The sequence below is a fragment of the Sander vitreus genome, chromosome 21 (assembly GCF_031162955.1).
Source record: "Sander vitreus isolate 19-12246 chromosome 21, sanVit1, whole genome shotgun sequence".
Classification (NCBI taxonomy): domain Eukaryota; kingdom Metazoa; phylum Chordata; class Actinopteri; order Perciformes; family Percidae; genus Sander; species Sander vitreus.
The window spans coordinates 22835689-22907777 of record NC_135875.1 but is presented as its reverse complement, the minus strand read 5'-3'; the positions used below and the strand labels follow the sequence as shown (position 1 = coordinate 22907777).

At 40.7% G+C, this 72089-nt stretch overlaps 1 protein-coding gene across 1 annotated transcript; it reads left to right on the top strand.

The window, feature by feature from the left end:
* Positions 1–12418: 12418 nt before the first annotated feature.
* gsg1l2b (gsg1-like 2b) lies at positions 12419–57477 on the top strand. Its single transcript, XM_078279444.1, has 5 exons — positions 12419–12719; positions 13846–13893; positions 16931–17083; positions 55678–55789; positions 57177–57477. The coding sequence occupies exons 1-5, from the start codon at positions 12419–12421 to the stop codon at positions 57475–57477; spliced, it is 915 nt and encodes a 304-aa protein (XP_078135570.1).
* The last annotated feature ends 14612 nt before the right edge of the window (positions 57478–72089 follow it).

The window sequence follows — 72089 nt, the reverse complement described above, 5'->3', positions numbered from 1 at the left end:
TCTAATATTAAATTAAAGCTGCAAGCAGAGTTGAACGGGCCCTCGCCCCTCCCAGCACGTCGGAGGTACTGGCGGGATGCCCAGGTGATTTACTTCAAATGTTGCCCACAGCCTCAGCGGAGCACGGGGAACAGTTGTGCCGAGTTTCCTCTGATTCAGAACAACTGTTGCCAAGAATCATAACTCTTCCTGTTTGACTGCCACCTTCACGAAGTTGCTACTTTATAAATTGGACATTTTTTTAACTATCAAAATTCTTTTGATAATTTTTTGTCATGAGGGTCGCCCGAGGATACAACATTTCTTGCAGATCAGATTAATGCTCTAGGAGGAGTTAGAAAAAGTAGGTTTCACCTGTATTGCGATTTGGCTAATTAATAAAAAAACTCCAAACAGCGCCATCTAATTGCCGATTGACTCAAATATTTGCATATATGCTCAATGGCCCTTGAGGAATAACTGTGTCATGTTTCGTGGCAATCGGAATACATGTTGGCAATATACGCAACTTCCTGTTTCGACAGCCACCTACAGGAAGTTGGTCCTCTATAACTTCCTCTATGCACTATCAAAATTATTTTGATAACTTTTTGTCATGAGTGTCCACCGAGTCTACGTGCAAATGTTTGTGCAGATGGGACTGATGCTCTAGGAGGAAAAGTAGGTGTCGCATATAGCGAAAATTTGCCAAATTTGGCACACAGCCTCATTGGCCCATGAGGAACAACTGTGTTAAGTTTTGTGTCCATCGGAATAGCTGTTGCCAAGATACGTTCCTGTTTCGACACCCACCTACATGAAGTTGGTCCTTGCACACTGTTTTAGCTATCAACATTTTTTTGATAACTTTTTGTCACAAGGATTCACCGAGTCTATACGGACATTTCCGTGCCGATCGGACTCACGCCCCAGGAGGAGTTAGAAAAAGTTGGTTTCTGATATAGATCAATATTTTGCTTATTATTTCAAAAAATTAAAACAGCGCCATCAAATGGCCGATTGCCACCAAATTTGGCACAGATGCTAAATCGGGGCAATAGGCTTAAGTGTTGCCAAGATAGGAAACTTCCTGTTTAGACAGGAAGTTGCTATAACTTTTTCAACTATTAAAATTCTTTTGATAACTCGTCGTCATGAGGGTCCACAGATAATACCTGTAAAGTTTCAAGAAGATTGAAATCACAGCCTAGGAGGAGTTCCAAAGAATGTAAAACACATGAAAAATGCATAAATTAAAAATGGCCGCCTTCGGGTTGGGCAGAGCTAATGAAGGTAAATGGGAAATATGTCCGCATGATTAGAGCAATATGTAAATCTGCTGAATATCGGAGCAACTATGTCCAAGTTAAGGCCTTCCATGCATTAGGGTGCGCTATGGAGCCCGTTTACAGGTATGGGCCAAATTGCTGTACAGTCTCGCAAAGCTCCCAGGTGTTTATGTGGGCGCCAATTTTTGTCAGTTTTTGTATATATTGAGGCCGTCAAAAATGTGCCCAAGAGCTAAAACCAATTAGGGAGCGCTATAGAGCAACCATACCACTCCCAAGCCTAAACGTGAACTCAGATCAAAGAATTTACTATTCTGCACATGGTTGCAAAATTTTGAGAGTTTTTGTGCATCCTAAAGTCCTCAAACAAGATTTGGGAAATTTTGTAATTTTTTCTAAACATTGCTCCATGGACTTCAAGATGAGACCTATGTTCCCTCAAAATTCGGTATATTAACTTATTACTTTTTTCCGAATTATGGCGCTCGTTAGGGGGCGCTATGGAGCCACCTGGCAACACCCAAGCCAAATCACTACAGAACTTTGCAATTTTCACCAGGTTTGACATGTGTGCAACTTTTTGTGAGTTTTCGTGCATTCTAACACACTCAAAAATGTGACGAAGGACTCGGAAAAATAATAATCCCTACAAAAACAAAAGGTTCCTTCGCACTTTCAGTGCAAGGCACCGTTGGGGCCTTGCACTTTCGTGCTCGGGCCCTAAATATTGGGCAGATGAAATTTGTTGTGGGCATTAAGGGTCTCCTCTGGATGAATAATATTCCATCCAATACTTTTGCCTTATGTATAATCATATGATGTGATAAATGCATTACAGTGTTTTGTATAAAAAAATACAAAACTAAGTAAGAAAAAAAACAACCTGAAACAAGAGTAGTTCCAACATTTGTATTTAATGTTACTACAAACATTTTCTTTGGTATATGGACTTCTATTCTGTAGTGTACTGTTGCAATAGTAACAGTATTTAAAAAACAAAATTATTATTTGACCAGTTTGTATATTCAAAGACAGAACTATTTCAGAACAGAACAAATACTCACCATAACTGATTGGGCATTTGAACATTATAAATTATTTTGTCGAATTGCACGGCGTCACTGGAAGGCCCGTCCAGCTGGATCAAGATGTTGCAGGCAGCGTCTCACGCGGCAGTGTTGTATTCTGATGTTGCGTGATCGCAGGCTTCCTAACACATTCCCCTGCATTTGGGGTGGTTTGAAGGATCTCTCTAGTAATGTCAGTCAAGACCTTGTGAGACATTTCTGTATAGGCCAGTGGTCCAATTTCAAGTTGCTCTCTATGTCTGTACAGTGTCCTCCTGCTGATTCCAAAGCATACAGCTATTCTTTGCCAACTCATTCCAAGAGATAAACAGTGGGTAATTTGATCATGTAGGATGCTGTACTGAGGGCGACCAGGAAGACCATTTCTGATAGTTGGAGGTGCTCTTGAATCAAACATAGCTCATTGTCTCACTTCTAATGATCTTGAATTTTCATTTGAATTGATAATAGAACAAAGACAGGCATACGTAGCCTCTAGTACAGCCAAACTTTCCAGAGTGTCATGCCCTCCTAACTGCTGGCTAACCAAAATAAAGGAAAACATTGTCCGTTTGTAAGAATCAAGCTCACCAAATAATCTTTGCAAAACCATGCTGTCAGGTCTCATGCTCTCAGTTTCCCTTATAATGTCATGAACACACCGTATTGTATTTGTAAAAAACAAAGTAATGTCCTCCTCATTACCATTAACTTCCACAAAAACAAACGGGCCTTGCAAAAGAAGGTAAATAAAATTAAAGCTGCAAGCAGCGTTGGACGGGCCCTCGTGCCTCTGCGCACGTTGGGGTTACTGGCGGACCCCTTGTGACCGTGCATTTGCGCAGCACTCAGACACTGCAAATCATCACCAATGAAAAGGGAACTCCCTGCTGAGTTCAATTATACCTCATACAAGACTTCAAAAATCCTATGAAAAATCGAGGAAGGGATGAAGTGACCCTGCCCGGAGGAAGCCCGGGGCCCCCGTCTGGAGCCAGGCCCAGATGGAGGGCTCGTCAGCGAGCGTCTGGTGGCCGGGTTTGCCACGGAGCCCGGTCGGGCACAGCCCGAAAAAGCTACGTGGCGGACATCCCTCCATCCCATGGGCCCACCACCTGTGGGAGGAACCGCTGGGGTCGGGTGCGCTGCCACATGGGTGGCAGTGAAGGTCAGGGGCCTCGACGGACCAGACCCGGGCAGCAGAGGCTGGCTCTGGGGACGTGGAATGTCACCTCTCTGTGGGGGAAGGAGCCGGAACTTGTGCGGGAGGTGGAGCGCTACCGGTTAGATCTGGTGGGGCTTACCTCTACGCACAGTCTTGGTTCTGGAACCATACTCCTGGATAGGGGTTGGACTCTTTTCTTCTCCGGAGTTGCCCAGGGTGTGAGGCGCCGGGCGGGTGTGGGGATACTCACAAGCCCCCGGCTGGCGCCGCTACGTTGGAGTTTAACCCGGTGGGACGAGAGGGTCGCCTCCCTACGCCTGCGGGTTGTGGGGGGAAAAACTCTGACTGTTGTTTGTGCATATGCACCAAACAAGAGTTCAGAGTATTCGGCCTTCTTGGAGACCTTGAGTGGAGTCCTGCATGGGGCTCCAGTCGGGGACTCCATAGTTCTGCTGGGGGGACTTCAACGCGCACGTGGGTAATGATGGAGACACATGGAGGCGTGATTGGGAGGAACGGCCTCCCTGATCTAAACCAGAGTGGTTGTTTGTTGTTGGACTTCTGTGCTAGTCATGGATTGTCTATAACTGAACACCATGTTCGAACATAGGGATGCTCATAAGTGTACTTGGTACCAGAGCACCCTAGGCCAAAGGTCAATGATCGATTTTATAATCGTTTCATCTGATCTGAGGCCATATGTTTTGGACACTCGGGTGAAGAGAGGGGCGGAGCTGTCAACCGATCACCATCTGGTGGTGAGTTGGGTCAGGGGTGGGGGGAAGACTCTGGACAGACCTGGTAAGCCCAAGCGGGTAGTGCGGGTAAATTGGGAACGTCTGGAGGAGGCCCCTGTCCGACAGACTTTCAACTCACACCTCCGGCGGAGCTTTTCGTGCATCCCTGTGGAGGCTGGGGGCATTGAACCCGAGTGGACAATGTTCAAAGTTTCCATTGCTGAAGCTGCGGTGAGGAGCTGTGGTCTTAGGGTCTTAGGTGCCTCAAGGGGCGGTAACCCACGAACACCGTGGTGGACACCGGTGGTCAGGGAAGCCGTCCGACTGAAGAAGAGTCTTTCCGGGATATGTTATCCCAGGCGACTCCGGAGGCAGTTGCAAGGTACCGAAGGGCCCGAAGGGCTGCAGCCTCTGCCGTGAAAGAGGCAAAGCAGCGTGTGTGGGAGAAGTTCGGAGAAGACATGGAGAAGGACTTTCGGTCGGCACCAAGGTACCTCTGGAAAACCGTTCGACACCTCAGGAGGGGGAAGCGGGGAACCATCCAAGCTGTGTACAGTAAGGATGGGACGCTGTTGACCTCAACTGAGGAGGTAATAGGGGCGGTGGAAGGAGCACTTTGAGGAACTCCTAAATCCGACTATCGCCCTCTATGGTAGAGGCAGAGCTGGAGGATGAGGGGATTGGCATCAATTTCCCTGGTGGAGGTTGCTGAGGTAGTTAAACAACTCCACAGTGGCAAAGCCCCAGGAATTGATGAGATCCGTCCAGAAATGCTTAAAGCTCTGGGTGTGGAGGGGTTGTCTTGGTTGACATGCCTCTTCAACATTGCGTGGAAGTCTGGGACGGTGCCTAAGGAGTGGCAGACCGGGGTGGTGGTTCCCCTTTTTTAAAAGGGGGACCAGAGGGTGTGTGCCAATTACAGGGTATCACACTTCTCAGCCTCCCGGTAAAGTCTACTCCAAGGTGCTGGAAAGGAGGGTTCGGTCGATAGTCGAATCTCAGGTTGAAGAGGAACAATGCGGATTCCGTCCTGGTCGTGGAACAACGGACCAGATCTTTACTCTCGCAAGGATCCTGGAGGGAGCCTGGGAGTATGCCCAACCAGTCTACATGTGTTTTGTGGATCTGGAGAAGGCGTATGACCGGGTGCCCGGGAGATACTGTGGGAGGTGCTGCGGGAGTACGGGGTGAGGGAGTCCCTTCTCAGGGCCATCCAATCTCTGTACGACCAAAGCGAGAGCTGTGTCCGGGTTCTCGGCAGTAAGTCGGACTCGTTTCAGGTGAGAGTTGGCCTCCGCCAGGGCTAAAGCTTTGTCACCAATCCTGTTTGTAGTATTTATGGACAGGATATCGGCGTAGTCGGGGTGGAGAGGGTTGCAGTTCGGTGGGCTGGGGATCTCATCGCTGCTTTTTGCAGATGATGTGGTCCTGATGGCATCATCGGCCTGTGACCTTCAGCACTCACTGGATCGGTTCGCAGCCGAGTGTGAAGCGGCTGGGATGAGGATCAGCACCTCTAAATCGGAGGCCATGGTTCTCAGCAGGAAACCGATGGAGTGCCTTCTCCAGGTAGGGAATGAGTCCTTACCCCAAGTGAAGGAGTTCAAGTACCTTGGGGTCTTGTTCGCGAGTGAGGGGACAATGGAGCGGGAGGTGGTCGGAGAATCGGCACAGCAGGTGCGGTATTACATTCAATTTATCGCACCGTTGTGGCGAAAAGAGCTGAGCCAGAAGGCAAAGCTCTCAATCTACCGGTCAGTTTTTGTTCCTACCCTCACCTATGGTCATGGGCTGGGTCATGACCGAAAGAACAAGATCCAGGGTACAAGCGGCCGAAATGGGTTTCCTCAGGAGGGTAGCTGGCGTCTCCCTTAGAGATAGGGTGAGAAGCTCAGTTATCCGTGAGGAGCTCGGAGTAGAGCCGCTGCTCCTTTGCGTCGAAAGGAGCCAGTTGAGGTGGTTCGGGCATCTGGTAAGGATGCCCCCTGGGCGCCTCCATAGGGAGGTGTTCCAGGCACGTCCAGCTGGGAGGAGGCCTCGGGGGAGACCCAGGACTAGGTGGAGGGATTATATCTCTAACCTGGCCTGGGAACGCCTCGGGATCCCCCAGTCGGAGCTGGTTAATGTGGCCCGGGAAAGGGAAGTTTGGGGTCCCCTGCTGGAGCTGCTACCCCCGCGACCCGACCCCGGATAAGCGGATGAAGATGGATGGATGGATGGACAAGACTCTACGTCATACAGTTCATTAGCTGTGAAAGGGGGCGTGGCTACAGCATAAGGGGCGGGTCAAACCATCACCAATCAAAAAGAAACTTTCTGCTGAGTTCAATGATACCTCACACAAGACGCTACCTTAAATGGGTCACCAGTTATGAAAGGGGCGTGGCTTAAGCATAGGGGGCGGGCCAAACCATTACCAATCAAAAATAAACTCTCTGCTGAGTTCAATGATACCTCACACAAGGGTCTACATTAAACGGTTTAAATATTATGGGGCGTGGTTTAAGCATAGGGGGCGGGCCAAACCATCACCAATGATGAAGGATCTCTCTGCTGAGTTCAATGACACCTCACACAATACTCTAATGGTTCAAATGTTATGAAAGGGGGCGTGGCCTGAGTACGTGGGAGTGGTTAAAGTATAGGGGGCGGCTCAGTATCACATGTAGACCACACATAAGTTTCATGTAAATCGGATGATGTTTGTCATATAAGGTTGATTTCCTGTTGCCAGCGGGGGGTGATATGACCATAAGTCAATTTTGGCCTATAAATGTCCTCAGGCCTGGATCTGTCAATCTTGAGAAATGTCGGCCAAATTGGACAATGTACACTAAAGTTACAACAACTTCTTCGTTCATCGATAAATTCTCAAAATGGCCGCCACACCACGGCCACACCGTTGGACGAAAAGTTTTATCGGTAAGGTCTTTAGATGATACAGACCGAATTTGAAGTGGATCTGATGAAATCTCTAGGAGGAGTTCGTTAAAAAAAAGTTTGCACCTTGACTTTTAAGCCTACTTCCTGTTGCCACTAGGAGGCGCTATGACTTTGCGTAAATATCGGTCTTTATATGTCCTCAGGGTGGGACTCTTATGAATCCTGAAACATTTGAAGCGGCGAAGGCCCTATTGAAACTGAAGGAATTATTATTATTACGGCAAATGAACTGCCTTTTTGAGGGTCTTAACATACTCAAAAACTCACCAAAATTGGCGGTCGCATCAAGTCTGGTGAAGATTTAAGTATTTTAAGGGTTTCAGGAATAGGCGCACAAAAATTGCTCGCTAGTGCCCCCTACAAAGTTAATAAAATTCAGCCCCTGCAGTACGTTTAACGTAGACTAACGAAACTTGGTAGACATATGTAGCATGTCAAGCCGTACAAAAAAGCTCATTGGAGCCATACCCTAAACCCAAGAGGAAGTCTACCATTTTGAATTGAATGTTTGAAATTAGTGCGATTTTGGTCATTTCCACATGTCGTACTTTAATAAACTCCTCCTACAGATTTCATCCAATCAACTTCAAATTTGGTCTGTCCCATTTTAAGACCTTAGAGATGAAATTTATTAAAAGAAAAACTTTTCGTCATAGGGCATGGCCGTGGCGGGGCAGCCATTTCGTGTGTTTCGCCATCCAAACAGGAACATTGTCCAATTGGCTCGAAACTTTTCAGGATTCATAAGAGTCCAACCCTGAGGACATATAAAGGCCGATATTTACTCAAAGTCATAGTGCCCCCTAGTTGCAACAGGAAGTAGGCCTAAAAGTCAAGGTGCTATACTTTAACAAACTCCTCCTAGAGGTTTCATCAGTTTGACTTCAAATGCGGTCTGTGTCATCTTAAGACCTTAACAATGAAAAGTTATTAAAAGCAAAACTTTTCGTCCAATGGTGTGGGCATGGTGGCCATTTTGAGCATTTATCGATGAACGAAGAAGTTGGTGTAACTTTAGTGTACATTGTCCAATTTGGCCGAAATTTCTCAAGATTGACAAGGGTCGGTTTGCCCCGACCCCTATGCTTTGGCCACGCCCCCTTTCACAGCTAATGAACTGTATGACACACACACTGCTTGCAGCTTTAATTTTAATTGTGCCTTGTAGCTCCAGTTTAGCTTGCAGTGCTCTGGGCAGATACAGGCTTATTTTTTAAGGCTATAAGCGAATCAGGGAATGAGGATTTAAACTGTCTTCCTGTTCGATCAAACCAACTTCCTTTTTAATTATACTCTCTCACACACAGTACTATTTCCTCACATATAAACCATCATAAGTTCTCAAACACACAATTATTGTTCCCTACTTAGATTATCCTGTGTGTCAAGCACAAAACTTTTTTTCTTTTCACATACATTATCATTCTTGCTCAGACAGTCATTTTGTCTTACATACATCTTCAGACTGCATCATGCACACATCACTATACTAACTTACACATCCAATCGTCTCTCTCACACACACACACACACACACACACACACACACACACACACACACACACACACACACACACACACACACACACACATTCTATCTTGCATACACATCATTTACATAGAAAGTATGATGGTGTATGTGTGAGGGTGTGATAGTGTCTGTAAGTGATAATGATAGTGTGTATAAGAGTAGCTGTGTGTGTGTAAGTGATTATGATTTATGGCCCAGACAATAATGTGTGTTAGATAATGACTGTGCATGTAAAAGAGTATGCCAGTTTATGTGCAAGGGTATAATGGTATATATGTGAGAGTATAATGGTATATATGTGAGGTTATGGTGTTGTATGTGAGCCCAAGTATGAATTATCGCCTATACGGCTTCTCATAGTTTCTGCTTTTCTGTTTGTTTTCAGCTTAGTTGATGAGCCAGCAAATAGAGATAGTGTAAATTCCTTACAGGCACTGTATGTGCATTTCCGCACCATGCTGAGGGAATATAAGGCCTTGCAACAAAGTAGGGATTATAATGCCCTGGTTCCATCTACAGGGACTGGGATCGAAACACGACCTTCCAATTGGTAGACGACTGCTCTACCAATCGGAAGGTCAGAGGTTAGATCCATGGCCAAGCATTACCATGTCGAAGGGTCCTTGGACAAGACACTAAACCCAAGTTGCACCTTGTATGGCAACCTCAGCCACCATGGTATAAGTTGTATGTGTGAATTGTGCCTGTACACTGTAAAATCGGTTTGAGTAGTCGTTATAATAAAGTCGTTATATAAATGTAGTCCATTTACATTTATAAGCCTTACAAGAACATATACTTCTCCAGCCTTGGGAATATGCTGGAGGTATGACCAACATTACCTTGTACAGGTTCTCATTTGACATAGCTGTATATTCAAGGAGTTGAAGGTGTATTGTCGCTATCTGTATTAAGTATGACGTCTGATTCCAAGGAGTGATACCATTCTTTGACAGTTCATGCCAGTAGCCAGACAATGACCTCTGCCCTGTCATAACTGTAGTCATACCAGGAAAAAAGGACTGTAGAAAATGAAAATAATGTATTAGCCTATATAACATTTAGCTGATGCTTTATCTAAAGCAATTTCCATTCACACACACAGATAGGGCAGCATCAGCAGCAATTTGGGGTTTAGTGTCTACTCTTAGGACAATTGGAAAGATTGCAAGACTTGGGATCAATTTGGAAGACAGGTGCTATACCTACTCAGCTAAAGCTGCACCTCATTTGCATATTAGCGTGCACACACTTTTTTTTAGCTGACACGCAGACAACTTTTTATCTTGCACACAGACAAGTTTTTGTGAGAGGAAGTAGTGAGAAAAAGTATTGTATGTTTATGCTTTTTTGTGTGTGCGTGAGAAAGTGTTGTATGTGCATGCTTTTAATGTGTGTGTGCGAGGTGAAATTGGTATATGTGCATGTTTTTTATGTGTGTGCGTGAAAAAAACTGGTGTATGTGCATGCTTTTTATGTGTGTGCGAGGTAAAAGTTGAGTATGTGCATGCATTCTTGATATATGGCCTAAACGGCCCCTCATATTACTGTCCCTGATGGCCCACCTTTGCACTTGTATATGTGAAAGGAAATTAAACCTATATATCAATGTTCACTGGAACAAATCATTCTAAGTAATTAATAGCCTTGATACAAGTGATCTGCATCATTCTGCTTTGTTTCAAAGTACTGATGACGCAAAAATCGTAATTTTGCGTCATCAGAGGCTTTCTCGGCCAGATGCCATAGACTACAGCCAGCTAGTTCCCGCCCATAGGGGGTGGGACTGTCACTACCAAGGGGGTAAGCTTTGCTTCAGAGCTCGAACCTCCTATGGTGCCATTTTGATGCTACAAAACGATCACCCGACGTTAGCATTCCATTGACTGCCATTCATTTTGATGTCACTTTGACAGCGAATAACTTTACATCTGAAGTGTTTAAAGACTTTATTTGTCCATTGTTTATTTCTAAAGAAACACGACAATGTATAAAAGGCTCCATTACCTTGTACCTCAAGTTATGGCTCCGTAGCAGACGTTTTTGTAAAAATAGGCTAACGATTGTGTCATAACCACGCGACTTACTGTCACATAGTAGAGGAATTACTGTATAGTACAGGAGAAGCTTGCAGGCAGTTTCGACTTACATTAGCTGTTTAAGTTTAATTACTAATGTTAACTAGCATTTTAGTTAGCAATAGTCCAGAGCAACGGGATCTGTTGGTCCATTCTTATATACTGTCTATGGTCACTACCTGATGCGAGTCGAGTGTCAGCCATCTTGAAGCTAACAGGCTCTCTCTTTTCAGCAGCAACCTTGCATTCAAACTACCGCACATGTGTACCACCGGGATACATTGGTACAGATCGGAGAATATGCAGGAAACTTTATTACAGATGGAATACTCAACACACTACGAAAGTTTTGCCTGCTACGCAGACCAGCACCTCAGCCTGCGGTGACGCTTGATGCCACTAGCCGGGGAAGGGGACATCGAAAGCGATGTGCGAGAAAGCGGAAATGCGGAACGAGGGCAGGAGTTCGAGCTAGGTGGAAAACTAACGCTAGCCGGCCACCTGTCCCATCCATCCTGCTAACAATGCGTTAGCTGAACTTTACGGAGCTATCAGTGAGCTCCAAAGCGCGCATAAGGATGGACTATTTATTGTTGCTCATGATTTTAACCATGCAAATCTCAATAAAGTTCTTATATTCTACCTTCACCTCACGGTGAACCTAACTTATAACAATCAGTGCTCTGTTACAAGTCTACTTATGCCCTGTCTTTTGTTGTCTGTCCTGTCCCTTGTCTGTCTTAAATGCTCTACTTTAAGTAGTAATTGCACTTTATGTATAGTCTATAATGTGTGTGCACTAAATGTAGCTTGTCTCGTATTTCATTTTTATCTAATGTCGTGCTTATATAATGTTGTTTATATAATGTCGTTTTTATAAAATGTTGTTTTTTATATATTTTAAATGTGTAACACCACTTGAGCGGTTGTTTCGTTTCACTATATGCAGTGTATATGGTTGAAATGACAATAAAACCCACTTGACTTGAGTTGACTCGACTTGGCTGCACTCTGTAACCGGTAGGCGTGGCTTGGGAGTGGCCTTGTAGGGAAGCGAAGCAAGTGAATTCTGGGAGTGGTTGTCTTTCATCCATATGAGCCAAAAATACATTTTCTGGCTTTTCTTGGTCTAGAAGGCACCAACTTCTCAAATTATTTCACATTTCTACTACATAAATGACCCAATTTAAATACATATTCATCTTTCCAGCTGTGAAATATCTCTTTAAATAAAAGCAGCTGCATTAAAACAAAATGGCTTACAAAAGTTGGAAAAGAAAAGCAACATTTGATAATATGTTGTAAATGCAGTCCATTTGTGTGTGTGTGTGTGTGTGTGTGTGTGTGTGTGTGTGTGTGTGTGTGTGTGTGTGTGTGTGTGTGTGTGTGTGTGTGTGCGTGTGTGTGTGTGTGTGTGTGTCAGATGGGGGCAGCCTACAAAATGAGTCAGCTGCACTGGAGGAGCAAATGTGAGAGGCACACTGTAGGGGCCAGACGCGCTGCGATAATTAGCTGTTATAATAACGGGAATAACCGGATTATGAAGATTTGAGGAGGAGAAATCGTCAGAATACGACGTCATTCAAGCGAGGGATTAAGTTAGGGGTCTTCACTCAACTGGTCGCCGTTATGGGAATAGACCGGCGCCGGAGAGCATCGTTGGCTCTCACGTTTAACTTCCTCGCTTTGCTACTGGCAGTGTTGGCTCTCACCACCAGCTACTGGTGCGACGGGACGCGGAAAGTGGTCAAGCCGTTCTGCACGGGCCCGGTGACTACCAAGCAGTCGTTCTGCATCAGGTTCAACAGCTCCAACATCAACGATACGCGGCTGGTGCAGTACATCTGGGAGACCGGGGAGGATAAGTATGTGATGAGGAAGTTTCACACCGGCATCTGGTTCTCCTGCGAGCAGAACATCAACATGATCGGTACGTTTTTAAAGAAAGGCACCGGGCCGATGTTGGGACCGGAGCGGAGCGGGGCGCGCGGGCTGTGGTCAGCACTCGATCCAGTAACCCATAAAAATAAAGCTAATAGCTAAGTCCTGCTTCTATTAAAATATTCCATCATACAAAACAATCCTGCTTTAATACAGACTAGATTTCGTGATATATCTGATAAATTAATTTCACAGTTAGACTACATTAAAAATATCAGAAACGCAGATCAGAAATCTTAAATCACACCTAGTCATCAGCTTTGAAAACAAAAATAGATTATTGTGGTCCCCCTAAGGATATTAGATGCAGGGCGGTTTTATTCAACTGAGAATGAGGATGTGAGGTCCATGAAATGTCAGAAAATAGTAACAAAAAAGTACAATATCCAAGTTGACATATAGGCCTATATCATGTTTTGTCTGATCAACATCTCATCCACATTTGAGAAGCTGACACCGGAGATTGTTTGGCAAATGTGATTAAAAAAACTAATTTATCAAACGAGGTTAACTAACTTCCTGTCAGTTGATTAATGGAATCAGCTCTTTTTTGATGTCACTGGAAAACACGGAAAAAGCGGGGTTTAAAGGCTGATTATGTCCACTTCAAAGTTGATGTTTTATTCTTTTAGCTACAGCAGTGTTGGGTGTGAAAACTGTTGAACTGATTTATGGGCCAGTTCCAGATAAACCCACTGAGAGCTGCATGGTTCCCCAATTCTGGATCTACGAATGTTTTCCCAGTATCAGTGTCTGTCTCCACACGCATTTGTCCTGTTGACAGTAAAACCCCACAGAATTTTTGACCAGCACACTGCTACTAGCTGAATTTGCTGCAGGAGATTAGGACATGCTGGGGATAGTGGCAGAGCTTGTTTTTACACAAACACACAAAGGAAATCCCTTCTCAGATTGGATCAAATGGTGATTTTTAATTTTACATCACAGTTTTATCTGTGTCACACAAAGTAGAATAGGCTTTCTGTGACTCTCTATCTCAATCTGGAAAATTGATGGAATACAGATGAAGTTCCTGTGTCACTTATCAGCATGTTCCAGTAGTGGTTATACTGTCACTGAGTGTCAATTAAATCAATCTAATCAATCTTTTCCAGGTGAAAAATGCAGAAGTTTCCTTTATGTTGCACCTTCAAATGAAAGAGGTAAGCATATATGTTTTAAAATAGTATCACTGACACACATACAATTCATACATCCTAGTCCATCAATAATTCAGTAGTATGAGCTGGAACCTTTTTTCAAGATTTTAAAGATGTTTGTAAAATCAAGCTTCAAAAGCAGCAAGAATCATCCAATCTAATGAAAAAAGTTTACTGTGCTGCTCACATACACAACGTAAGGGCTGTGTTCTGATCACTCGAAGTAAGCTGCTTAGGGCTGTGGTGACCATTTTGACTGAAGTTTTTAAAAAAAAGGTAGGCCTATTTAATATCTTTTGTCACTGTAATGAAATACTGGCAATGCTCGTACCAATCAGACAGTAGACCATCTGTCGGCCGCCAAGAGCCACACTTCTTTTCATCTGTAAGCCTACATTAAATTTTAAGCCTTATTAGTAGGCTTACTGCTGGTTACTTGTAATGAAAATATCACTATAAGTTCGTAAGGGGCATTAGCTTATAGTATCCCTGCCTTAAACAAATAATTGATAATAAACATGATCAGGCAGGGGAGGAGCCAGACATAGTAAACATTCAGGGCTCAGCCCAAACCTAGCGGGTGGACTGGGGGCATGCTCCATTTAATGGCTATGTGCACTATTTTTCAAGCCATTTGATAATAGAAACCCTAAAAATCTGTACATCCATTGGAAAAAACATGATAGTCGCCAAGGAAAAGAATCTTCCTGTATACATCTAGTGTTGTATCTATCTAATTATCTAATTGTTCTCCAACTGTCCAACTTCCAGAATACAACACATGTTGAGGATGGATAATTTTCACTCCTGCCATTTAAAGTGAGGCACAAATAGCCGGATGTTACTAATTTTAGGTTACATTACCTAGGCAGGGTAGGAATTTAGCATTAACAGCATTACAAATCATTAAACCTATTTTTAGTAGAGTTCAGTAGAGTTTAGTAGAATGAATGGCAATATTTCCCCAGTAATAGAACTTTTGCTCCATTGATTCAGGTCCAGTCACAGAGACTGAAGGGAAAGTTAAAGTTACTTTAAACCGTCAAAGATTCGGGGATTTTGAGAAAACATTACAGGCTGGAGCCCCAGAAATTTGCTTTTCCCCAACTTTTAGCCAGATAATCAGACTGAGTTGTCATTTTCTTTCAATACATTAGTCAGTCTAAAACTGTGTTCATGTTAGCTGTTTTCTGTTAGGGAGGCATTTTGCCCAAATCAATGAGTAGCGAGTGACGTATGCATCCCACTAATGGCATTTTTAGTCTACATGGAAGCTGCAGTTGAGGTTGCCAGAGGTTTGTTGATCAAAGTAGTATAATAATTTATAAGTTGTTATTTCTGTAAGTCAACTTACAACAAATGTAGCTGCCTTAAAGGTTAAGGCTGGGTAATATTCTATCTCTTTCTTATTTTCAAGAATAAAAACCATTAAAAGACAAGAAACAACAATGACTGTATCCTTCTGAAAAGTGTATAGCCAAAGCCTGATATATTTTGTACCTGTGTCATATTGCTCTATTCTTGTCCAAAAACCTTTTTTTGTTTGAGAAATAAATAGGTTTTTATGCATTATGTATAGGGCTGGGTTACAATAATAAGTTCTTGAAATAAAATCAATCTTTGCTTAAGTGAACCGAGATACCGTGATATCGATTTAAAAAAATCCAGAAATCAATCTTTTAATATATGCCTTTTCACCATGGATGTATAAGTAAAAAGTACTGTAAACAAAATCTGTGGGAATACATTTTTAACCTGGTACATTATTAAAACATATTTGAAGGTTGCTTCTTGCTAATACAATTTACAGCATAAGATCTCTGAGAATCTCTTTTATATCCTTTTGTAAAACTGGTATTGCAACTGAAATTTCCCTAACCTAATTGATATTGAATCTAATCAGAATAAATTGAATCCTTGTGAATCGGAATCAAATTGATACTGGAAATCATTGGCGATACCCAGCTCTAATTATTTTTCAATAAATTACACAAGGAACAGCAGAGGCTGACAGGAATCCAATTCATTATGAGGGCATTGGGTTAAAAAACAAGGTATTGGACTAACTAAAATCTTGACCTGATGATGATGCCAGACAAAAAGTTAAATAATTACAATAGGCAACACTAATAAGCCACACCATTGTGCTGGGTGATATGTTCTTTCATAAATGAATCCCACAAACAGCGTCCTGCTGCCGTGAATACTCCGGAATTAATCCAGCACTGAAAATAGCCCCCCAACAAATGCATTATTACTACTGCTTACTTACAACTACTGTACATTCACTTGAAAGCATCTGTCTCTTTTGCTGCAATTTCACCTCCATGTTGCTCTGCCACATGCTAGTATCATATTAAAATATTAGATTTATCAAAGCAAAATGAGAAGAAATAGTTTTAAGGAATGGACTTAATTTCTGCCTGTTTTAACACTTTTAATGTCTTCTAATAACATTCTCTTTAATCCTCTACACCCTCCTATAAATTTATTCAAAGAAATATTTGTGTTGAATTCAATATAGAGCAGGTAAAAAGACCTTTTAAGCTGAAGAATGTAACTCTATTCATAATTCATACTGAGCTATTTTCGGTAACAGGGATATTACTTTCGTCCACCTTGTGATTATTTAACCACACAATAACTACCTGCCCTTGGGTGATATATACAATTACATCACAGCTTCCTTTTTTAAGTCTGTTGATATTTTGTCCTACCTCAGACACAGAACTGAACTCAGGATGTTGAACGTCCCTTGATAGATGATACTGTATATCTTTTCTCTGACTGTGAAGGTTAATGATATGGGTGACAGGTTCACTGGTTCACCTTTCCTGTCTCATTCTCCTCCCTATCCTTCTTTTTCAGTCCCTATCCTCTCCCTTCGCCCTGACTTACCCATATTCTTTTTCAATTCCCCATCCCCCATCTCTCCTCTCTCTCATATCACTACAACCCCTCCATAATTCACTCAACTGTGTCAAGCCCACCCCCTTTTTCCTCTTTGCTATTCCTTTGCTATAATTAATTCTCTCCGTAGGAGTGCTGTGGCTGTCCATTGTTGCAGAGTGCCTGTACATCCTCCTGCTGGCCACCGGAGGAATTCTCATGTCCATAGAGGTGTGTCAATTTGGCAATGTCATTGACGGTCTCAAGCTTAACGCCTTCGCTGCCATATTCACTGTGCTTTCAGGTGAGTAGAATCATGATCTTTGCCATCAAATTGAGTACAGTACAAAATGTTGAATTTAGATGGTCGCAGATAATCAGCAGCAGATAAGCTTCTTATTTTTTGTGTGAGAAATATCATTCAATATTCATTTAATTTATTAAAGGAGGATTCAAATTGTTTTGTATGTTTGTGGGAAAAGTGTGTCCAGGCTTCAGGTCTCTGGGTGGCTGACATTTGAGAGCCAAATTCCCCTTTGTCTTCAGTGGTGTTTCTTTTCTTTTTTTTCACACAGCACACTGGACTTTGGTTTATTTATGGCCCAGAAAACGCTTTTGAAACAAGTTGAGGGGCATGCATGAACTTGTCACGACAGATATGACTACATTATTTTGACCATTCATTCTTTTTATCAGAATGTTTTTTTATTGAGCCAAAGATTATTGTACCGACAGTAACATAGTTGAATCAGTGCTCAGTTTTGTAGGAAAGTAAAAGTAAGATTACAATTAATTTGTATATAGAACATTTGGTACAAAAATACAGAATTACTTACTCTGTAAACATCTAAAAAGTTGTTTTGAGGTTAAAAAATAAAAATAAATATGTCATGTTTTAGATTAATAGCTAGATAATAGATTAAAGTTTTTAGCATACAAGCATTGCAAAAATTGACAGAATCCTTATATTCTACACTTTCCAAGGTGTTCACTGCAAAATAATGTTATTTTTAAAATTAGGTGAATTAGATAAAACATAAAACATTTCACATAACTTAGTCACAGTAGGTAAAATTCCACAGGCAGAGCACAAACCCAGCCACCTGTATTTGCATATCTATTCACATGCTGACTAGTTTCGGTATTGTGGGAGGATCTAATCACACTGGACAATCCTCTCTGTATTGTTCCCAGTCAGGTACATGTGCTGCGTGTTGAACACACTATACCTCTTGGCTCTGCTGTGTGTGTGAAGCGCAGACATGGGCGTTCAGAATCCCATCCTTCTTCCAAAATACAATGCTCTGGTTTACCTGGGTGTAGTCCAGTGTGATTAGATCCTCTCGCAATATCGAAAGTAATCAGCATGTGAATAAAGATGCAAATATGGGGTTCCCTGTTACTGCTGTGACTGAGTTATGTGAAAAGTTTAATCTAATTTACTTAATTTTAAAAATAACATTATTTGGCATTGGACACCTTAGAATGTGTAAAATATAAGGATTCTGTCAATATTTTTGCTCCGCTTGTATGATAAAAACTTGTGAAGCTACAAATCTAAATACATGATATATTTATTTTTATCCTGCTGGTCTCCAGAGGGTTAAATAGCTACTTACGTTGTAATTTAAATTTTTTTTTTACTTTTCCTAATCTGCTCATTCCTATATTGTCATAGTCTCCCATTGCTAGACCTATCTCTACAGCGCTGTGGAGTAAATTCTGGCTACACCACAGATTTATTCTGGCATAGGAGAAAAAACGCTCTGGGTTGTTTCAATTTCTTTTTTTTTATGATACCTTTTTTTATTGTTTTTTTCTTTTTTTTAATATACAGAACAGAAACACAAATTGAACAAGAACAAAAACCCTCTCCCACCCCCCACCCTCTGTGGTCTCGAGGAAAACAAAACAAACTAGAACTGCAAGCAGTTATGACGGGGCCCAAGCCGCCCATGCCAGTCGTCGCCGACGCCCCGGGGAGCGTGCGAAAGCGGAACCCGAAGCCAGGCGGCTGGGAGGCAAACGTCGGTAAATATCGAGAGGCGCGAGAAAGGAGCATGCAAAAGTGAAAACCAAAACTTAACGGTAGGAGGCAAACATCAGTAAGAAGTGTGAGCTGCAAGGTCTGTGGTACATTCCCATTGCAAATATGGCATTAACATAGAGTAAAAGGGCCAAAACTTGTCTACGTTGATTATAGCGCCCCCTAATGGCCGATCCTCACCAGATTTGGTACAGAGCCTCAGAGCGGCATGCCGAACAAGCACCACAAGTTTTTTGTTGATTGCTTTTACTGTGGCAGAGATATTGCAATTGCAAATTTTCCATTTAAATGCATTGAGTTATTGAGCCAAAACAAATAAACGTTGCTTAAAGCGCCCCCTAAAGGCCGATCTTTGCCAAATTTGGTACAGAGCATCGTAGTAGGATGTTGAATAATGATCTCAAGTGCCTTGCTGATAACATTTAATTTGGTCAAGATATGATATGATACGTGTGTGGTAGCTACCTAGGAAAATTTGTTTGGTCTTCAAATGTGCATACTTTAACGTAGCAAAATTCCTTGAGTAACTTTTGGTCACGTCCATCTGGAGATACTACGTACCAGGTTTCGTGCTGATCCGTCGTATGGCCTAGGACGAGTTCGAAAAAGTTGGTTTTGCGCATTGCGCGATATTGCGGAAAGAAATCTAAGCAGAAATGGGCGTGGCCTATATCATGTGATTGAGCTTGATTCAAGGAACATGTGGATTTAAGGATTTTTAATGTGCGATGTGTATGTGGGGCAAAAAACCATTATAGCGCCACCTAGTGGTCCACATGTGTAATTTTTGGTAGGTGTGGTCCATGACCCATTGTCTATCTACCCTGTAAATTTAAAGTTCACATTAGTGTAAGTAGAAAATTTAGACGTGGGTCCCATAGGCCACACCCACTTTGACCCCTCAGTACCCCACTCTAGGGTTGGCCTCAGGAGTGGCCCTAGATGGTACCCAACAAATTTTGTAAAAATCGTGATTCAGTTTTATCCAGGGAACACGTGGATGTATGGTTTTTGACTGTACGGTGTACGGTGTGGGCGTTATAGGGCCAAACGCGTTTTTTCTGCTATAGCGCCACCTAGTGGTGGAAGTGGGTGAATTGTTGCGCCTGAGGTCCTTGCGGAGTTGTGGACCATTCCTGAAAATGGTAAACCGTACATGGTGGGGGGTAGGCATTTTGGCACTCCGAGTTTAAGGCGGAGAAGAATAATCAGTAGAAAAACAATAGGGTTCTACAGCCCTGCTGTGCGAACGGCATAGCTTTGCTATTGCCCGTTCTTGCAGACTCAGGCTTGGACCCCTAATAAACAAACGGAAATTACACCGTGCCTAGTCACTCTCCTCTAGTTCTTGTGGCGCTGAGGTCATTAGGTCTGATATTTGTGCTGCTGCGCTTTTCCATAGGTCAAATGTCGATGATTTGGCTTTGTTAATCATTGCTTTAGAGAGCTCAAGCATAACTATGTCTAGGAAATACGCTAAGCACTGTTTTATACAAAGCGAGTAGGGGGGAGCCAGCGTTGAGCTATCATTTTCTTGGTTGCAGTCGAGCCGGCCAGTTTGTTCAGGTTGACAGAACGTGCAGTAGGGAGTGGGTATGACTTTATGACATATCTCTTCTGAGGAGTCCAATATGTCCTATGACATATGTTGAAGTGAATCTGCTGCTGATTTGGGTTCTTGGAAGAATGGAAAATGTTGGCCCACTGTCTCCCAATTAATTGCGTTCCCCACAGGGCTCAGCTCTCGCTCCCATTTCCTTGGTATTGGGAGTTCTCCTATGGATACTTGGCATCAGTTTAGCATAGACCTTGGACGCTAATTCTCTCACAGTCTTGGCCCCAGCACCGAACACAAAGTCCCACCGCCGCCCTCCGGTTCCTATGTCGTCAACAGTCCGCGGCACAGGGTGGCCCATTCGTGTGTCGTGCCGTCCTCAACTTCCAATTACAGCCAGAATTTCCCGGCTCCGTGGCTGCAGCAAAGGCGAAGGCTCTCCCTCCGTGGATTGTTCCCAGGGCGGCCAGGCGGACAAACAAGTCCGAGTTGCGTTCAGCTTGTAGATCGTGTTGTGTCCCTTCAAGCACCCTAAGCCGCTGGATCGTGAATGTGACACAGTCAGATTGCTCATATACCATCATTTCATTGCATCTCATGTGTTGCTGCGAGGCATTAAAGTGCCCATATTATGAAAAAAACACATTTTCTGGGATTTGGGGTTCATTCATTCATTCATTATATATATATATATATATATATATATATATATATATATATATATATATATATATAATATATATATATATAGATGTACGGTTTGGGAGTTATAAGGCAAACGTGTTTTTTCTGCAATAGCGGCAACTTTTTTTTGTCCGAGGTCCTTGCAGGGATTTGGACCAGTCCTGAATATGGCACCCACCCACACCATGTATGGTTTAGGCTGTAGCATCAGTTTTAGGGGGAGAAAAATAATAATAAGAAACCTTAGGAAAGCAATAGGGTTCCACAGCTCCGCTGGATCTGTGAACCGCGTTGCCTTGCAAACGCGGTTCCCAGCCCCCTCGGGCTTGGACCCCTAATAACTAGAACTGCAAGCAGTTATGACCGGTGCCAGTCGCCCTCTACGACCCAGGGAGCGTGCGAAAGCGAGACCCAAAGTGTGACGGTCGGGTGGCAAACGTCACTAAATATCGAGAGGTGTGAGCCGCAAGGTCTGCGGTACATTGCCATTGCAAATACCCCCATAACAAGGATTGAGTAAAAGGGCCAAAACTGGTTTAGTTGACTATGGCTAAGTTCACACCGCAAGTCTTAATGCTTAATTCAGATTTTTTTTGCTCAGATGTGATTTTTTTGTTTGGCTATTTACATTACCTTTCAAAATGTGGCCTATATCAGATTTCAGTGTGAACTGTTTGCGGTTTTGAACTGACCCGCATATGCAAAAGAACAAGAACAATTACATCAGATGCAGCATGGTGTTGCACTAAAATTAGGGAGGACGTAAGCATTTTTCATGAGATGTTTTACAAAGCATTTTTGTAATGGCAGCCGTAACATTAATGAGCAGGGGCTGAGGAGGAGAAGAATGAAGAGAAAGAGAGCCAAATTGGCTATTTTGGCCTTTTGCAGGGTTATGGCTGCAAATTCTACATAGGTCTGTGTGGATGCAGAGACGAAGCCAGGAGTGGTGGGACTGTGTTGTGAATAGCTTCACAGTGACGTAGTTTATTCAAAACGTTTGGATGCCTAGTCAAGTTTTTAATTTTACTGTCTGTGTCTAGGGCTAACTCCTGCCGGCGCATAATTGTGAGACATGTCGATTGACGTAAAAGTCGTATCAAATCCGCCTTGGTTGTTCACACTGCAGTCGCATTGAAAAAAAATTCAGACCTGGGTCTGATTCAGGACCACAAGTGGTCTATATCTGATTTGAAAAAAATCAGATCTGGGTAAGATTTGAGTGTTCACACTACTTCTGAAGAAGTCTGACCAGGGGTCTCATTAATAAAACTATGCGTAGGATCCTTACTAAAAGTGTACGTACGCCCAAAAGCCAAAAATGGCATACGCCAAAAACAATTCAGATTTATAAAACCGTGCGTACGTACATCTGTAAGCAATGTTCTCTTTATAAATCACAGATTACCCACAAGTGTGCATACATGAATCAGCCTCTTATCCCACCCTGTACACGCCCATTTTTAACCATAAATAGTCAATGCAAAGCACCCCATGAATGCTGATCAGTATGTTAGTGACCCTGGCAGTTGTTCTTTCGTTGCGCTGAATCATGCCGAATCATGTAGGGAAACCTGATCTATAGAATACCTATATTAATAATACCTTCCAAAACAGCAGGCATTACGGCACTCGGGGACAGCTTCGATATACCAGACCTATATGATAAGATTTAACAGAACTATATATTATATCCAAACAAGCCTTAGTGATAAAGTTGAAGATTATATATAATATTTATATAAAACACTTGTCTGACATTTCCCTCTGGAAACAGCCAGTTGCTGTCCAGAATGGCAAGGACCAGTATTTGGACCGGGATGGCACAGTTCCGGCGCGTTGCCCTCTCTGCTGGACTCAATTCAGTACAGAGATCCACGAGTGCAGCTTTAGGGAATTTAAATCGGCATATTAGCCATTAGTCATCTTCATGGTCCCTGAAGCCTCTTTTTCTCCTGTTTCTTCCATTGCTGTAGTCCTCCTGCAGGGCCAGCAGTGCCATCATGCAGCATTATGCACAGGTTCACTGCAGTATTTATATGTTTACAACATATTGTGATTGTTTGCCTATATTGTTTTACCTTGCCAAAATCACAGCATCAACTTTCGTGGTACCCCCCCCACCCCGAGATACAATCTGAAGATGAAAGTCTAATAGGCAAACACACTTTTCTTCATGCAGGTTTTGTCACGAACAGTATTAAAGTTAGGACCGATAACAAGGACATTAACTGTAACGATTGCGTGAGAGCTTAACGACTGTATTTCCAGACTTTGACATTTGATGATATATGCACAGTATTAAAGACATATTTAGTTATTTACACTGTGTTCTGCCGTCATCTAATGCTAGGGTATTTGATCCTATCCTGTAATCAATGCAGTCGGGCCATCTCTTCCTCCTGCGCTCCGTAGCAGACAATGTGACGGTGAGACAGCGCCGATTAAACATTAATAACAAATTTTTATTAAAGATTTGAGTTGGATTTTACAAGGTGTTTATGGAACAAGTATCCTATCTATCTTAGTACAAGCACAAATAGCACTGCTGGATTTAATCTTCCTTGTAACGTGGATGATATGGAGTGAAAGAAATGTGCGTGAGGCACTTGAACATATTACAAGTAACCGTTATTCCCACATTTACTTTCTGCAGTCTGACTTCAATTCACCACCTCACCATCTGCGTCGCCAATTCCCATTGTCTCCAAAATGTGCGTATGCATGGGTCAGAGTTTGCGTGGAGGACCACACATTCTCCCGTCAAGTTTGTTTTTTTTTATAAATCACAACCTTTACGTGGGAAGTGGCGTACGCATATTTTCAGCCCCGTTTTGTGCGTACGCCACGTTTATAAATGAGACCCCTGGTCAATTGACCCCAAAAAAAATCAGATTTGGGTTACTTTTGCCTGCAGTCTGAACATAGCCTGTAGCGCCCCCTAATGGCCGATCTTCGCCAAATTTGGTACAGAGCATCAGAGCGACATGCTAAACAAGCATCACAAGTTTCATGTTGATAGCAATTACTGCGGCAGAGAAATTGCATGTATTGAGTTATTGGCCAAAACACATAAACGTTGATTATAGCGCCCCCTAATGGCTGATCTTCGCCAAATGTGGACAATAATCCAAGTTTTTGCTGATAGCATTTCATTTGGCTGACATATGATAAAGTTCGTGTTTGGTAGCTAGCTAGGAAATTTTGTTTGGTCGTCAAATGCGCATACTTTAACGTAGATAAATTGTTTCCATAACTTTTGGTCAGGTCCATCTGGAGGTGGTTTCGTGCAGATCGATCGCACGGCCTAGGACAAGTTCGAAAAAGTTGGTTTTGCGAAAAAAAACTTCTTAGCAGAAATGGGCATGGCCTACATCATGTGATTCAGCTTAATTCAAGGAACACGTGGATGTAAGGTTTTCTAATGTGTGATGTTTACTGTGGGAGTTAAAGGCAAAAAAACATAGCACCACCTAGTGGTCCACATGTGTAATTTTTGGTAGGTGAGATCCATGATCCCATTGTACATCTACCCTGTAAATTTAAAGTTGCTCACATCAGTGTAAGTAGTGAATCCAAATGTGGGTCCCACATCAGTACCCCACTGTAGGGGTGGCCTCAAGAGTGGCTAGTTGCTACCCTCCAAATTTCGTAAAAATCGGATGAGTCGTTCATGAGATATAAACTTTTTGTACTTGTAGCACCCCCTAGTGACCAATTTTTGTAAAATGTGTGAGGGACCTCCAGAGGGTCATGGCAAACAAGAATCTAAAGTTGCGTGTTGATAGCATTTATTTTAGCCGAGATATGGTAAAGTTAGTGTTTTCATAGTTAAAATTCTTTTGATAACTTTTTGTCAGGTCAGTCTGGAGATGCTACCTGCCAAGTTTCGTGCAGATCGGTTGCACGGTCTAGGAGGAGATCGAAAAAGTAGGTTTTTGATAAATCACGATTTTTCAGGAATAAAAGTATAGGCTATAGTAAATGGGTGTGGCCTATATCAGGCGATTCAGTTGGATCCAGGGAACGCGTGCATATATGGTTTTTGAATGTCCGGTGTACGGTGTGGGAGTTATAGGGCCAAACACGTTTTTTCTGCTATAACGCCACCTAGTGGTGGAAGTGGGTCAATTGTTGTGCCAACGGCATAGCTCTTGCTACCGCCGGTTCTTGCAGACTCGGGCTTGGACCCCTAATTAAATAAGAGTATTGTAACAAAAACATATTACAGAAACCTGTCTTACAGATTTTGTTCACTTTACAGTACAAAACACCCCACGCAAAATAGGTGGATGATTGCACACACACCTGAATTGCAATATGAACTTAAGTACATGGTTAATGTGACATTGGCCTGCTTCGTTATGTCTTGCTCTTCAAGCCTTGCAGCAAAGTCATCTATGACATCATCATAGCCGTTGTGAGACAACATGATTGAGCCATATGACAGAAAGTCAGCTCAGACGTTCGTGTGCCATAGTTGAGCTCAGGTAGGTTTTGATGAGTTTTAGTTTTGAGAAGCTCCTTTCAGCAGCAGCCACTCTCACAGGAAGTGTGGCAGAAATTCTCAGAGCAACCCAAAAATTAGCGCAAATTTCATTCAGCTGCTTCTCATGCAGGAAGGTAGGGCTGTGACAGTATAGTTTTAACACTGCAGCGTTAACTTTAATGTGTCCATCTCAGATTAGAACGGAGAAATGTCTTTGCCTTCCCAACCGTGTATTATATTAAACGTTGAACGGACAAAATGTCTAATCTCCCGACCTGATATTTATATAGATTTTTTATATTCTAAATAAATATATTTGTTGACAGGGAAGCTGTGCTCAAGCAGGTGCTCAAGCCCCCTTTGATGTCTGTGTGCCAGCTTCACACCACCTGTTTCTCTCTGTCTCAGCTAGTGTCATCTCATTTTTATCAATTGCCCCTTTGCAAAACGGATCTAAAAATCTTTCCATATTGCTATGTGTGTTGTGTTCCAGGCCAGCCTTATGGGTCTTAAACACATTAAAGCCTAATCTTTCCCTTATGATAATACAGTGGCAGTAACGTTAATTAGCTAAATTAGGAAACATGGACACTGTCATGTAACTATTCACATGCTGGATCTAGTTAACGGTGTAAGGTTACTCGCATAGTGATGAGGCTGCCACAAGGGGGCGTGATACACATTGCTTAAGGCAGTCGGGAAAATGTCCTAGGATGTAATGCTGTATGCTACGGCCCATACTGTTCACATGTCAGGAGACAAATAAAAATGAGAAGCCTCTGGAGTTGTATGAACGTGTCACGGAGCATTCATTCCGCAAGTAGAAACTAGAAACTAGCCAAGTTAGCCAGCAGGCTAGAGCTAGCTCGGCTGAAGCTAACTACCTCAGCAAAGTGGTGCGGAATCATGCATGCGTGCCTTCCAAGCAATATGGAGGAAGGGCCAGATGTACATACATTTGCGAACGCAGCGTTATCAGCGCCATGGCCAATGGCTATATTGTGCACAATACAACAAGCGACAACGATTTTGCACACCTTTTCTGGTGTGTACAGAAGCGCTCCACCTGTACGGTCCAAGCAGCGCATCCAGCTTTTCAAGACCCCAAATATGCGCTCAATCACCCCCCTCGTCTGAATATGTGCCCGGTTGTAATTTTGCTGAGCTGCTGTTGTTGGATTGTGTAATGGGGTCATTAGCCATGGTTGTTGGGCATACCCACCATCACCTGCAGCAAAATATAGAACAGAATTAAAATATATTGAAGATAAATTAACGTGTGGTATTAATGCATGGGATGTTTGATAATGTAGCAATGTAGGCAGATAGATGGCTAGATAGATTAGATAGCCAAGGGAAATGTTAGGTTTACTGTGAAACGTCCCCATACAAACAAATAAAATAAACAATGCTTACCAAGTAGCCACGTCTATCCGAAAGCCCAGTTGCCCAATCTTTGGTAGATGGCACTATTGCGGAATATGAAGCTGTCATGGACAGACCCAATTGGCAACGTTTGTTATCACCATGTTTGCGTCACATACAACTTGCACATTCATGGAATGTATATGTTTTCTGTTTCTGTAAATGTGTTCCTGGAGTGACGGGGGGACAGTTGGTATGTGGGTGCAATCAATGGTTCCTATGACGTTCGGAAAGTTGGCGATGTCAAAGAAATCCTGCTTGATGTGTGTCATTTCGGCATTAGTGGTGGGGAAATGTATGTATTGACTAGTGCGCTGTAGCAAAGCATTAAGTACTTGTGCTATGATACGGCTGAGTGCAGACTCTGATATTCCCACTGCTGATGCTATGACTGTATGAAATGATCCTGATGCTAATATTTGTAATGTAGCGAGGAGTTTAACAACTGCTGGAATGGAATGTGAACACTGAGTCAGAGATTCAATGTCATCTTTGATTTCTTCCAGTAACTGTAATATTGCGTGGCTGCTTAATCTGTAACGCTTAATGATTTCGTGCCCACTTAACTGAAAAAGTGTGATCCTTGTGGCAAAAATCTTTTCAGCTCGTTTCCATGGTCTATGTCTTCGTCTTGCTCGAATTACTGCTGCCATTTCACCAGGAGGCTTTTACCTCAGTGCGGCCTGTTTGTACATACCTCGCCATGCTTTTACGCGCACGTTGCGAAACAAATACGCCTGGAGTGGGCGCTTAGTACACGTTAGTACACTGAGGCTATAGTACACTGAGGGCCAGATGGCCCTCAGTGTACTGGAGCCCTGGAGGTAAACTGAAGTGAAGGCCAGTTCTACAAGTATAAGGTCCATGTGATTGAAACGGCCAACGGCAGCAACCTGTTGGGTCGAAATGTGGTGGTGACAATGGGACTGGTAAAAAGAGTAGATGAAGTACAGGAGAGCCAAAGCACGTTTGGTAAGAATTTGGGACTTTTAAAAATAAAGCCAGTAAAAATATGTTTAAGAGATGAGGCTGAACTGGAGAGGATGGTGAAATGCGGCGTCATCGCAGAAATCACAGAGCCGACGGAGTGGTGCGGTCCTATGGTTCCTGTCCCAAAAAAGACTGAGGATGTGAGAATCTGTGTTTACCTCAAACGGCTCAACAAAGCAGTAAAGAGGGAGAGGTTCGTCCTACCTACGGTGGACGACATACTGCCACGGTTGGCAGAATCTTGTGTGTTCACAAAGCAGTAAAGAGGGAGAGGTTCGTCCTACCTACGGTGGACGACATACTGCCACGGTTGGCAGAATCTTGTGTGTTCACAAAGCAGTAAAGAGGGAGAGGTTCGTCCTACCTACGGTGGACGACATACTGCCACGGTTGGCAGAATCTTGTGTGTTCTCCCTGCTCAATGCTGAAAGCGGCTTTTGGCAGATCCCGCTGGAGCGTGATACAGCTAAATTGACCACATTCATCACACCCATGGGGAGATATTTCTTCAAGCGGCTCCCTTTTGGAATCTCCAGCGCACCAGAGATTTTCCAGAGAGAAATGTCAGCACTGTTTAGAGGCCAGGAAGGAGTTGAAGTTTACGTGGATGACATCCTCATTCACGGAAAGGATGAGGAGGAGCATGAGGAAAGGCTCCAAAATATACTTGGACCCTGGACAACACAGGCTTAAAGCTAAACTACAAAAAGTGCCACTTGCATCAAAGGCAGCCGAACTAGGGTCTTCTCATCGATAGAGACGGCGTCCGGCCTGACCCCTCAAAAGTAGGTGCCATCACAGAGCTACAGCCGCCAGAGGACGTGTCAGGTCTGAGGAGGTTCCTGGGTATGGTCCATTATTTGGGGAGATATCTGCCCAACCTGACCGATGCACTAAAACCCCTCAACGACCTGCTAAAAGACGACACAACCTGGACCTGGGATACTGCACAAACAGACGCCTTTAAAAAGGTAAAGCAACTCGTCACCACTGCACCAACTCTTGCTTTCTATGATATACACAAACCTACAATAGTGAGTGCGGACGCAAGTAGCTATGGGCTGGGTTGTGTGCTACTGCAACGACAACCTGAGGGACTGAAACCAGTAGCATTCTGTTCTAGAGCACTGACTGATACAGAAAAGCGCTACACACAGATAGAAAAAGAGACTCTGGCTGTAGTCTGGGCCTGTGAAGGATTTTCCACTTACCTGTATGGCCTAAATGAGTTCACACTGCACACAGACCACAAACCATTGGTTCCTCTGATTAATAACAAAGACTTAGACGCAATTCCCCTGAGGTGCCAACGCCTACTTATGCGTCTGATGAGGTACAACCCCACAGCAGAGTATGTTCCAGGGAAAACACTGACAGTAGCCAACACACTATCTAGACAGCCACTACCCCATATACACAGTGAAGTGTGTGAACTAACACATGATGTCTCAGCATTTGAAGCAGCAGCACATGCAGCCTGGCCTGTTTCACTGCTGAAGCTGGAAAGGATCAAGCAGGAGACAAGCATGGACAGAGAACTGCAGGTGGTGAGTAACATTCCAGCTCAAGCAAGAGCATACCACCAGTGGAGAAATAGACTGACTGTGTCAAAAGGTCTTGTGCTTTATGGCGACTGCATCGTGAGAAGCATGAGAAGAGACATACTGCACCGTCTGCACGATGGGCACCAGGGCATCACTAAATGTTGCGAGAGGGCGCACATGAGCGTGTGGTGGCCTGGGCTGGAGAACGAGATCCAGGACCTGGTAACAACATGCCCAGAATGTATGGAGGTCAGACCAACACAGAGGAAGGAGCCTCTGATAACGACACCGCTACCACAAAGGCCCTGGCAAAAGATTGGAGTGGACATATGTGAGTACGCCAAGTAGACCTATCTGGTCGTTATTGATTATTTCTCTCGCTATCTCGAAATAGCTCATCTGCCTGACATGACGAGTGAGACCACCTGTGCACGGCTTAAAAACATATTTGCCAGGTGGGGGTGTCCAGACGAGCTACACACAGACAGTTTTCAAGTAAGGAGTTTAAACACTTTTCTATGACTTATGACTTTACATTACACATTACCTCCAGCCTCCATACCCTCAGTCCAACAGGGAGGCTGAGAGGGCGGTTCAAACGGCGAAAAGGGTTCTCCGGCAGGCTGACCCGTTCCTGGCTCTCATGAGCTACAGAGCTACTACGCTGCATGCCATGGGTTGCAGTCCTGCTCAGCTCATGATGGGCTAACAGATCAAAACAACAGTGCCCACAGTCAACACAGTACTGTTTCCAAAATGGCCCGACCTCACAAAAGTGCGTAAAGCTGATGCCAAGGCCAAAGGAAGCTACAGGCGTGCCTACAACAAACGCCATGGCGTCAGAACACTTCCACCTCAATCCAGGGGACAGTGTGGCAGTCAAACTTGACAGTGAGTCAGGTTGGACGACAACAGGAACAGTCCAAATGCCACACCCAACTCCGAGGTCCTATCTGATCCAAACAGACCACGGGACACTGCGGAGGAACAGGCGACACTTACGCCCAACAAACAAAACAACAAAAGACATGCAGGTAGCTGAACATTCCCCACCTTCCCGGTCCTCACCTCCACCTTCGCCTGTTAGACAGACTGTTCCACCAGTGCCTGTGGTACAGCTCCCTGTTCAGGCTTATTGTCTTCACGGGGGAGAATTATCCATCCACCAGAGAGACTGAAAGACTTTGTGATTAACACATAGCTTGCCTATTGGAGCAGAATAATCTCCAGCAGCTATGGAGGTGCATGAGCAGTCTCGCCCCTCCCCCAACCATATTGTCGGTGATTGGCTGGAGTGGTTTGTTGTATTTTGGTGCACAGCCTGTGCCTCTAGTGTTTGTTTGATGTTTACGACCCCTGTGTTGTCTCCCAAGACCGGGCTTTTTCACAGTGTATTCAGGGGGCAGGCAGTGAGCGGATCAAGGAGAGATGCCTACGATTTGAGACAAAAATGAAATTGCGCTGAAACCATGCAGGAACTCATAGTGCACCTTTACGTATTGGGAAAGGGAAGAAACGTAGAAGAATGTATGCATAAATGTGAAATGTGGAGAAACTAAAGTAAAAGAGACAAAACTGTTAATAAGCCTACAACTCAAAAGGGGGGCGATGTCATGCAGTGTTTCCCACACAGACTAATCAGCACCGGCCGCCGCACATTGTGTTTCGTTATTTATTTATTTTTAAACGCTATTTAAAACACGTTCTTCTGCATTTCTTTTCCCTGCTCTCCTCCGTCTCTCTGTCACTTGTGTCTCGCTCACATACACACACACACACACACACACACACACACACACACACACACACACACACACACACACACACACACACACACACACACACATAGCTCCTCCAACCGTGCGGTGTTTGGTGTTTTTAGTCCCCAATGTCGCCTTTCAGGCAGCGCGGCAATGGTTATGTCAAAGAAGTTTTGTTAGTGTTAAGGTGAGGGTTAGCTGCCTGTAAGGCGACGTTGGAGGCTTAAAACACCATCGAGCCCACCGTGCACACAGCGTCTATCTCCGTAAAGGAGAGAAGACGGCTGGCGAAATTCACAAGTTGAAAGGTTGATATCTATCTCGTGAACACCTTTACACAATCACACATTCACAATTACCGACCCGACTCTTAGCAAACAAGCGATTGCGCCTACTTTAGAAAGTTAACTAGTCGCAAGTTTGCAGTAAAATGCAGTTGGGTTGTCGAGGTCAAAACACTATATAGCAGCTGTGAATCAAATAAACGTAACGTAACGTACTATTTTTACTCTTACACTGAATGTTTGCTGCTTCAATCCAGATAAGTATTGAAAAGTATTTTCCGCGACTGAAAAAGGAACGTGTTGAGGATAAGGACCAAACTGAACCGGAGGTAACAGTCGGGCCCCCCCCGCCACAAATTGCTTTCTAATCTGTGGGAAACACTGTCATGTAACTGTTAACATGCTGGATCTAGTTAATGGCGTATGGTTACTCGCATAGTGATGAGGCTGCCACAAGGGGGCATGATACACATTGCTTAAGGCAGTCGGGAAAATGTCCTAGGATGTAATGCTGTTCACGTCAGGAGACAAATAAATGAGAAGCCTCTCGAGTTGTAAGAACGTGTCACGGAGCATTCATTCTGCAAGTAGAAACTTGTACAGACACGACTATCACCCATCCATAACAAGATAGCAGATAACTGCAACAGATGATTAATTGATTCAGCACCTTACCTCTGTCTTTTTCACGTTTTTCCTTATTTTCTTTTCTTCTTTTCGTCTCTGGGCTCCTGAGGGCTTTTGTCTTTTTTAACATAGGTAGTTTATGAACCTGATATGAATTACAATCCTTGTCACTCACTTCTGATAACTCGCCTGCCCTCCTCCCCCATAATGAGCAGGTAGCGAGTAGCATGGTTGTGATGCGCCGGGGTCATGTACATTGTGCATCTTCAAAAACTAAAATTATACAAGTAGATTCGAAAAGGCAATGATCAACTAGACATGTAACCCCATAACCCATGTAGAATGTGCTCAAATCAGCATGACAGCCAATACATCCGTGGTGACAACACACCCAGAGCAATTTCAGCACACCAGGCTCATCACTTAAAATATTACTCCGTCATTTCCATGTCAACATCACAGAATTGAATCAAAAACTATTTTTGAACATTTGTATTCATAAAAAATAATCAGGAACCACAGTGGAACACACAGAAACTCTCCAACATATTTATATAAAGTGATTCGTATTAAACGACTCACACTGTTACTGGAATTGTTTGGATCACATCAGCTGTGCTGCTGACAGGGCACTGTGTTAAAAATAGCTTCTACATGTGAATTTCACGGACGTATAGGAGCTAAATCCCTCCATGGAAAAAAAAATTCTGCAGATATCTTAGTTACACCACAATGGGGTAGCAAAGCAGTTTTGTGTCAATATGTGCGCTATTTATTCGGTTTGGGAAATCCCACCATCTCTACAAAGCTAACATTTATTTTGTTAGTAACGTTAAATGTTGTATAATCGTGTTGGCTTACAGTTTGAAGAAACCACATCACCTCTGCCCTTTGAGTTTCTGGCAACGATACAAAACCACTCGAAGCCGCCAGTTGAGAAGCAGCTAGGGAGTCTGAAATTTTTGTTCTGCTTCGTTGAAACAACGCAGTGTACCATTTGTTTTAGCAAGCTAATTTGGGATTCAAGGGCTAACACTCCCATGGTCCCTACGTCTTACGGCATAAATTACACATTGTTGTTGTTTCCTGCCGACTCCAACCACCCCTGAAACCTAGCTAGCTAGCTAACATAACATAAAACTCCTGAAAATGCTGCAAGGCCTCATCTCTAAAAGACTACAAATGGCTACAAAGGTGAGGTAACCCAAAAAAACATATACGGTGATTTACGGTAGACCATCATGACCATCAGCAACAAATTGACCCATCATCTTAAAAACACGGTCAGCAAATTTAATACCTACAGAAAGTAAATTTAAGACATTTTATGACCTTAATTTCACGAAATTTAATTTCAGACATTTGAAGACTTTTTAAGGACCCGCGGGAACCCTGACCAGAGTGTTAGACCATGTTAACTTCCCATCCCCGAATGCTAACCTCCTCTTATTGATATCAGATCCCCTTCTAATGAGAGGCATGAAAACCTTTTTTATTGTACTCTTCTGTAGTCTCATATTGTATAATTGTAAATTATATGCAATATAAAAAATAAAAAATTATAAAACAATAATGTGGGTGGCTTCATTGTTGAGCTATGTTTTCACCTGGCATACGTTTTTATGTTATGCTTATCCTTTTTTGTACTGTTATGAATTTGCAATTTAAAAAAAATATTTTTAATGGTAAAGTCATCGCAGGTTTCATCAAACAAACAATATACGTTAACATCAGGGATTACAACAATAAGATGCACAAATCTGCCAACTATAGGCTTGTATGGCTAAAATCGTTACTTTAAGAATAAAAATTGTTCATTTAAGAGTTTTATAAGAGTTTTTAGAGATATTACATCGCAAATTATTTTCTAAAAGGAGTTAGGGGTTAAGTTAGTGGAGCCCCAGACACGACGTGGGAAAAATAAATAAATTGTGGCCACAATATAGGTATAATGTTCGCACGAAATACTAATTCGTGGCCACAACATACTAATTCGTGGCCACAACATACTAATTTGTGCACACATTATACCATATTGTGGCCACAACATAGGTATAACGTGCACACGAATTTCTAATTTGTGGCCACGAAATACTAATTTGTGGCCACAAAATAGGTATAACGTGCGCACAAAATACTAATTTGTGGCCACGGAATATTAATTTGTTTTAATATCATGCCCATGAATTACCTGGACACGCAGAAGCAGGAAGATTTACACGTGCGTAAGGTGAGTGTCTTTTCTTATTCTGTTATCATCAATATGTTGTTGCAAAGCATTTAATCATGCGGTTATTTATATTTTATATTTTGTTTCAACGAGCAGCCTTAATGCCTGCTGACATCTCGCTGCACTTTCGAACTTTATCCCGTTACTAGCTTAAACGTTTTGTTAGTATGGGGCCGTAAAGCCATGCTTGTTTGTGTCTAGGAGCTGCAGCACACTACGGAGTGTGCTGAATTGTGTAAATAATAAACTTCGAAATTGTTTGAATTGTTTAATGTTTCACATTACTGTAGCAGGAGTAATGTTAATGAAGCCTGGTAGAGCAAACCTATGGACCAGGAGAACCAAATCTCCCAAAAAGAATAAATAAATGACTAAAAAAAGATATGCTTGATAGGCTATGGAGTAATATTGAGTTGGTTTCTGTTATACCTCGTTTATAAGTTTGCGTTATGCTTCTTCTCAAAGATTGAACAACATATTTATCCAAAACTTTGTTTGAATTTTCACTATAGGGTATTGTGAAAATATTTTTCCAATGAGTAGTGCTATTAGTTAGCCTAGTGCGCCTCTGATAAGTACAGTATATGGTACTATTATTTTGTATTTCCTGTGGTTAACAGGTGAGGGCATGGATGCTCGGCTGTGAGAATTCAACAGATACTGTTGATTGGGCTGTATCTGAAATTTCTCAGTATCTGAAAATGTACATCGGGGAAATTGATTGCAACACTCTTCAGCTCTTCCTTCGGTTCTGTACAGGATCCGATCTCCTGGATAAAGCCATACTGATTGAGTGAATGGAAACCACCGATTTCCTCTGCAGACCACAGTCCCACACATGTGGATGTGTATTAAAGCTGCCCACTGGTTACCACAGCTATCCAGATTTCCGTAGTGAATTTAACAATATTCTCACAAGCTCAATGTGGGTAATGGATGTGGTGTAGGTAATAATTCAAACAATAACATAAAGGATGTGACAGCTCCTTGCTGGACTGGATGGGGTTGTTATTTTAGCTCTGTAGTTCTGTGAGCCTTTTATGTGGGGAATTTTATTTCATCTGCTCTGAAAGTAGTTGTTGTGTTCTTTCACATTCAAATGGTTAAAGGGATAGTTCATAGTTATATGTAAGTATTTATCTCTAGTCAGTGTTTACCTGCAGTAGACAGTGCTCAGCACTCTCATAGTTCGTAGATGCAGAGCATAGTGCAGGAACAGAAACAGAGCAGAACACTGCTATGGACAGAAACCACAACACAGCAACAAAAAACATATTTAAGCCACCTTAAAAGAACCCCCACTTTTAAAAAATCATCTGTATGCTATATTTGGAATATTTTCAGCTTCACCTGGTCATAAAACAAGTGTTTCTTTTAACAGTAAAGCTCCTGTATTGTGTAAGCTCATTTGTATGGGGTGCCGAATGTAAAAGTTCAGTTACAATTTTTTAGCTGATAAATTTTCAACATTTAGCTCACTTTCCTCACATTTAGCGCATTTTCCTCACATTTGAGACAGAAATTATATGTGTATATATATATATATAATATCTAAATGTTAAATGTTAAATCTAAATGTTATATCTAAATCTAAATGTTATATCTAAATCTAAATGTTAAATCTAAATCTAAATGTTAAATATATATCTAAATGTTAAATGTTAAATCTAAATGTTATATCTAAATCTAAATGGTAAATCTAAATCTAAATGGTAAATCTAAATCTAAATGTTAAATATATATCTAAATGTTAATCTAAATCTAAATGTTAAATATATATGTAAATGTTAAATGTTAAATCTAAATGTTATATCTAAATCTAAATGTTAAATTTATATCTAAATGTTATATCTAAATCTAAATGTTATATCTAAATCTAAATGTTAAATCTAAATCTAAATGTTAAATGTATATCTAAATGTTAAATGTTAAATCTAAATGTTATATCTAAATCTAAATGTTAAATTTATATCTAAATGTTATATCTAAATCTAAATGTTATATCTAAATCTAAATGTTAAATCTAAATCTAAATGTTAAATGTATATCTAAATGTTAAATGTTAAATCTAAATGTTAAATCTAAATATTATATCTAAATCTAAATCTTAAATATATATCTAAATGTTAAATGTTAAATCTAAATGTTATATCTAAATCTAAATGTTAAATTTATATCTAAATGTTATATCTAAATGTGTCGCCAAGTGTAAAGCTAAATATTTAGAAAATATTCAAATCCCCAAGGAAACCACACCACACATTTAGCTCACTTTCCTCACATTTAGCGCATTTTCCTCACATTTGAGACAGAAATTATTTGTGTGTATATATATATATATATATATATATATATATTATATCTAAATGTTAAATCTAAATGTTATATCTAAATCTAAATGCTATATCTAAATCTAAATGTTAAATCTAAATCTAAATGTTAAATATATATCTAAATGTTAAATGTTAAATCTAAATGTTATATCTAAATCTAAATGTTAAATCTAAATCTAAATGGTAAATCTAAATCTAAATGTTAAATATATATCTAAATGTTAAATATATATCTAAATGTTAATCTAAATCTAAATGTTAAATATATATGTAAATGTTAAATGTTAAATCTAAATGTTATATCTAAATCTAAATGTTAAATCTAAATCTAAATGTTAAATGTATATCTAAATGTTAAATGTTAAATCTAAATGTTATATCTAAATCTAAATGTTAAATTTATATTATATCTAAATGTTAAATCTAAATATTATATCTAAATCTAAATCTTAAATATATATCTAAATGTTAAATCTAAATGTTATATCTAAATCTAAATGTTAAATTTATATCTAAATGTTATATCTAAATGTGTCGCCAAGTGTAAAGCTAAATATTTAGAAAATATTCAAATCCCCAAGGAAACCACACCCACTGCAGTGGCTTCAAATCACGCTGCACCTAGTGATGCCCCAGCAAGGGGTATCTCTGCTGTAGCCAGTGGGTACTTGGAAAGATTGTGGAGCATAATTCAAAAATAATAATTGAATTATGATTGATTTAAAACAATATATCAGCTAAAACAGCTCAACACATATGTTAAAACATATAGTGAAGTAATCAATGGTAGAAAAAAATAGCTAAAAGTGGCCTACTGACTTAGCTAACAGTTGAAATGATTAGCTAAAGTAATGGATGACTTTTGAAACATTAACCACACTTCAAGTAAAAGGTCTAGTTCGTAGAATTTCTGACCAAACCAACCTAAATGTTTACAGTTCAATTGCATGAAAATGTAAGAATATTCACTTTAAAATGATAAATAGTGTGAACACATTGGGAAGTGATAGGGTGGGGTATGTGAGTTTATATGACAGGGCTGTGGGGGAACCTCAGACCAGAAGGGTTGGAAAGCACTGATCTACAGTATTTTATATTATTGACCGACCGGTATATTACAGACATGCCTTAATAGTTGTGTTAATCACAATACCGTTGTTTGAATTACATATCTCCGTGTGTGACTAACGTTATCCTTCCCAAGTAATCTAACATTAGCCCAGCATGGATAAAGTCCAGCTATGCATCCAACATATTCATCCGAACACAACTAAAATGTCACAATCCAGCCACTTGTAAGAAGTTTGTAATACTGGTTACATAGCTAGTTATCATGTTTTATTAACCTTTATTCTGTTTGCCAAGGCTATATTTTATTGGCTTGCAAAGTAGCTATCCGTTGCTAACGCTAACGTTAGCTAGCTAATTTATGTCAAAAAGCAGTAGCTAACTAATGTTACTGCCAAGATATGGTTTCATTGTAAGACAGTGTAAACACATAACAACACTTGACGAGTCTTACAACACCTCTCTGGTCTCTAGTGAAATCATATCTTGGCAGTAGTTAGCTAACGTTTCTGCTTTTTGAGATAAATTAGCGTTAGCAACGGATAGCTCCTTCGCAAGCTAATATAGCAACATAATTCAGGTTAATAAAATACGGTAATGTAACCAAAGTATTGAAAACTACTTACATGTGGCTATAGTGTGACAGGCCTACTGCTGTTCAGTCTCGCATTGCGAGACCTAGCTAACTTAGCTAGTTACAGTGCTGCGAGGCCTGTTCAGATGACATGTCGGCTGCAGTATGTGAGCTAGATTGCTTGTGAAGGATGAGTCAAACTAACGTTAAACACACAAAGTGATATGAGTCAAACAAAACAACGGAATGTGTTTTAATCCAGTAACATTAGTCGTACAGCTCCACGGTAGTCAGTATTTACTGTACCAACAGGTGTTGACTGACAATTGCGGTGCAGCGCGATTTGAAGCCACTGCAGTGGGCGTGGTTTCCTTGGGGATTTGAATATTTTCTAAATATTTAGCTTTACAGATGGCGACACATTTAGATATAACATTTAGATATAAATTTAACATTTAGATTTAGATATAACATTTAGATTTAACATTTAGATATAAATTTAACATTTAGATTTACATATAACATTTAGATATAAATTTAACATTTAGATTTAGATATAACATTTAGATTTAACATTTAGATATATATTTAACATTTAGATTTAGATATAACATTTAGATTTAACATTTAGATATAATATATATCTATATCTATATATATATAGATATATATATAATTTCTGTCTCAAATGTGAGTAAAATGTGCTAAATGTGAGGAAAGTGAGCTAAATGTTGAATATTTATCAGCTAAAACATTGTAACCGAACTTTTACATTCGGCACCCCATACAGTTGTACCTGTGCTGCATACTATTACTTCAGTTAGTGCAAAAAGAAACAGATGTTTAAGTCTAGGTAAAGCAATGACAATATTCCAAGTAAAGCATACAGTTAAACTGTTTTGGAAGTGGGACTTCTTTTAGGTGGCAAAAATACATTTTTTGTTGCTGTATTACTGCCTCTTAGCAGGGTATCACTCTGCTTTTAAAAACTGGGAGCTTACTGACCACTGTCTACTGCAGGTAATATACTGAGAATGTACCTCATACTACCCCACTTAAAAAAACAAATTATCCCTTTTGTGTTATACAGTGTTGTTTGTAGCAACCCCATCAGAAACAAGAATGTGAGCCTTGACTGATCGTTTTAAGGTCTTTAAAACTGAGTGAGTTGTTTACACTTTATTTCAAGTAACATTATTTTGTAACTATGAACCTGGCTAACAGAAGGCTTGGAACACAGTTCCTTTCATGTTATTATTCTTGTTAGTGTACATACACAATACATGTGTTGCTTTCAGTTATAGTGTATTTTAAAAAAGGTCAATCAACTTTTCAAGTTTGTACAAAAGTTTGATGTTATCTCTGTTACATTCTATACATCTTCACACTTTTCTTACGACATTGCTTTAAACATGCTGTGATTTGTTATGGAGGACACAATTTATCCAATATAGGATTTTTTTGGTTTAATTATTCAGTTTTATTCTTGTCCACCATTATTTAAACATTAGTCTTGCATTGCCAGACCTACTTCCACAGCGCTGCGGAGGAAGAACATCATAATGCATAGGTCTTCTTCATAACAATAGATTTGTCGTGTCATTACCAGTCTGTGTGGTTGCTGTCCAGGGTGCTACTGTCCTTGTTAGAGATGGATACATTTTTTTCTGTTACCATTTGCATTTGTTTTATTCACAAACTAGCTGATGCCGGTAAGAAGTCTGTTTATGTTGATTTTTTTTTTTTTTTTTACTTAACTCTAAAGCAGAATACCAAAAACGCATAACAAACATAGCTTTAAAATATATGAACATAAGTATTGTAGCAGTTGTAGTGCTTACAGTTTGACAAGATAATATCAATATGGATCAGCATGAAGGATTATAATTCTAGCTAACAATAGCTATCAGGATGAGTTCAACTATTGACAGATTTCTAAAACAGTATGGTAGAAGGTCTTTTCTAATTATTTTGTTTCCAACAAAGACACAAGAAAAACGACAAGATATTTCTGTTTATCTAAACTGCCAGCTCAAATAACTGTGGACGAATCGAGTCCCTCAGCTGAACATATAAATCAAGTGACTGGGACATGGTAGGTGGGTACTCCAAGCCTGATTCCTCCATTGTTATTGTGCACAAAATAAACACGTCCGCATCACATGGGACTGAATTTAAAAATGTGCAGCTGTCTTACATGTGGTCAAATCTTCAGTAAGTGGAACAAGAAAGTCTTCTGTCCCCCAAAGGTGAGGGGCCATGCACATGACATCAGGTATCCCACTGGGCACGTTAGTGTTCTTGGAGGGCCGTATACGGTGAGCATTCCAAACATCCTGTATATCATTTAATACCTCCTAATAACGATTAGGGTATTAGTAGTCCTACAAATTAGTACGCAATTTAAACATGGATTAAGTGAAATGCCCACAAAGCAGGGCTCCTGAGTAAGAAAAAGTATAGTTTTTGTAAGCAAATAAAAGTGTAATCCTATCCGTCAGGCCGCAAACCCCAGCAAAGTCTGACTCTGCGTTGTGTTTATTTAGGATGTTGGATATACCAGGGCACGTGGCAGGGACAGGAAAACAGGAGTCCAAATGGTGGTTGAGACAAGCAAAACTCCTCTCATTTATTGAGCCTTTCGGAAAACAAAAGAGACTATCTCACACAACCAGTTTAGAAGAACAATCTGGCTCATAAATCACATACAGTACAAAATAAACCTTAGCTGCCCCTCTTGACAGTAAGTGCTAGTTACTTAGCTAGCTCCATGTGCCTGTTTAACGTGAATAACAGAAATGCTGGATTAAGCTAGCTTGCCACACACACACTTAGCTAGCAACTAGCATTAGCTGTGGATTTCTTAAACATTGACTCACACTGTCCACATATTCTGCTCAACCATCTACACAATGAAACTTCAAACAGGTGTAATATACAAAATCGTTGCACCAACCAACCTATTTATAATTTAAATCAATGTTTCAGTGTTACAGTGCTCTGATACTCGGCTTACCTTTCGGAAAACAAAAAAGAATATGACCCCCTGGTGGCTGCGGAGGGTCAAAAAGGCTCCATGTTACGGCAAGCCAAACAGAAAAGGAGCACTCAAAATAAAACAAGGGCGCCATCTGCTGGCCAATATAGAACACTTCCTTACAAAAGAAAATCATATTGTTAGCCTATATGTCTTGTTTCACAACAGTCTAAAGAACCAGTAGGCCTACATCACAGATAAACATAAATGCAACTGGCCTACATTTCTAAGCTTACATGAAGGTAATGCAAGTTGATGGCAGAGGTTCTGACGCTTACTGTCATTATAATATGTTTACCTGAATGACTGGCATGAAGCAGTACTGTGTTAAAGCTTGGTCCAGAACATCCCCAGAGAAAAAACCCTCATCCTTCAGTTCTCCTAGAAGCGTGATCCATTGTTCGATTCCTTCTTTTCTCATCACTCCCCACCAGCTCTCAATTCTCTGGTTTGCGGTACTTGGCCCTGTGATGTAACTTCTCATCATCATCTACTCGTCATCTACATCATCTCTCCGTAGATACCGCTGAATGTCTCTAACCACCACGTTCTCTGTGCCCAAGTCGGTTCGTACGAGCCTTGGGCAGCCCCCACAGCCCTCCACTGCTTCCACAAAGTAGCCCCCAATAACTTTCGGGTCATGCAGCCATTAATGCATATTCCGTATGGCTTCAATTTGTTTCAGTCTATGTGCCACACAAAGTTAGGTCCTTTAGCAAAATACTGCCTCCTTCTGAGACGTCTGGTCTGGCGAGGTTGGGAGCTGATGGAGTCCAGTAGGAGGATCCTGACTTCTTCTTTTCTTATAGAGATGCCTTGTTGTATACACTTTGTATACATCCACTGGTAACTGTGATCCTTTCCAGCGGCTTTCAATTGGTCAACAATGAAATCTATACCACCGTCGTACCTTCGCCGGTAAAGCAAGCTCTCAATATTCTGTTACAAATTAGTATATTGTGGCCACAAATTAGCATTTCATGGCCACAAATTAGTATTTTGCGGTCACAAATTAGTATATTTTGCCACAAATTAGCATATTGTGGCCACAAATTATTATTTTTTTTTCATGTCTGGGGCTCCATGAAGTTAGTGAGCATGTTGCAATTAATTGAAAACCGTTTAAACTCTTAAATTAACAATTTTTATTCTTAAATAAATGATTTTAGCCATACAAGCCTACACTGTAAAAAAAAAAAGAAATCGGAAAAAGTCTGGCAGCAAAGTTGCCAAACACTTACCGTCAAATGACTAAAAAACCTTACATTGTTTTACAGAAAATATATTTTTTTTAATACAGATATTTCATGTAAACATTTTCTGTATTTTTACAGTCTAACTATTGTAGAATAAAAAAAATCTTGTTATAAAACATTTCTAGAATGTTAAACAAATGTATAAATCTTTATCGAAACTAAGAAATATTGCAGAAATACCTTAAAATTACATAATGTAAATGAAAACTACTGTTTTCATACGGTTTTCTTTGGTAAATTCACAAGATTATCCAGTCCAGGCACAAGAACTCCCTGTTAAAGTACAGATTTCTGGATGTAAAACACACAAAAATTATGTCAAATGACTTTCAGATACCCTCCTTTAGGCATTTATTTTATGATTATCCAATCTATTTACAGTTCCCTGTTTAATACTGTTTTTGTACTGGACAAAAAAAGAAGATAATGGGATAATACCTTGCAGAAACATTATGATAATAGTCATTACTTTATATAAACGATATTTGAGAGTATTTACAAGCAACTCTCCAATATATCTGCATACTTTACCATTAATATATGAGGTTTCCTTTACATAAACATTGTTTTATAGTTATAAAAAGCAACTATCCAATATACACACATAGTTTTACCCTTATTGTATGGGGGTTTACTTTATATAAACTGTTCTTTATAGTAATTAAAAGCAACTATAATATATATACATACTTTACCTCATTATTGTATGGTGTTTACTTTATATAAACATAGTTTTATAGTAATTTAGAAGCAACTCTCCAATATATCTACATACCTTTACTATTAATATATTAGGTTACTTTATATAAACATTGTTTTATAATATTTTAAAAGCAACTATCTGGTATATCTATAGACTTTTCCTCATTGAAGTAGGGAGTTTACTTTATATAAACATTATTTGACAGTAATAACAAGCAACTCTCCATTATATGTACATACATGTTTATTTTATATAACCTTTATTTGACAGTAATAACAAGCAACACCAATATATCTATAGACTTTTCTTATTGCGTGAGATTTACTTCATCAACATTATTTGACAGTAATTACTAAACAATATATGTTTACAACATCCTCATTAGTAAATGTGGTTTTGAATGTACAAAAACCAAAAGGGCTATGTAAAAGTGCATTTGCATCAACTACTTTTACACTCAATAAATATATACATTTTTCTGCTGACATTTTACAGCATTGTCCAATCCATTCACTGCAGATCCCTTTTTGAGATGTATGAGATTTTAAAATGTATCATAACCAGAAAGTATCATAAAATGACCATTTACTGCTTCCTTTACAAATAAATGCACTATTTAAACAGTGCTATCCTTAAAGTTCACATATGAATAAACTTATGGGAGCAAAAACTGTCTGGTACATTGCATTATAGCTAAAGGGGAACTATGGGCAATCTCTCTCCAAAATCCAAAAACTCAAATTTATGGTGTCATCTGATATAATGTCTGGAGCTTTTCCAAAAACAATGAATTGAAAAAGATTTTAAAGATGACACTGAGAACACCCAGGGGGATGTTAGGAGGATTTTGTGTTTCAGAAATGAAACGCTAACATAGAATAAACCTCATTTGGGTTTTTTTTATTCTACAAAATTAGTTTATCATTCAATGAAGCAGTTTAGTAACCTGATGACATCATAGTTTGAGTCTTACATCTTGGTTTGTGGCTTTGCGAGAGAGTAGCTCTTACTCACAAATATCAGAGGTGAGAGTAAAGGCCTTTGCACACCAGGGACGTTTTTTCTGTGCGATTATTTTGTATGTCAATATATTTTTGTTTTAGTCACAAGTGGTGTTTACATATGAGGATCACCACACAACAACACAGAGGCTGCTGTCCTAACTCCAGACTACAGACTACAGAGTCGGCAAACTTTATTACTCCTTTCAAACTTTACAAAGGCCAGCGTATGCCAGAAACATTCTTTCCGTTTTTACCTTTCACAATAAGCCCTAGACATATGCTACACTGTTTTGCAGAGGGAATTAAGTTGAGTATTAACTGTATACTCAATTAGAGTTAGAGGAAACTCTATAAATAGCTTACAGTAGCTTAGTGTTACAGCTTTTCCTGCTTAGGGGGGAGACAGGGCTGGAGTATCCGGAGCTAACCCCCATCCCTCCCCTCATCAGCCTGGAAACAAGACAAGACACCTCTGGTGCTTTTGAGGAGCTGCAGCATTTATTTGTCCTCAAACTGCAGAATCTAGCTGCTGTACAGTCACTTCATATCTTCACCGCTAAATGTTAACTCTCCTCTGCTCTCTCTTTATGGTCCGCTCACACCACATCTTCCGTTACTTTTTCTCTCTCTTCAGCATCTGTCCTACCGACATGGTAGATGAGCTGGTGCGAATATCAGAAACTTTTATTGAAAACATGATTCGCAAATTCACATTGCTGTAAATATTCACAAGCGATTATTTAGCATATTTGCGTTGCTTATTCGTCACGCCCCCTTGTCTGTAACGGTCTTAAGTCACACATGTGCAAGTCAAGTCTTAACCTTCACCGTCTTGAATAAGTCCCAAGTCACTGTGTTTAGACTCAAGTAAGGCTGTACCAACAAACAGGGGTGTAACAATGTTACAAATCCACGTTCGGTTGAGACCTCGGTTTGTTTTTTGTTTTGTTTTGTTTACAAGCACAGACCAGGTAAAGCAAGCGTTAACAGTGCAGATGTCATTCGGTACCTCCTTCAGCTGAATGTGGGTTTGTGAACTCCTTTGCTGCCTCCTTAACCTCTGCTGGGCTCCCTCTTGCTCTGGGCTATCCTGTTCATCAGCCATCTGATGCACCAGCAGAGGAGTCTTCAACTTCACCCAGACTGTAAAGCAGGTTCTCAGGCTGGCTGTGGGAGAGCTGTTTGGTCTGTTGGTTCAACCTTCATTAACTGGTCCTTGGCCTCTTGATCCTTGTCAAAGTGAACACAGAATGAGAGCCATAACATGGGTGAGGCATTAAATAATTAGGGTGAGATTTGAGCATTACTGTAACAGTACTATACATTGATGTATTTGTGGCGGCTTGCCAGCATTGACCACCAGGTATTTATTTATTTAAACCTAAAATGTGTTAAATTACAGACTGAGTAATCATAAGTAGAGCAGGTAGCCTATATCTTATTTATGAGTTTGTTCAATTCCCTGTCAATTGATTTTTATGTGGAATGTGAGAATGGAAATATTCTCTCTGGAAAGACAGATTGGTAATGTTGGACACATTGAATCATGAGTGAAAATAACGATCACGTTCAAATTAAGATGTTGTGGTCCACAATGCAGACTCTCTGTTTAATGTCATGTTGTAACTTGACGATTATTTTGTCAACTCATTCACCAGACCAAAACATGATTATATAGTGATGACATCACATCCAAGGCTTGTAGTTTAAGTTGACTCTTGTCTCTTATGCATTCCCTTAACTGAAGCTATGGCTTTGTTTCCACAAATATTTAGGTGAAAGAATGTTTATTTTTACAAAGACAGATCTAAATCCAATTAAATATTGACTGAGAGCCACTGGCTTTTTGAGCTGTATCACAGTAACAAAATGCACATTTTCAATCCTGTTACGTGGCAGGGCTGGGTTCAATTAAATGTTTTGAGAAGGTAGATTTTTATTCATAAAAAATAAAATCTTTGGGCATGAAAAAGTACTATCCATTAATTTAAAATTAAAATGCATCAGTGATTGTGATTATTGTTGTGATGCTCAGTCAAAGTTGATATTGACCCAAGTATAATTTTAGCAATGCATCACTGGCAATAAATATGCTTGCAAAATATTACAGTATTGTAGTTTCTATAGAATTACATTGATCCAGCTATACTTGAGAACAATTGATTGTGGGTTTGTGCTGTGGAGTGGTTGAGGCCATGCAGTGAGGGTTCATGTTAGCCTCATTCAATGCTTAAACGGGTATGGCTGGTCCTACCTGTCTCAGTACCTCTGTTAACCCCTCTTCAAATAACTGCAAAGCTAAATACAAGTCCTACTCTATGGCTAGAATTTAGAATTTCCAATTTTGCATTAAGAGATACTGGCCAGGATGATGTTTGACAGCGATTAAAAAAGTAACACACAGTATGTATGAGACCACATTGAATAAGCTAAAATGGCCTATACATTATACCAATATTTACCCTCTGAAGCGTCTCTGATGCATATATTGGATAATTAATTGTAAATACTGTTAAATGTTTTTACAAAGTAAACATACAGTACATTAATGGGATAAGTCTGTAGATAAACTTAGCACAAAAACTAAGGAAATTTGTGTTTGGTAGATTATTTCTCTGTGGTAACAATGCTTTTTGGCAATAAATCTTACTCTGTTGGAAAGCCTGTTTAGTTCCCTTTCAAGTGGTGCCCCATTTGTAAGGAACATGCTTTTGTGGGATGAGCAGCAGCGCTGAGTATGTGGGTTGCGCCCATGAAAAATTTGCAAAATCTTCTCTGCCAATGCCGAACAGCTTATTCTGCCATTGACTCGTTTGGTATTTGGTGGACTGGATGATTGAAGTTTAAAGAAACAAGACATATTGGCAATTGAACGATTTATTCATTTCACAAACAGGAGCTTCAGTAGCATGTGGAAGAACCATACAACAGCCTGGCACCTCCACATGCTGGTCACTAGCCTGGTCACACTCTGCTGTGGGATGTCATCCCATTCTTCAACCAGCATTTGTCACAAGTCAGCCAACGTGGTTGTGTTGGTCACTCTGGCATGAACAGCACGCCCAAGCTGATCCCACAAGTGTTCAATGGGGTTGAGGTCAGGACTGCTGGTTGAAGAATGGGATGCCATCCCACAGCAGTGTGTGACCAGGCTGGTGAGCATGAGGAGCAGGTGTCAGGCTGTTGTGGCTGTGTATGGTTCTTCCACATGCTACTGAGGTTCCTCTTTGTGAAATTAATAAATTGTTCAATTGCCAATATGTCTCGTTTCTTCAAACTTCAATCATCCAATCCACCAAAGACCAAACGAGTCAATGTCAGAATAAGCTGTTTGGCATTGGCAGAGAAGATTTGGCAAATCTTTCATGGGTGCAACCCACATACTTGCGCTGCTACTCATCCCACAAATGCATGTTCCTTACAAATGGGGAACCATTTGAAAGAGAACTAAACAGGCTTTCCAATGGTATAAGATTTATTGCCAAAAAGCATTGTTACCACAGATAAATAATCTACCTAACCTTCCTTACTTTTTGTGCTAAATTTATATTAAATAGTTACTATTTAATCACTATAAAGTATTGTTTATATAAAGTAAACCTGATATATTAATGGTTAAAGTATGTAGATATATTAGATATAGACAATATTATTTATATAAGGCAAGGTAAGGCAGCTTTATTTGTATAGTACATTTCAGCAACAAGGCAATTCAAAGTGCTTTACATAAAAACGATTAAAAAAATTAAAAACAGATAAAATATGAGAATAATAAAGAAATTAAACATGAAAGAACAGTTAAAAACAGTTAAACATTAAAACATTTTTTGTCATCGTATCCACTATTGGTGGTTTACTCTGCTTGCCACACATCTTGGCGTGGAAAAGTACTTGTTTTAGTTTTTCTTTGGAACCCTATTGATTTTAAATTCACACTTTGTTGTAATTAGTGATCTTATTTAATTTCAACCTTAAACCCTTTACAATTCGTAAAAGGCTGGTTGTTAGTAAAATCCACACAATGAAATCTGGAGTAATGATGACAAAAAAAAAAAAAAAATCATTATATCCACTATTGGTCAACATGGGACGTGTGTCTTACTCTGTTTGCCACCCATTCTGGCATGGAAAAAGTACTTTTATTTTAAAATATAGTCATCACTATATTACTAGTCTTAGTTTCTATATTTGGAAAAGAAAAACTTTGCAAAACCCTTTTGGTTGAATTCACACTTTTTGTAATTAGATTTTGATTAGTGATCTCATGTCAACCAGTTGAAATTCACACTTTGTTGTAATTGGTGATCTCATCTCAACCCGAAACCCTATTGATTTGAAATTCACACTTTGTTGTAATTAGTGATCTTATTTCATTTCAACCTTAAACCCTTTACTATTCGTAAAAGGCTGGTTTCTTAGTAAAACCCACATAGTGAAATCTGGAATAATGATGATAAAAAATTTTACCATAGTTACCATAAAAGTAAAATAATACACAATACCATTACAAAACCCCACATGAACAAAAATACTTAATTTCCTGTCTTTGTCTGCACAACAATTTCGTTGACTTTTGAATTTTGGTCAGGAAAAAAACTTCAGTATAACATTTAAAGACAGGCAACATCAAAAAGAAAGGTCTTCAGCATTGATTTCAAAGAACTGAGAGTTGCGGCGGACCTGCAGTTTTCTGGAGTTTGTTCCAGATATGTGGAGCATAAAACCTGAACGCTGCTTCCCCCTGTTTAGTCCTGACTCTGGGGACTGCAAGCAGACATGTCCCAGACGATCTGAGAGGTCTGGGTGGTTCATAATGTAGCAGCAGATCAGAAATGTATTTTGGCCCTAAACCGTTTAGTGATTTATAAACCAGCAAAAGTATTCTGAAATCAATTCTTTGAGGCACTGGAAGCCAGTGTAAAGTCTTCAGAACTGGAGTGATGTGATCCACTTTCTTGGTCTTAGTGAAGACTCGAGCAGCAGCGTTCTGAATCAGCTGCAGCTGTCTGAGTGATTTTTTAGGGAGACCTGTAAAGACACCGTTACAGTAGTCAAGTATACTGAAGATGAAAGCATGGACAAGTTTTTCCAAATCCTGCTAAGACATAAGTCCTTTAACCCTTGATATATTCGTAAGGTGATAATAGGCTGACTTTGTAATTGTATTAATGTGGCTGTTGAAATTCAGATCTGAGTCCATGACTACACCAAGATTTCTGGCTTTCTATGTTGTTTTTAACAGCATACGAGCGCTGACTTTTAATCGTTCCTCTTTTGCTCCAAAAACAACCACCTCAGTTTTTTCTTAATTTAATTTAAGAAAGTTCTGGCACATCCAGTAGTTAATTTGTTCAATGCACTTAGTCAGTTTTTTTTATTGGACTATAGTCCCCTGGCGACAAGGTTATGTAAATTTGTGTGTCGTCCGCATAACTATGGTAACTTATTTTGTTGTTTTCCATAATCTGAGCCAGCATGTAGATATTAAACAGAAGAGGCCCCAGAATGGAGCCTTGGGGAACTCCGCACGTCATATTTGTATGCTCAGATGTATAATTACCTATAGACACAAAGTAGTCCCTATTCTTTAAGTAGGATTCAAACCAGTTCAGTACTGAGCCAGACAGGCCAATCCAGTTTTCCAATCAGTCTAGTAAACTGAGATCAAGTAATACTAGGACTGAAATTTTGCCACTATCTGTGTTTAAGTGGATGTCATTAAAGACTTTAACAAGAGCCGTCTCAGTGCTGTGGTGTGGTCAAAAGCCAGACTGGAAGGCATCAAAACTGTTGTTTAGTGACAAGAAAAGGTTGAGTTGTTGAAAAACCGCTTTTTCTATGATTTTATTTAAAATTGGAAGGTTTGATATCGGCCTATAGTTGTTCATTAGTGACGTGTCTAGATTGTTCTTTTTTAAGAGTGGCTTGATTACTGCAGTTTTCAGGGCCTGTGGGAAGATATCTGAGAGAAGAGACGTGTTTACAATCTTTAGAAGATCTGAAGCCAAATAATTCGAAACATTTTTGAAAACACCCTTTGGTAGAATATCAAGGTAACAGGAGGAGGTTTTTAGATGTTGTATAATGTCCTCCAGGTTTTTATCGTTGATCATATTAAATTGTGTCTTATTGGAATTTGTTTTGCCTGGATACTGTGATACTGACAACACATATCCTGTACTTGATATAGAGGCACTGACTATTTGTCTAATTTTCTGAATTTTGTCTTTGAAGAAGGAGGCAAATTAATTGCAGGCCTTGGTGGATAAAAGTTCAGATGCTACTGGTACTGGAGGGTTTGTTAACCTATCGACAGTAGCAAACAAAGCACGTGAATTATTATTGTTTTTAGCAATAATGTCAGAGAAGAAGGACCACCTTGCATTCCTTAGTTTCAAATTATAAATGCGAAGTCTCTCTTTTTAGATTTCATAATGGACCTGGAGATTAGTTTTTCGCCACCTGCATTCAGCTTTTTGACACTCTTTTATGTAGTTTGACATTTCTCCATGGAGATCTTTTCTTACCAGAGACAGCTTTGACCTTGATGGGAGCAATGGCATCAATAACATTTGTAATTTTACAATTGCAATTATCTACAAGCTCAGTGACTGAGACCCCAGAGAGGGCGGGTGTGGAGGAGGAAAGCTGAATGAATGTTTCACCGGTGTTTTCAGTGATATACCGTTTTCTGATTACCTTTGTTTGAACACTTTTGTGCACAGAGATAGTACCGTTAAAGAACACACAGGAATGATCAGCGAGAGCAACATCAGTCACCACAACCTTGGAAATGTTTAGACCCTTGGAGATAATCAAGTCCAGAGTGTGCCCCTTATTGTGCGTGGGCTCCGTCACATGCTAAGTCAGTCCATATTTCTCAAAAACACAGTTCTTTGGTCCCTCTGTCCTGGGAGTTGTCAACATGAATGTTGAAATCACCAGCAAAGTTACAGATTATAGACAGCAGTTCAGTGAAGTCATCAAAGAATGTTGCACAATATTTAGGTGGCATGTAGATATTTAGAAATATATCTCGAGGGGAGGACCTTATCTGAAGAGCCACATATTCAAAAGAAGTACAATTTCCATAAGATATTTGTGTACATTGGAATGAGTCATTAAACAAAATGGCGACTCCACCTCCTTTCTTATTCACTCTATACTCACTCATAAAACTGAAGTTATGGGGAGCTGACTCAATGAGAACAGCAGCACCGTTGTTATGGTCTAACCAGGTTTCAGTTAAGAACATAAAATCAAGATTGTGCTTAATAATAAAATAATTGATTAAAAATGATTTTCCTGCCAAAGACCTGACGTTTAGTAAGGCTAGTGTTAGCATGTTAAAAGAATGATCTGTTTCATAGGACAGGCTGTGGCTGACGAGGAATGGATGCTAAATTTGCTAAGTTTGCAGTTAAGTGCTTCTTCTTACTTAGCAGATTCACAATTCTTTTTCTATTACCTATCACAACATAAAGATTTAATACACAGGGCCCGGGCTTGTCCTGGAAAGAATCATGAGTGCCACTAGGCGTGCAGCCTGGACCCGGCATATATCAGTTAAAGCTTATTGCATTTCGTAAACAAGCATCCTTATCAGTCTGGGGAGAGGGAATTTGCTGCCATCCTGGCAGAGGTGCCTTGGCTTCCACTTTTGGCCAGGGGCAAATGATAGGAGAAGGAAGGGGGCAAATCTGGTTCCAGCATCCACCAGCTGCCTCATCCTGCCACTGAACTCCAACATGGTGCAGGGGGAAGGAGGACAAAGGGTGAGTGGAGAGTGTTGGACGGGTGAAGAGGGGAGTTGAGATTTCTTGTATCTCCCATGGTCAAATCTCTGCACAGGTGGGGGCTGTGGTAGATCACTGCCGTGCTTTGTTGTCTTCCTCTTGTTTAGATTCCTCTTGTCTGGTGTCCTTGACCGAGGGAGCAGATGTGTGGCGCAGAAGGTAAAGTAGGTTGGAGGTGAACAGCTTTACTCCTGGCTTGTTAAGGAAAAGTCCACAAAAAAGATGTCCGCAGTCCCAGAAAATGTTAAAATGTTCAATGAACTGCAGAGAATGGATGGTACATGCAGTTGGAAGCAATTTTTTCAGTGCCAACAGTCTGCTGAATCTCTCAGCTCCTCTTCTGACTGGCGGTAGAGGGCCACTGATAAACACCTTCGTGTTCAGGGAGCTGACTGTGTTCAGCAGATCCGTAAAGTCCAGTTTCTGCAATTCAGACTGTTGCTTTACAACATCATGTGACCCTATATGCAGTATAATGTTCTTCACAGTTGGGTGTGCTGCCACGATATCCGGGATTCTTTGGGCCAGGTCAGACACCATGTCTTTGGAAAAACAGAGTATTTTGGTGTTTTTACTGCTTTTTACATCTTTTACAGCAGAGTCACCCACAATCAGAGTTTGAGGCCCAGTCGTTAGCTTTCCCTGTAGCTTTTTACTTTTTGAATTGCTCTCAGTCCTTACCCTGCTGTGTGACGATGAGACGTAATCCAGGTAATCAGATGAAGGTCCAGGGTCCTGCGGCAGTGAAGCAAATCAGTTTTCCAGTTGCACACTCGGTTGTTGCATTTTGTTGCTAATTTTCCCTTTTGCAGCTGTCCACAGCTGTGTCCTACTGAGTACAGGGGTTGAAGAGGTGCTCTGCCTGGATGATAATGCAGGCCAGCCGTTCATATCACAAATCTCAGGGCGCTGTGCCCTGCCCATTAGTCATCCTCCCTTTTCTCAGGAAAATGATTTACTCTTGGGCTTTGCACCAAAAGAGTTCCAGGGAGGACTGCCACTTGTTGATTTATTACCCGTTCCATAGCCCTCTTGTTTCTTTGTAGTGTTATTGGTGTTAATTAGCTGTGTGTTAGCATGCTTTTGTCCATTGTTTTGGGTCCATGGTAAAGTGGTGTCATTCCCACATGGTCCATTCACTTCCACGTTTACTTCTTAACTGTGAATTTTGGTTTCCAGAACTGCAATCTTCTGAAGGGGTTTGTAGTAGTCATCCACGGAGAAGGGATTCATCTTGGTGCTAATTAGCTTTAGCTAAGTACCACGTTTCCAGTCACTGTAGGACAAGCTTGAGCTATTGGTAGGCCCCGCTCACGCAGAATTTTTTTTAAATATGGCAATAGCCTACTATGTCTACAAAAAAATGTATATTCCAGTGATTTATAAGTATCCAAGAGCTCATAGTTTCTCACAGAGGAAAAGCAAGATTATCAGCAGAAATATGCAAGCAGAAGCAGGAGCAAGCAGCATAGCGTCCGCACTGAAAGAGGGCATAGAAGCTAATAAATAAAGTAAACCCTTATACAATTACGGGGAAAAGCCTGTAGACATATTGAAGAGTTGCTTGTAATTAATGATAAATAATGTTTATATAAAGTAATGACTATAAAATAATGTTTCTGCAAGTTATTATCACATATTGTTTTTTTGTACAGTATAAAACCAGTATTAAACAGGAATGTACTGTAAATAGATTTGATAATCATATAAAATAAATGCCTTGTCATCAATCATCTTGTGAATTTACCAAAGAAAACCATATGAAAACAGTAGTTTTCATTTAAATTATGTAATTTTAAGGTATTTCTGCAATAATTTTCTGTGTTTGTTCAGATTTATACATTTGTTTAACATTCTAAATATGGTTTATGATTACAATTCTTTTTAATTCTATAATAGTTGGACTGTGAAAATACAGAAAATGTACAGTAAATATCTGTATTTTAAAAAGTTCTTTGTAGAATAACGTCAGGTTTTTGAAGTGGTGGACAACTTTTGCTGCCAGACTTTTTACCGTTTTTTCACGATTGTTTTTTTAACGTTTCTTTACATAAAATGTAAGGTTTAACTGTAAAAAAAAAACTGAAATATGCCTACATTTTACAATGTTTATTTTTTATCTTTTTACATAAAATTCAATGTAATTTAACTTTCAAGACCATTAAGCAATGGAATGATCCTGTTAAACTAACTACACTACTACTACTAAACTATATTGTCTCATTATATCAATTTACAGATAACAACCTTTATTTAATGTTTTTTTTTTTTTTTTTCAGTGAAATAACTATTTTTTTTTATTTTTTTTTATAGTGTATAGTTGGCAGATTTAAAGCTGGTGACATGCTCCACCTCAATCCCATTGATGAGAATGGGGGTGGTGCTAGCTTTAGATTTCCTGAAGTCCACGTTGAGCTCTTTGGCAGACTTTGGGCTTCTTCACTTTGTAAACCTATAACGTGCACAAAAAAGATATATAACACAATAAATAATATGAGCACTTTAACATATATTGTTTGTTTGATGAAACCTGCGATGACTTTATTTAAAAAATGTATATTTGTAATGCTTTTTGCAAATTCATAACAGTACAAAAAACAACAAGCATAACTTAAAAATGTATGCCAGGTGAAAACATAGCAATGAAGCCACCCAGATGTAATACTGAGAATAATACACATTTACAATTATACAATATGAGACCACAGAAGAGTACAATAAAAAAGGTTGTCATGCCTCTCATTAGAAGGGGATCTGATATTAATAAGAGGTTAACCAATATTTTATTATAAATCTTATTTTTCGTCTAGAATTTCTAAAGCTGCATTTATGGATATGAAAGAAAAATTAGATTATAATAAAATACTGGTTAACCTCTTCCTTTCTGAAATCATAAAAACAAAGTACATTTTTAGAGGTGAAGGGACCATTTAAAACTGCATTGGCATTTAAGGTTGACGTTTCTTTAAGCAGTATAACATGAGAGGGTTACATTTTGAGGTCTGTATCACTAAAGTGTACCCTTGAATGTAATATTGCGATTATACAGTACAACAACTTTATACAACAATGATTACCAACAAAATAAAGGTAATACTCAAACTGTATTCATATTGTGGAGCAATTTACTCCCAAAATAAAAATTAAAAAAAACAACAGTGAACACTGAATAAATCTTGCACATATAAACACAAAACTGCTTTGCTAGCTTAATCGATTTATAACTAAGACGTCTGTTGAACAAAATTATTTCATTCATTGGCATGATTGCCGTACTGTGTAGTTCAAAAACATCCCAAACACCAAAGTACAAAGACATAGCGGACCAGATGCAAGCTTTTATTTTGAAAAGTAGAAGCTCGGGGATGGCACCAGGCAGGAAGGCATGAGACAGGAGGCTCCAGGCTGCAGCCATACAGTCTTGCTTAGAGTAGAAGGTTGTGAAAGGATGTGATTTTCTTTAACATCTCTTGTCCCCTCTCTGTTTGGCAGGTCTGTTGGGTATGGTGGCCCACATGATGTTCACCACAGCTTTCCAGCTGACTGTTAGTCTGGGCCCAGAGGACTGGAAACCTCAAACATGGGACTACAGCTGGTCATACATGTAAGTACACATACAGCATTTTACAATCTGTAGATACAGACAGCAAATACTGTGGTACAAGTGAATAAAATAATATACTTTGTAACAAGTCAACTTTAATTACATTATTAATTTAGATCTTTAAGGAGCTTATTATGAATATTGAGTTGGCTTTGTGCCAGTGGTCTTGTGGTATTGTCATGTTTAAACAGGAAAAGACTAAATACAAAGTTGGAACTACACTAACATTTCTAAATTAACAACTTTTATAAGTTTAACATGGAAGGCCATCAAAAATAGGCATGTCATTATTTTAGGTTTGTTAACTTAGGTCATATTTCATGTCACATAATATTATTATTGCTTAAACGTGACTGAGATGGGGTAATTGTTATGTCAAGGTAATAAAATAATAAGACAAACTGTTTTGATTAAATTAAAAAAAAAAATATTTGAAGAAAACAAGCTTCTTTTGTCAAGTTCAAAGAATAAGTTTGATGACAATTTAAAGTCTTTTTATCTTGTTTTTTTAACCTCTCTGGCTTCTAGTTCAGGAAGCACTTTTTAAATATTATTTAGTCTATATATTCAGCCCATTTGAAGGGAAATATATTATATCTTTAGAATTAATACATTATTCAGGTTTTAGTTTGTTTAGTTTTTTTTCTTTCTTTTTTTTAAAGCTTCCTGTGGACAGGTGTTGAAAATTAGCAATGAGCTAAAACACCAATGTAACTGTTGTCCATGTCAAATCTAACCTAATCTAATCTAATCTATATTTTTTACAATGTAACATGATACATCTGGATTAATAATGTCCAAGTTTGAATGAAAAAAAACAGGGTGTAGGGTGCATGCTCTGATTCTGATCATCAAAGAAAAAGGGTCATTGTGAACTCGTTTTTTATTCTCTTTTTTTGTTAGTGATGCCCTTTCTGTTGTGGGTATCAATACAAATTTTGGCCAATTGCTCGGCTTGCTTGCCTGTATTCCTAAAAAAAACTCTTTTTAGGCGAGTGATATATTACTGTTTTGTATTTTTGTACTGTTTTTCTATATGATTTCTATAACTATAATTTTTGTAGTAATAATGTTTCTAGTTCCTATTTCTCTGTTCCACATGTGGGTATCAGACAGCGTTAATCAGCACTGCTCTGATTAGTCCAATTTGGAAGTAGATTGACTCTTAATCATGCAGATCGCAATCACCTGAGTGATGAATGTGTTTGTTTCTATATATTGCTTGTTCTGCTTTGTGATGGTGATTGGACAATGCCTGCAAAGATCTCTGTTAGACTGAAACGTTGCACAATTAAAGTTGCTGGGAGTTTTTAAAACTGTGTGCAGATCTTTTTACCTGATTCTTGCCCTTGTTTAAAAGAGGCTCTTTGTTTTATATATCTTTTAGTTTGGCATGGAGCTCCTTCACAGCCTGCATGGCATCCTCTGTTACCACCATCAACCGCTACACCAAAACCATCCTGGAGTTCAAGCACAAGTGCAGGAACATTGAGAAGAACCTGAAGATCAAGCAGAACCTGCTGGAACTGGACTCTCCGGAGCAGGTGTGGGACATGTACATCAGCTCAGTGCCAAGCACTGCCGAGGAGCTGCTAGATCTGTCATCCAATGGTCGCAAACTCTCCAACACCTCCATCTTTCTGGACCTCAACGACCTGCCTGACCCACAGGGAGAGGAGCACTGCTAGAGGAGCAGCGTGTAGCACTTTTAAACATCAGCAGGTCATTGTCATGTTAAATGTAGTACAATAATATAATTGCTGTAAACTAAATGTGACCATGGTTGAGGCTCTGGGGTCTCATTTATAAACGTGGCGTAAGCACAAAATGGGGCTTAAAATGCAACCCATTCTCACTCCGAACTCGTAAAATAAGGACGTTTGGACAGTGACTTTCAGTGTGTTTGTGTAACGCACCGAGGAGAGCAGCAGTTAGATAGGATTTAACGAGTAGTATGTAAGGGCGAATTTCCGCATAAGGAGGTTGGTTGGGGTGGTGGATGGGTCAAACACAGGACTTTCACCCAGGAGACCGGGGTTCTTTTCACGCTTGCTATAGTCGTTTTTTTCTTTCCGACCCGTTCTTCCCGCGTGTCACAGAACCGTACACCCACCCACGACCCTTTCCTAAACCCAACCGCCCCGTTCTTCCCGCGTGTAACGGAACCGTACGCCCACCCACGACCCTTTCCTAAACCAACCGCCCCGTTCTTCCCGCGTGTAACAGAACCGTACGCCCACCCACGATCCTTTCCTAAACCCAACCGTTCCGTAGTTCCCACGTGTCACGGAACCGTAAGCCCAACCACAACCTTTTCCTTAACATAACTGCGTCAAAAGGGACGGCAATAGTCCCGACCAAGCACGTTTACTTAAAGCGCTAAAGGGACAGCAATAGTCCCGACCAAGCGCGTTTACTTAAAGCGCTAAAGGGACGACAATAGTCCCGAAAAAACACGTTTACTTAAAGCGCTAAAGGGACGGCAATAGTCCCGACCAAGCGCGTTTACTTAAAGGACAATTCCGGCGCAAAACAAACCTAAAGGTTATTAACAGATGTGTACCCACTCTGTCGCTCTCTGGGACATGTTTTCATGCTAATCGAATGAGTTTTTAGCTTGAAAGACACTAGCGCGGACCGCCGATTAGCTTACAACGCTAGTATTCGGGGCACAGGGAACATAAAAACAAATCGTTATTTATACCACTAAAAAGGCTCAAAATATCACCAAACTTCAATGGTAGCATAATGAGGGTCCCTAAATGTTAACCGAAGCATTGAGAACTTTGTAAGTGTACAGACAGTTTATTGAAAAGATAGATTATAAAGACACTCGCGTTCATGTTTACATGCCGCCGCTGTCTTGGAAACCAGTCATGACTTACAGCTGGCGATGCAAACTAAAATCAAAAGCAATTTGCTCAATATATCTGAAATAATCGCACTCTGCATAACTTGTCTAGTGTACTTACTCAGTGGATAACTGTCCATCTGGTCCCTCCGGTCTGGGTCGCCGAAAAAGTTTCGGCGTTTCAAGTAAGTTTCAAGCCCTGTTTATCAGAAAGGGGAAATCTTCAGACTCTACAAAACACTGCGTCTCTTGGGCATCGCAACGCAACAGATCCCACTCCTTGCAACACAGACACTCCTGTTCAGTGACCATAGCTTCACAATGTCCGCAGGTACACCACCAGTTTCCCGAAGTACAAGGCTGTCTTGCAGTATTGACTACCGGTAGCTCTCTCTCTCGCGCTTTCACGGAGCTCCCGCAGCTCTTCGTTCAATAAACTGTCTGTACACTTACAAAGTTCTCAATGCTTCGGTTAACATTTTGCGACCCTCATTATGCTACTCTTGAAGTTTGGTAATATTTTGAGCCTTTTTAGTGGTATAAATAGCGATTTGTTTTTACGTTCCCTGTGCCCCGAATACTAGCGTTGTAAGCTAATCGGCGGTCCGCGCTAGCATCTTTCATGCTAAAAACTCATTTGATTAGCATGAAAACCTGTCCTAGAGAGCGACAGAGTGGGTACACATCTGTTAATAACGTTTGTCCTTTGTCCTTTAAAGCACTAAAGGAGACTTTTAGCGTCAATAAGAACGACAAAGGCACCTGACCAAGCGTCCATATTTTACGAGATGGATGTGAGAACCTGTTGGAAAATGTGAGTACTGCCCCTTCCCACGCAAAGGTTGTGATTTATAAAAAACAAACTTGACGGGAGAATGGCCGGTCTTCCACGCAAACTCACCCATGCGTATGCACATTTTGGAGACAATGGGAATTGGCGACGCAGATGGTAAGGTGGTGAAGTCAGACTGCAAAAAGTAAATGTGGGAATAACGATTACTCGTAATATGTAACATTTTTTCACTCCATATCATCCACGTTACCATGAAGATTAAATCCAGCAGTGCTATTTGCGCTTGTACTGAGTGATACTTCCACAAACACTTTGTAAAATCCAACCAAATCTTTAATACTGTGCATATATCATCAAATGTCAAAGTCTGGAAATACAGCCGTTAAGCTCTCGCGCAATCGTTACACTTAAAGTCCTCGTTCAAAACATTAATACTGTTATAGCTATATTGTGCGTCCCAGACTTCCACGCAATGTTGAAGAGGCGTGTCAACCAAGACCAACCAACCAGAGCTTTAAGCATTTCTGGACGGATCTCATCAATCCCTGGGGCTTTGCCACTGTGGAGTTGTTTAACTACCTCAGCAACTTCCACCAGGGAAATTGACGACAATCCCCCATTATCCTCCAGCTCTGCCTCTACCATAGAGGGCATATTAGTTGGATTTAGGAGTTCCTCAAAGTGCTCCTTCCACCGCCCTATTACCTTCTCAGTTGAGGTCAACAGCGTCCCATCCTTACTGTACACAGCTTGGATGGTACATTTTTTTTATTAATGTTTAATCGGTGCTGTCTCTCATCTCATTGTTCACTACAGAGCGCAGGAGGATGTCCACACCCAGAGCTTTAAGCATTTCTGGACGGATCTCATCAATCCCTGGGGCTTTGCCACTGTGGAGTTGTTTAACTACCTCAGCAACTTCCACCAGGGAAATTGACGACAATCCCCCATTATCCTCCAGCTCTGCCTCTACCATAGAGTGCATATTAGTTGGATTTAGGAGTTCCTCAAAGTGCTCCTTCCACCGCCCTATTACCTTCTCAGTTGAGGTCAACAGCATCCCATCCTTACTGTACACAGCTTGGATGGTACATTTTATTAATGTTTAATCGGTGCTGTCTGTCATCTCATTGTCCACTACAGAGCGCAGGAGTTCCTCAAAGTGCTCCTTCCACCGCTCATTACCTTCTCAGTTGAGGTCAACAGCATCCCATCCTTACTGTACACAGCTTGGATGGTACATTTTTTTTATTAATGTTTAATCGGTGCTGTCTCTCATCTCATTGTTCACTACAGAGCGCAGGAGGATGTCCACACCCAGAGCTTTAAGCATTTCTGGACGGATCTCATCAATCCCTGGGGCTTTGCCACTGTGGAGTTGTTTAACTACCTCAGCAACTTCCACCAGGGAAATTGACGACAATCCCCCATTATCCTCCAGCTCTGCCTCTACCATAGAGTGCATATTAGTTGGATTTAGGAGTTCCTCAAAGTGCTCCTTCCACCGCCCTATTACCTTCTCAGTTGAGGTCAACAGCATCCCATCCTTACTGTACACAGCTTGGATGGTACATTTTTTTTATTAATGTTTAATCGGTGCTGTCTGTCATCTCATTGTCCACTACAGAGCGCAGGAGGATGAGATGGCCCGACTGCATGGAATACAGGATAGCATCAAATACCCTACCATTAGATAACTGCAGAACACAGTGTAAATAACTAAATAGCTGTCTTTAATACTGTGCATATATCATCAAATGTCAAAGTCTGGAAATACAGCCGTTAAGCTCTCGCGCAATCGTTAGACTTAAAGTCCTCGTTCAAAACATTAATACTGTTCGTAACAAAACCTGCATGAAGAAAAGTGTGTTTGCCTATTAGACTTCATCCATCCATCCATCTTCGTCCGCTTATCCGGTATTGGGTGGCGGGGGTAGCAGCTCCAGCAGGGGACCCCAAACTTCCCTTTCCCGAGCCACATTAACCATCTCCGACTGGGGGATCCATAGGCGTTCCCAGGCCAGGTTGGAGATATAATCCCTCCACCTAGTCCTGGGTCTTCCCCGAGGCCTCCTCCCAGCTGGACGTGCCTGGAACACCTCCCTAGGGAGGCGCCCAGGGAGCATCCTTACCAGATGCCCGAACCACCTCAACTGGCTCCTTTCGACGTGAAGGAGCAGCGGCTCTACTCCGAGCTCCTCACGGATAACTGAGCTTCTCACCCTATCTCTAAGGGAGACGCCAGCTACCCTCCTGAGGAAACCCATTCCGGCCGCTTGTACCCTGGATCTTGTTCTTTCGGTCATGACCCAGCCTTCATGACCATAGGTGAGGGTAGGAACAAAAACTGACTGGTAGATTGAGAGCTTTGCCTTCTGGCTCAGCTCTCTTTTCGTGTTAACGGTGCGATAAATTGAATGTAATACCGCACCCGCTGCGCTGATTCTCCGACCAATCTCCCGCTCCATTGTCCCCTCACTCACAAACAAGACCCCAAGGTACTTGAACTCCTTCACTTGGGGTAAGGACTCATTCCCTACCTGGAGAAGGCACTCCATCGGTTTCCCGCTGAGAACCATGGCCTCCGATTTAGAGGTGCTGATCCTCATCCCAGCCGCTTCACACTCGGCTGCGAACCGATCCAGTGAGTGCTGAAGGTCACAGGCCGATGATGCCATCAGGACCACATCATCTGCAAAAAGCAGCGATGAGATCCCCAGCCCACCGAACTGCAACCCCTCTCCACCCCGACTACGCCTCGATATCCTGTCCATAAATACTACAAACAGGATTGGTGACAAAGCACAGTCCTGGCGGAGGCCAACTCTCACCTGAAACGAGTCTGACTTACTGCCGAGAACCCGGACACAGCTCTCGCTTTGGTCGTACAGAGATTGGATGGCCCTGAGAAGGGACCTCCTCACCCCGTACTCCCGCAGCACCTCCCACAGTATCTCCGGGGCACCCAGTCATACGCCTTCTCCAGATCCACAAAACACATGTAGACCGGTTGGGCATACTCCCAGGCTCCCTCCAGGATCCTTGCGAGAGTAAAGATCTGGTCCGTTGTTCCACGACCAGGACGGAATCCGCATTGTTCCTCTTCAACCTGAGGTTCGACTATCGTCTGAACCCTCCTTTCCAGCACCTTGGAGTAGACTTTACCGGGGAGGCTGAGAAGTGTGATACCCCTGTAATTGGCACACACCCTCTGGTCCCCCTTTTTAAAAAGGGGAACCACCACCCCGGTCTGCCACTCCTTAGGGACCGTCCCAGACTTCCACGCAATGTTGAAGAGGCATGTCAACCAAGACAACTCCTCCACACCCAGAGCTTTAAGCGTTTCTGGACGGATCTCATCAATCCCTGGAGCTTTGCCACTGTGGAGTTGTTTAACTACCTCAGCAACTTCCACCAGGGAAATTGACGACAATCCCCCATTATCCTCCAGCTCTGCCTCTACCACAGAGGGCATATTAGTTGGATTTAGGAGTTCCTCAAAGTGCTCCTTCCACCGCCCTATTACCTTCTCAGTTGAGGTCAACAGCGTCCTATCCTTACTGTACACAGCTTGGATGGTTCCCCGCTTCCCCCTCCTGAGGTGGCGAACGGTTTTCCAGAAGCACCTTCGTGCCGACCGAAAGTCCTTCTCCATGTCTTCTCCAAACTTCTCCCACACCCGCTACTTTGCCTCTTTCATGGCAGAGGCTGCAGCCCTTCGGGCCCTTTGGGCCCTTCGGGCTCTTCGGTACCTTGCAACTGCCTCCGGAGTCCTCTGGGATAACATATCCCGGAAAGACTCATTCTTCAGTCGGACGGCTTCCCTGACCACCAGTGTCCACCACGGTGTTCGTGGGTTACCGCCCCTTGAGGCACCTAAGACCCTAAGACCACAGCTCCTTGCCGCAGCTTCAGCAATGGAAACTTTGAACATTGTCCACTCGGGTTCAATGCCCCCAGCCTCCACAGGGATGCACGAAAAGCTCCGCCGGAAGTGTGAGTTGAAAGTCTGTCGGACAGGGGCCTCCTCCAGACGTTCCCAATTTACCCGCACTACCCGTTTGGGCTTACCAGGTCTGTCCAGAGTCTTCCCCCACCCCCTGACCCGACTCACCACCAGATGGTGATCGGTTGACAGCTCCGCCCCTCTCTTCACCCGAGTGTCCAAAACATACGGCCTCAGATCAGATGAAACGATTATAAAATCGATCATTGACCTTTGGCCTAGGGTGCTCTGGTACCAAGTACACTTATGAGCATCCCTATGTTCGAACATGGTGTTCGTTATAGACAATCCATGACTAGCACAGAAGTCCAACAAGAAACAACCACTCTGGTTTAGATCAGGGAGGCCGTTCCTCCCAATCACGACTCTCCATGTGTCTCCATCATCACCCACATGCGCGTTGACGTCCCCCAGCAGAACTATGGAGTCCCCCACTGGAGCCCCATGCAGGACTCCACTCAAGGTCTCCAAGAAGGCCGAATACTCCGAACTCTTGTTTGGTGCATATGCATAAACAACAGTCAGAGTTTTCCCCTCCACAACCCGCAGGCGTAGGGAGGCGACCCTCTCGTTCACCGGGTTAAACTCCAACGTAGCGGCGTTCAGCCGGGGGCTTGTGAGTATCCCCACACCCGCCCGGCGCCTCACACCCTGGGCAACTCCGGAGAAGAAAAGAGTCCAACCCCTATCCAGGAGTATGGTTCCAGAACCGAGACTGTGCGTAGAGGTAAGCCCCACCAGATCTAACCGGTAGCGCTCCACCTATTAGAGCCTATTAGACTTTCGTCTTCAAATTGTATCTCGGGGTTGGGGATACCACTAGTTGATGCTGTGATTTTTGTGATTTTTGAAATCACAAGTTGTTGTAAACATATAAATACTGCGGTGAACTCGTGCATAATGCTGCATGATGGCACTGCCAGCCCTGCAGGAGTACTACGGCAATGGAAGAAACAGGAGAAAAAGAGACTTCAGGGACCATGACAATGACTGGCTAATATGCCGATTTAAATTCCCTAAAGCTGTGCTCTTGGATCTCTGTACTGAATTGGGTCCAGTAGAGAGGGCAACGTGCCGGAACCGTGCCATCCTGGTCCAAATACAGGTCCTCACCACTCTGGGGGCAACCGGCTGTTTCCAGAGGGAAATGTCATACAGCTAAGTATTTTATATAAATATTATATATAATCTTCAACTTTATCACTAAGGCTTGTTTGGATATAATACTGTTATACTGTTCTGTTAAATCTGATCACATAGGTCTGGTATATCGAAGCTGTCCCCGAGTGCCGAAATGCCTGCCGTTTTGGAAGGTATTATTAATATAGGTAGTCTATAGATCAGGTTTCCCTACACTTTAGGCCGAATTTATAATTCAATTTTAAAGTTTTTAGCTTTTTCCTCACCAATCATCATCAAATGACAACTGCCAAGGTCATTAACATACTGATCAGCATTCATGAGGTGCTTTGCATTTACTATTTATGGTTAAAAATGGGCGTGTACAGGACGGGATAAGAGGCTGATTCACGTACGCACACTTGTGGGTAATCTGTGATTTATAAAGGGAACATTGCTTGTAGGTGTGCGTACGCACGGTTTTATAGATCTGAATTTTTTTTTGCCGTACGTACATTTTTGGCTGTTGGGCGTACGTACACTTTTAGTAAGGATCTTACGCACAGTTTTATAAATGAGACCCCTGGTGATTCATTACCCCACAACAACTGAACATCACATACTTTCCATTCTGGGGAAATTATTCCAAGATGCAGGTTTGAAGGACCTCTGTGTGGAGTCTGGTGTTATCACTAAAGGCTTGGTAACTGGTGTGATGAATCACAGAAAGTACAACAGTGCTGTCAGGCTGGACAAGCATGTCTATGCAGCATTTATGAGGCTTGCCTGAAAAGGCTCCCTTCTGTGGCTAAAGGACAATCATTCAACAGAGGTTTTCCACCTAGAAGAAGCCCTGAGGAGCACTGCCAGCTTCCATGATGATGTCATATTCACATTGATTGTAATTTATCAGAAATAAGGAAGCCAATATAATCAGTTAATTTTATTTGAAATAAGCAAGTACAACCAGAAACATCAAATGTCAACTTGGTTGCATGGTTCCTCACACCAATCCCCTGGCGGCCCTGGTGCTGGACGTCAGGTTGGCGCTGGACGTCAGGTTGGATGCCCCGACGCTGGACGTCAGGTTGGATGCCCCGTCGCTGGACGTCAGGTTAGGATGCGATTTATAGGATTATAAAGTACAGGAGATTTTATTATTTTATTCACATTTACAGTAGGCATAACATATATGTGCCACTTTCATATTGCTCACATTAACTGCTGGGAGTCATTACCTGTGTTCACTGACGGTTTAAATCGAGCCTGAAACGTTTAAAGCTTTATTTCTCGAACTCAGGGAACCCTTGCACAAATTAGAAAAATTATACAGTAGGTGGGCCACTCCCTCTCAGCTCCTCCTCTAACATGTGAAAGGGCTGTTTAGACTGGCATCACTGCAAAAAGTGTCAGCCAAGAAAGCCAGAAAGAGGGGAAGAGTTGTTTCTGCAGAGGTTTTGTTTTACTTGAGAGAAGTTAGCCATTGTATCAAACCAGATGTGATTGCTAGGAGCATGACTGTGTATGTCAGCGTTCAGAATGACCAGTGTGGTATACAGTATAAGAGGAAAAGGCTGTTTTCTCCTCTGATTCATGTCTTGAATCCCAGATCTGTGTCACAGGTTCACCATGGCTACTGACCTGAGTCTTTGTGAGTCTAGTTATGAGGGTGTAGTGCAGCGACAGGGATTGAGAATAACTTTTAACGTCTGATGTGTGGTCTGCTGGAGACAAGAGGAAAGGCCTTTCCAGAGAAATAAACAATACCGCTTACACTGACACTGGCCCTATCTGAAACTCCTACTACTTCCTTCAAGAATGCAACACAAAGAAGTCGATCACACAATAAAAAAAGTTACAGGAAAAGGCTAGATTAGGAAACAATGTGAAACAAATTGAAATCAGTGTGATCATTTATGTGAACCCTGACCTAAACCAATGTCTAGAGATTCCTGGTCCAGAATTAAAAAGGTGAGTTTTGAAGGAATGTAGGGATGTAAAAGGCAATAGTTTAAGTGATTAAAAGACCAATCAACACAACATCTTGCCCTGTGGTGTTGTTAAGTGTGTAAATGAGTTTCTGCTAATTTGATTAAATGCAACTTTATTAAGGAATATGTACCAGGTGAGCACAGTATAAACTAAGAAGAAGTAATAAGATGAAGTAATTATAAGGAGTTAAAATTTGATTTGGTACAGTAATTATAACCTGGGTTTTGTGAATTTTTTAGAACATTTTATATCATCCACAGGTTTATATAATCAATACTCATTCTGTGGATAAATGAATAAGTTTCACAATAGCAGTTATCAATGCCAGAGGGAAACTGCAAATGATTCACCAACTCAACTGTTAAGCCAAATGGGAATAAGAAGAAAGAATGCTGGTTTTGGGCTTATTTGTGTCGTTTCTTATGCTATACTGTACATGCTATACATATCACACCAACTGAATTTTTACAGTTTGGGAATTACTTTAGGGGTTCAGTATCTTTCTCAGGGCAACTTTGACAGGACTCATGGTGGCTGGTCAAAATCAGTGTTACTGGAATTTGAGTTGGTGGGCAATAACAAGTGCTATGTAAAAGATTTGGAGTTGAGATTTTGGAAATATTTTGTACAATGTGTCTAACTTTTATGATCCCATCTCCTATCAACAGTTAGTCTTGCTTGCTTTAACCATGACCACAATCTTTACCTAACCTTAAACATGTAGTTTTAGTTGCCTAAACCTAACCAAACCTTAACCATAGTGGTTGTTAGGACCAATGTAATGTTTTGTGTACCTGGCTGTTTCGAGAAGCTTACTGTAATCAACTAACTCCTCTAGTCCAATCCCTGATTAGAAAACGCTCAGGGGATTAGACAACATTCATTCATGGGTTGGTTAATAAGGCATTGTTTACATTTGGACTCTAAATGTTGAGTTGATATTTAAACCTGTGGACCTTCAGTTGTGGGATGGTCTCCACAATTTAGTCCACTGTAGCTGTGAAGGCTCCTTTGTAAAAGGCTGTAGAAACCCAATTAAAACTGGGGCTGCACGATATGTAAAAAATAGGGCTGTCAATTGATTAAAAAATTTAATCTAATTAATTACATACTCTGTGATTAATTAATCAAAATTAATTGCATACATAATTAACGGTGCCTGAACCGATACTTTTTAAGAAAGTAAAAAAAGAAAAGAAAAAAAAAGGGTACTAAACAACAGTTGGTGACATTAAAGAACGGCTTGTTTATTGCTAAGGCCATATGGTCAAAATTAAATGATTTAATAATAATGTAAAACAATAACTTATTTAACTAGTAAATTGCTGTTGAACGAGAAAAACAACCACCAGATGGGAAAAGGACATTTACAATAACTTCAAATACACCACGAGGCTGTAGTTTACCAGTTTGGTAACACTTTATAATAACCGTCATTAATAGATGGTAAATTGACAGTTAATTAATCTTTAGTTAATTGTCATTTAACTGTTAGCAAACAGTCATTTTACTGTTAACAAACAATTAAATTATAATTAATAATGTTTACTAATTATTAGTAGTGCTGTAAATTAACAGTTTATTGTTACACACATTATATCCCTCATATATTATATTAGGTATCGGGTAATGATTAAAAAATGTTTGTAAACCTTTAAGAAACCATTTTTAAAACATCTATAAACATTACATCGATAGATGGACCAGATATTCCTAACACTTTGTTGAGGGTTACTAGTTGTTTTGTAAACCGTCTATAAACAGGGTCTGGATGGTTATTATAAAGTTGCAACATATAAAATATATATATATATATATATATAAACTTAGCACAAAAGTAAGGAAATTTGTGTTTGGTAGATTATTTGAACAATGCTTTTTGGCAATAAATCTTATACCGTTGGAAAGCCTGCATTTGTGGGATTAGCAGCAGAGCTGAGTGGGTTGCGCCCATGAAAAATTTGCCAAATCGTCTCTGTCAATGTCAAACAGCTTTTCTTTGCTGTTGCTATTGACTCTTGTTTTGAGCTTCTGGTACCCCCAAGTGCTGACAGTCAGGTGCCTGATTCTGCAACTAGTGGCTATACCATATCGCCACAGTCTGGGACCGAACTCTATCCTCCAAGATGACAACGCTCGCCCCCACAGGGCGGGGTTTATCAGAGACTACCTCCAGAATGTGAGAGTGGAGAGGATGGAATGGCCTGCCAGCAGTCCTGATCTCAACCCCATTCAACACTTGTGGGATCAGCTTGGGCGTGCTGTTCGTGCCAGAGTGACCAACACAACCACGTTGGCTGACTTGCGACAAATGCTGGTTGAAGAATGGGATGCCATCCCACAGCAGTGTGTGACCAGGCTGGTGACCAGCATGAGGAGGAGGTGCCAGGCTGTTGTGACTGTGTATGGTTCTTCCACACGCTACTGAGGCTCCTGTTTGTGAAATGAATCAATTGCTAATATGTCTTGTTTCTTCAAAATTCAATCATCCAATCCACCAAACACCAAACGAGTCAATGGCAAAATAAGCTGTTTGGCATTGGCAGAAAAGATTTGGCAAATTGTTCATGGGCACAACACACATACTCAGCACTGCTGCTCATCGCACAAATGCATGTTACTTACAAATGGGGCACCATTTGAAAGGGAACTAAACAGGCTTTCCAACGGTATAAGATTCATTGCCAAAAAGCTTGTTACCACAGAGAAATAATCTACCAAACACATATTTCCTTACTTTTTGTGTTATGTATATATTATATGTTGCAACTTTATAATATCCATCCAGCCACTGTTTACAGACAGTTTACAAACCAACTAGTAACCACTGACAAAGTATTAACTATCTATAATAATAATAATCTATAATGTTTATAGATGGTTTACAAAGTATTTATTAACTATTTAACAAGGTATTATAGTCATCTGTTGCAACTTTATAATAACCATCCAGAAACTATTTATAGACGGTTTACAAACCAACTAGTAACCCTCAACAAAGTGTTAGGAATATCTGGTCCATCTATCGATGTAATGTTTATAGATGATTTAAAAAATGGTTTCTTAAAGGTTTACAAACATTTTTTAATCATTAACCGATACCTAATATAGTAAATGATGGATATAATGTGTGTTACAATAAACTGTTAATTTACAGCACTACTAATAATTAGTAAACATTATTAATTATAATTTAATTGTTTGTTAACAGTAAAATTACTGTTTGCTAACAGTTAAATGACAATTAACTAAAGATTAATTAACTATCAATTTACCATCTATTAATGATGGTTATTATAAAGTGTTACCACCAGTTTCATTGTGGTCACTGTGTTGTTTTTCCGACGGCAGCTGCAGATTGTTACATACCGGTGTTGGAATCCTCTACAGTAAAACACAGTCAAACTTTACACCGTTTAACGTTAGCTGTCAGCATTTTAACCGTTTTTAATCCAGCTACTAGCTAGCGGTAGGCTAACGTTAGCTGCTGTCGAGTATAGTGTTAACTAGCGTCACGTGCAGCGGTGTTTGTGTTGCCTTTATTGTCTGTTTCAGAGCATCAGAGAGAAGCGCAGATATGTCAGTGGTACCAGATTTCGGTAGCCAGGGTTGGCAAGAAGAAGATTTTTACAAGTGTTCCAATTAATGATCCAGGCAGCACATTCTCGTCTCCCTCCTTTATTTTACAGTCCAATGATGGCTAGAACGGCTCCGGTTCAAAGTTCAATATGGAATGGATTAATCTGCATTATGTTTTTTAACGCGTTATTTTTTCTCAGATTAATTAATCGAAATTAACGCATTATTTTGACAGCCCTAGTAAAAAAATATGTGATATGCAATAATGTTGTTGAATATCGCGATAACAATATTACTTAAGTAAAAATATAATAGATATTAAAGTGTAGGTCTGCATTTCTGCTGCTTTCATTATTCTGCTAAAATACAACAAATTGCTTGTTGAATTTAAAACAAACGAAAGGAAATAATTTCCAACATTCTTTTATTGAACAAATTGAACATTGAATTGAATATAAAATGCACCACTAAAAAGAATGACAGTTACATTTTAAAGTGAAGTTTTCTACTGATGTTTTTTTTTAACTAACACAAAAAAATATCTGAGAGGCTATCGCGATATGTTGCAGCGTTTCGCAATATTTGATATGACGATGGCGATAAAAAAAAAAACAACATATTGTGCAGCGCTATTAAAAACAATAAGCACTAGGATTGAGTGTCAGGGTCAATGTGGCAAGACACTGAACCATGAGTTACTGCACTATCATTCTGTGAATGTGCATGAATGTTTATCTGATTAGCACGTTGTATGGCAACCTCGGCCACCAGTGTATGAATGTGTGTGTGTGTGAATGGTGAATGGTGCCTGTAGTGTTTTAAGTACTCGTTAAGACTAGAAAACGCTATATAATAGCAAAGAGCAGAGCAAAGAAAGTGGCTTTACCTTCAGAACAGGGAGAAAAGATATGTGGCAATCATAATGTTCACATCAAATAGCTGACAAATAAAAATGTTGAGCACTCAATTGTTTAAACACAAGAGCCTCAAAGCCGTTTCCCATCGCCTGCAGGCAGTGTTCTGCTCTGTGTGCCACTCCCAAGAGCTGGGAGGAGGCCATGGAAGGTGGGGCCTGCTTTCCCAGTCTCAAGCCCACACAGGTGAACTCCTGTTGGGGAGGAATGCAGCAGGGAGGAGGCCTTGACACACAGAGGTGTGGAGCTTTTAACTTCTAATAGGGTGGGGAAGAGATAGAGGTACAGGAAGTACCTCTCTCCGTCACAGCTACTCACCTGGATACTGATTTGCGAGAGTGTGTGTGTGTGTGTGTGTGTGTGTGTGTGTGTGTGTGTGTGTGTGTGTGCAGAAGCTAGTAAAGGAGGGATCAAATCACAGTATACAGTCATATTCACTCGGTTGCTCTGAGTCTCACTGTCTCTCATATCTCTCCCGTACACACTTAAAAAATCCTGCACACACGCGGAGACACACACACACACACACACACACACACACACACACACACACACAAACAAGTCAACTGAGTTTAAGGACAAATAAGTCAATATTTGACCAAATCGGACTGTACAGGAGGGAAGAAACAAAAGACAGTCCTTCTCTTTTTGGAATTTTGAACTTGGACACAAGGATTTAGAGAAGACTTTTTTTGTGATCGTTTTATAGGTGGATACAAACTTTTCCCAAACTCTTGGGTCAAACAAAGCAAAAAGCAATTAGTTTTCTTATTTATTTATTTATATTTCTTCTTATTTATTGTTGGACTTTTGGACTTGGACTGGGCGATAGCACAGTAAGAGGTTTGTTGATCAGTAATCTCTTTGTATCCAGTCAAACCTTTCCTAAGCCATTATTTTCATTGCCTTTCCCCTTCTTCTTATCAGCCTTGCAAAATTGACGGATTATTCTGCTGGTTCACATTTTGAGCAAGGTGAATGGCGTGTAATGTTTACTTACACGCCAACTTTTTATCTCACCATTTGGTTTTAGAATTGCAATACTA

Coding starts and splice junctions, on each gene's coding strand:
- gsg1l2b (XM_078279444.1), top strand. CDS start 12,419: ATGGGAATAGACCGGCGCCGGAGAGCATCGTTGGCTCTCACGTTTAAC. Junction 12,720..13,845: donor GCAGAACATCAACATGATCG/GTACGTTTTTAA, acceptor AATCTTTTCCAG/GTGAAAAATGCAGAAGTTTC. Junction 13,894..16,930: donor TGCACCTTCAAATGAAAGAG/GTAAGCATATAT, acceptor TTCTCTCCGTAG/GAGTGCTGTGGCTGTCCATT.